The sequence below is a fragment of the Electrona antarctica genome (genome assembly GCF_951216825.1).
Source record: "Electrona antarctica genome assembly, chromosome: 11".
Lineage (NCBI taxonomy): Eukaryota > Metazoa > Chordata > Actinopteri > Myctophiformes > Myctophidae > Electrona > Electrona antarctica.
In genome coordinates, this window is record NC_136792.1 from 49,211,154 (window position 1) to 49,283,242 (window position 72,089).

Genomic DNA, 72,089 nt, shown 5'->3' on the forward strand with positions numbered 1-72,089 from the left:
TTTGACTGTCAAGGGTCCAGCCTCCAGGAAGAAACCCTAAATACAAAGTTAATACACCATTGCACATACAAACAACTCCAGTGTGTCTAATGAAGTACTGTCACCTCATAGACACATGCAAAACTGGAAAAATACAAAAATGGTGGCACTCCATCTTTAAGGCCAGACCCTAAACATCCCTCTGAAGATTCAATTATTAGCAATGAATTGCAGGAGAATATTTCAGATAAGTCCAATGCTTCTGTTCATGAAACGCAAAATATTGAAGGTGTCCCTGCAGCATAAATTTGCCTCTGGCCCTCTGCTTTATTGAAGTTGTAGCATGTTATTCTTAATTGTCCCAGGTGTGGCTATAGTGACCTCTTTGCAGGATCTACAGTAATTTGTCAAGTACCGGTACATGCAGTTTAAGTCCCTCGGATATCAAAAAATCACACCCGTGTGAACTTAGTGGTGCAACTCCCCCCCCCTCCCCTCTCTCTCTCTCTCTCTGTCTGTCATTAGCAGGCAGCAGTGGTGCTGTTTCTGGCACAACAGCACCACTTTTGGTAGTCATTGGTACTCGTGCTCATAGTGACATAGTCACATAGGTGGGTGGGTGAACACATACTGTAGGTGAACACGGACATTGCTGTTCCTTGGAGTGGTTGCACCACTCAAAAATAACCCTATTGCAGAACATATAATTGGCTCCATAAAAGGCTCCATCTCTTTTAATTCAACCCTGGAACGCATCTGCATCACCTTGTACCTTGTTTATACCAGATTGTAGATCTGCTATTTTTGAAAAAACGTGAAAATGTGGCGCAAATCTTTGAATATATATTCTTTCAGAGCGAATGTTCTTAACTCAAATCTTTGCTTCTGAGGGGTCCCTGCATGGAACAACACATTTTCAGATCGGAGTCTGCGGCCAAATACAGATAATTCTGGGGGTCCTTGACATAAAAAGATTGAGCACCACTGACATAGGTTTTTCATCTGCCTAAAGTCTAAATGGGTTAATTTGCAAAACAAACTTGCACTTTGTTATGTTCTGCAGTTCAATACCAAAACCAGTTTTTGTTTGTGTTGAAGAGTCTTAAAACTAAATGTTATATTTTTAGTTTACAATTTTCTTAGACAGATGTTTACTGTAATACAGTATTTTTACAGATAAATGTACTGTACAAGACGTATTTATTGATGTGTATACTGTATGAAACAGTATTGTTTATATAGACATTTATTGAAAATAAACGTTAGTTCTAAATGCATTGTTTTATTCGATTGTTTTGCACATGCATGACATAAATCAATTGTTCTAATTGTATTATTATCTTGTTATTTGCATTTTATCAGATGCTGGGAAGGGAATTTAAGGGATTTAGGCTACATATAATGTTTAAGTATTATAACTATACGTTTTATAGTGCTGCACACCCAAAACAAACTAGTACGGCTAACTCAGAATAAACACACTGTGTAGTGCACACTCAAAATTCTGCTTACTCAGAATAAATAGGTTGTGTACGGCACACTTTGAATAATATAATATATTATAATATATAATATAACCAAGTTCTGCTAACCCATGAACAAGTTACTTGTACTGCTTACTCAGAATGAACGAGATACACTAACTCACTATTCTGAGTTCACGTTTACTCGATTTGTTTGAGGCAATGAGTTTCCTCAATTTCTTTAAATTATAAAGTTAGCGCGTCAGATTTTACAGTGTAGCAGGGCTTCTGCGGCCCTGCTACAGCCGTGACGGAGGCCCTCGGGTGGGGCCTCTGGTCCATCATGGAAGACAACTCGTCTGCTCTGGAGCAACGTGGGGCATCTAATGCTTGCACACGTCAGGGTGTAGCAGCGCTATAGGCTAACGTGGGGCGGACCACAAGCACACACACACACACACACAAGCACACACACACACACACACACACACACACACACAGTTGTCATATGAATTATTATAATCTTCATGTCACATTCTAGGCATGTACATTAGCAGAACAGCTAATTTTGCAAGGCTTTGACGCATGTGATATTTAATTGGTGTTATTGTATGTTTCAACCTTGTGGTATTTAAATGGCCTCCAAGGCCTGCAGGTTAATTCAATAACACCACCGTTTGTGTGGGGACGGGACGGGGCGGGGGCTATTATTAAGGTTATGTTTGCAGTCAGTTTGTATTGGTGGTGGGGAGGGGGGCGGGGCGGGGGTCGCGAGACATGGCCAAAGCATGTCCGGGGGTCCCCAGCCAAAAACATTGAGAACCCCTGAGCTAAGGGGTTCTATGGAATGCACTTCCCATCACAATCAGAACTGCAGCCTCACTCCCAATCTTCCGCCGTAGTCTGAAAACCCACCTCTTCAGACTCCACCATGGCCCGTAGCACTTGCCCTAGCCTAGCCCCTTAGATAGCACTTTATGTAGACTTGGATAGTATTTTAAACAGACTTATAGCATGTTACGTAGACAGCACTAGAATTGCATTTTATGTAGTCATAGCACTTGTACACATGTATAATATAGTATAGTATGTATAGTTTACATATAGATACTCCACTGTTACGTTCTTAGCTCACGCATGTTTCTTGATAACTACTTTTTATATATGTGATGTATGCCATGCATTTTGTTATTATAATGTAAGTCGCTCTGGATTAAGAGCGTCTGCTAAATGCCTAAATTGTCTAAGGGCTTGTCATTTGGGACACAAGCCATCTTCACAAACATGATGAGGTCATCACATTTGGGCTATGGCCACTGTGTTTTTCATGCAAAACTAATGCCTGGAATGAGTTCAGAATCATGAATAACACCCAGTTTGATATGTCACATGCATGCTACTTAAAGCATAATTCAAATGTGAAATCTTTGCCTTCATATAGGTTTTCAATGGTACCCCAACTTTCAACTTGGATGACCCTAAGAATCATAAAAAAACCTTGAACGATTACTTTTGCAATTTATTTTGGGTCACGCCCCTTTTTAGCTTAGATTGACTGGCCTATAGGGGCTACATTAATCTCATATGAATGCAGACTATGAGCATATAGGGATATTTAATTTATTTTAACCCATTTTGGGCGGGAACCACTTTTGGTTGCTTTAGCTATTGAAAAATAGCAGATCTACAAGCTCATAGCGTGCCACCGAGTGGCGCGCTACGAGCTTGTAGGTCTGCTATTTTTGAAAAATCGAAGAACGACTGACATAGAAACATAGCTTTTTCAGAAAACTGTCAGGATGTAGAAGACATTTTTAGAATCTGATCTCACGTCAAAATGGGTTAATCTCATGTATGAATGCAGAGATGTACACTATGAGCATATATTTGGCACACTGTTCTCGAGCTCCGAAGGTTCCTTTAGTGAAGACAACGTTTTGACCCTGCGGGTCTTCGTCAGATATACCATATCACAGGATCACCTGCCTAATAATATAAATGTTGTGCCCATGCCAAATTCCCAAGCTCATCCCAAATCCCTATGCCAGCCCCAGACTGAGTACACCTCAATACCATGATCTATTAAATCGCATTACCCCCCAGAATATATTTTAAGATTTTACTGATAACTTTTAAAGCCCGGCAGGGATTGGCTCCCAGCTATGAACCAGGGGCAAGGCGCTGCCTTAGATCCTCAGGCAAGTTCCTCCTGAATGGCCACCCGTCTCGCCTCGTTACACGGGAGTGATCGGGCATTCGCAGTCCGGGCACCCGAGCTGTTGAACGCCCTACCTGTGGAGCTGAGGCTATAGCAAAATCCCTTCTATGCGTTTCTTTCAATCGCCTGTATCTCCTATTCCTTGTCCCAGATGGCATTTTTGGTCAAAACAACGTTTCTGTGATGGCACAGAGCCGGCGATGAGGAGCCCTCCAGTGCCCCGGCAGAGACCCATCTTGTAAACAAGGCCTGTCCGGGACCTGTTCTACTCATAGACATATATACATAGACGCCCCTTCCGGCTCTGAGGCGTGTGTCAAAATTGAAGGCACTATTTTCCCGACATTCCTTGCGAAGAATAGCGGAAGCAAAGCGGAAGCTTACAAGCTTCCGCGTGCGTAACATAAGTCCCGGAAAAGACGCGCTGTGATTGGCCAGTAGTCACTTGAGTGACAGCGAGAGACATGGAGGAGTCGCATGAGTGACGTCACTCGGGCAGCGACGCAGTCGCCTTCAGAAAATGCCTTCAGCACTTCTAAATAAGAAAGCTGCGGAGAACTGTTGCTTTGTGTTCACTCTTTAATGTTTTCTGTTAGTAATCTAATCCCCCCTGGCTCTGATGTTGTATTGTTAATAACTTTGTTGTTTGTGTTTGTTTGTTTGTCTTGTTTTGTAATGTACATATTGTCATGACTGTTATAAAGATTTGTTTAAAAAAAAAAAGAAGCTTTCAGCACTGCACTTCCGCCTTCATTGGGATACACGTCGCTCCAATGAACTGCAGCGGCAAATGAGGCATCTATTTCTTATAATATCTATGGTTCTACTCACTAGGTTATGTTCACTTCCGGTAGTCTGGAAATGTGGCTTTTCAAAATAAGAGCTCAACTGGGAAAAATGCTGGGGTGAATTAGATCCTAATTTTTCAATAAATGCTAGCGGGCTAAGTGTTCATTTGTTGTTACCCATTGATTTTATGTGTTGGTCTATGTGTACTTTTTTAACGTGTATTGTTATTTGCTGCCTCTGTAAGTAAAGCACTTTGTAACTTTGTTTGGAAAGGTGCTATATATTACTATATATAGCATTGGACCATATAGTGCATTGGACCATAATGGAAACAAGACCGAAAGGTCTTTCTTCGGTTGTAATCCTTTTGGACCAAACGCTTGACTGTACATTGTGCCGTTTGCATTTTTTATAATACTAGTCCTTACCCGTTCTGAATATATGAACAGCAAATGATGTTCAGTGTGGTGTCGAAACAGCACGTGTGTTCACGTTAACATGCCCCGTCCGAGTTGTTTTCCCTGTGTGGGTCTGTAACGCGGAATTTCCCCGTGTGGGTCTGTTACGCGGAAAAGTGTGTCCCAGTATTAATCTGTGTCCTTCCCAACATGCATTTCACTGGTGACCCGGAAGCCGTCCCAACATGCATTTCACTGGTGACCCGGAATAGGACAGACACACCGGCAGACAGCGATCAGTGAATTTAATAATGATAATATATAAAATATTAAATCAATCAATCAATCAAAACATAATTTGGTGTTCATGTATTGGAACGGGTAAGGACTAGTTGTAACACATGACTTAATTAAGACCACAGACATGTATGAACAACATAATGTATGTAGACATTTATTATAATATTTCATATAAAAATACAGTACCAAATGTATACCACTTTATACAACTATATATGTTTCAATGGAGTCGGACTTAAAGGAGACACTGTGGCTATTGCCAGTAATGGTAGACCTGGTCTAGAGGCCCAGTGGGCCCAGTGCAGGGACGGATTAAAGGCGTAGTGAAACGGACATTTTATTTTGAAGTTTCAGACGGTTTCAAGTTGAAACACCGCTGTGAAGTTTCTGAACCAATCAGAGCGTTGCATCCCTTCAGGCGATGGGGCGGTAGCTAGGGACGGTAGCTATGCTACACGCAGTACGCATGGAGTGTGTTTGTTTACAAGTCAGATGGTCGGCCAGCTGTACCAGTTTACTGATATGTGGCTTATTTCTACCCTATAATGTTTTCAGATACATATTTTAGCATGATGATTAAGTTGAAACCGAGTAATACACTGTCTGGACTCTGGATGTTATCTTGAATGGGAATAAAAACAGAGGATTTCTGTAATCAGTAGCAGCTGTGATGGACGGATGCGCAGATATGGGGAATTAAACGGGTGAGCTTCATTTTTTATTGGCTTTTATCGATGTGGGCCTCGACACGTCATCACGCAGTACGTTTTTTTTTTTTGGCATCCATTATTAGGTATGCCCATATGATGACCACGGATATGGTCTAAAAGTGTGAAAAACGTATTTTTTATTTCACTACACCTTTAACCCCCACGAGAGCCCCTGGGCCGGTAATATTTGCAGGGGCCCCATAGCTCGCGTGCACGCGACATTTTCGTGTTTTTCCTTAAATGTAACACCATCAACAGCCAATGAAGGGCCCCAGGAACCCTTTTCAGGGTGTCAAACCTAGTACCTCACGGTCCAATTTCCCCTTAGGGCCCCTGAGAGCCAAGGGCCCCTGGGCCACGGCCCCAATGGCTAATATGTCCCTGGCCCACTGGGGTCAGTAACGGTAGACCTGGATGTGGTTCTGGTCGTCTATAGGCCCAGTGGGCCCAGTGGGTCAGTAACGGTAGACATTGATGTGGTTCTGGTCGTCTATAGGCCCAGTGGGCCCAGTGGGGTCAGTAACGGTAGACCTTGATGTGATTCTGGTCGTCTATAGGCCCAGTGGGGTCAGTAACGGTAGACCTTGATGTGGTTCTGGTCGTCTATAGGCCCAGTGGGCCCAGTGGGGTCAGTAATGGTAGACCTTGATGTGGTTGTTGTCATCCAGGCCCAGTTGGACCAGGCCAGGGCTCCGGTAGCGAGTTAACAGAGGTCTGAGAGGGAGAGGTTGAGGAGAATGTTACATACAGTACAACACTTTGGACTTCCCCGGAGAAACTGCCCTAGCTTTGACAACCTTAAAAAAAAACTAAGGTTGAAAGGTGAAACTGTAACTTCCATTGCATCGCATCGCCCCCGTCAAATGGACCCTTTAACCGGTCATATTCACCCTCTCTCTCTGTCTGTGTCTGTCTCTCTCTCTGTCACTTTCTCTCTCCCTCTGCCCCCCCCCCCCCTCTCTCTCTCTCATAGTGTCCTGGTGTGTCTCTCTCCCTCTATCTCATAGTGTCCTGGTGTGTCTCTCTCCCTCTATCTCATAGTGTCTTGAGAGAGAGAGAGAGAGAGAGAGAGAGAGAGGGGGACACACCCCTCTCTCTCTCACACACACAGTGTCTCTCTCTTTCTCTCTCTCATAGTGTCCTGGTGTCTCTCTACCAGAAGGATACAGGCTGCTGTCTTTCCTGCGTTTCTCCAGCCACTTCTTGTTGGTGTCGATGAGACCCTGCAGCCTCTGACCGTCCACCTCCGCCGACCTGTGGACACGTGCACGCTCACTGGGGCGGGCACACACACACACACACACACACACACACACACACACACACACACACACACACACACACACACACACACACACACACACACACACACACACACACACACACACACACACACACACACACACACACACACACACACACACACACACACACACACACACACACACACACACACACACACACACACACACACACACACACACACACACACACACACACACACACACACCTCCAGGTTTCAATTATTTACTATGACTCTATGGCATATTAGGAGTCCAACTAGTACTAGTGGTTCTCAAATGTTTTATTTGCAAGGACCCCCTTAACCCATTCTGACCTGAGATCAGATTCTAAAAATGTCTTCTACATCCTGACAGTTTTCTGAAAAAGCTATGTTTCTATGTCAGTCGTTCTTCGATTTTTCAAAAATAGCAGACCTACAAGCTCGTAGCGCGCCACTCGGTGGTCTTGTTTTTCAAGCGAAATAAATGGTAAATGGTGCATTTATATAGTGCATTTATCCAAGGTGCTTTACATAGATTGTGCATTACATTCACACACCGATGGCGGCGGAAACCATGCAAGGCACCAGCCTGCACATCGGGAGCAATTAGGGGTTCAGAGTCTCGCTCAAGGACACTTCGACACTAACTCTGGGGGAGCCCGGGTTCGAAAAGGCAACCTGGCATCCGGCCGCTGTACCCCAAATAGAAGGAGAGTCTATGGTGGCGGTAGCCAACAGCACTTGGGGGGGGGGGGGGGTAAATTACTTTAAACCAGTGACGGTGAGAGTATTTACCTAGCAGGGGAGTATGTAGAGTACGCAGCGCTGCCTCTAGTGGTGCTGGAGGCCACTGGTCCCATAGCGGCCCCTGGTGGACACAGACACAAGTACAGCAAAGGATTCAGTCTGACACTACAGTCACGCATTATTCACATCTTTTAGCACTTATAAAGCAACCAGAAGTTGAACATTTTCTTGAAAAATAAATAAATAAAGCCCTATAGCATAGGGCATAGCAGTGGGTGTGGTTTTCTGGACCCACTGAAAAATCGGCCATTCATTTTTCCCCATAGAGATTTGCTAAAATATATCAAATGTTTTAAGCCCCGCGACCCAACTACGGATAAGCGGTTGAAGATGGATGGATGGATGGATGTTTTAAGCCTAGAATCAAGACATCCAGGATCCAGATATGGTGAATCCTGACCATAACACCTTTGATTCTGTGAAAGAAATTATAATTGAATATTGAATTATACTAGGCCTGTGCCCGTCGGCCACCGGCCTACTTGGGAACAATGCAAGTTTGGGAACCTAGCATGGATTTATAAATCTCTATGGGAAAAATGAATGGCCGATTTTTCAGTGGAACCATAAAAGCACGCCCTCCACTGCTATGCCCTATTGGGTTTGGCTGCCCGTTTGGAGGTTGTGGTTACCGGGGAAGATTTGGGCCCAGCGGCTGTTGCGGAGGTCCTCGGAGGAGGTGCCGATGGAGGAGGAGTAGAGCGGGTGGCCCCAGACCCAGGAGGGACCCGCGGGGGGCCCGGACAGGTGTCCTGATAGGGGCCCGGACAGGGGTCCTGATAGGGGCCCCAAGGAGGAGGTCCCGGGACCCTGCTGGCTCTGAAGCATGGAGACAGTGGGGAATGAGCACAGTTAAATACCATAAAACCCAAACCAGAATTGAAAACACGTTCTAGTTAAAGGACCACTAAAGCCATATTTTCAATCTAAACTTCACATAACTGCTCCTCAATAATGCTAATTTTTTAAGATGGCACTATTTCTGTCTTCTCGCCCTGTGGCTGGCTCATCTCTAGGCTACCAGACACTTCTGATTGGCTCCCCCGAGTCTGAACCCATACCACCGGCTAAGCCAATGGGAGTGCCTCCTAAGCCCTGAAAGGATGCAACGACGACAGAGGCTGCAGCGACAAAGTGTTAACCCCTTAGAGTATATATTAACCCATTTAGGCCTGACCTTGAAATTTTAAAAGATTCTTCTAAAATAAATATTTTCACGATTTTTCAAAAATAGCAGACCTACAAGCTTGTAGCGCGCCACCGAGTGGCGCGCTATGAGCTTGTAAATCTGCTATTTTTCAATAGCTAAATTATAACAATGTTTAAAACACCAAAAGGGTTTCCCGCCCAAAATGGTTTAATAGAGACTGCACCAGATTTCTCTTCCCATCCACTTGCATTAAGTTGCACAAAAGCGCATGAGGCGATTTCACTCCTCCTTCCGGGTAGGAACAGAGTGCATCCTGGGATGGATTGGACCCATATCGTGAACACGCTGGCCGTTGACTATCATTGCACGCGTTCACGTGCGTTCACGTATGAAACAGTGTTCACGTGTCGTCATGAACGTGCGCAATGATAGTCAACGGACCAGCGCGTTCACGATTTGGGTCCAAACTGCAATACCAAATTCGGTCCACTATGTCCATTTCGCCTCAGGGTTTCCTCCGGGTGCCGTCTCTATTCATATATACTCTAAGGTTAACCCAGAGTAGCCTGGCTAATAAGCCAGACTAATATCACACAACACTGTCGCAGTATATTAGTCTGGGCTGGCTCCACTTGGATTTCATTTCCCGGGGGGCGGGTTCAAACATTTTCTCTTTGACGCAATTGGTCAGAGCTACTGTCAGTCAAAAGTCTCAAGCATTGAACGTCACTGTACCAAAGCCCGCCCATATTGCATACCGTGTCCCGATTGGTCCGACCTGTTCTCGGTTGTAGGAAAGAGGCGTGCTACTGAGCCTCGCCAGACCGTAATCCGCTGGTAGGCAATTTTTTTTTGCCAACGGCTGATTCGGTCTGGTTTATTAACCAGGCTAAACCCAGAGCACATCACAACAGCGGCTAATGCTATGAGCTAACTGGAGCTACACAACAAAACACAGTAATTGAACCAACAAAAGCACGTCGGAAAAGAACGCAAACAACGGCCGGGAGGAACATACCGTACATGTTGAAAAAGCGAATCGGGAAAAACAAAACAAACGGGGGGACAGATGCAGCACAACGGAGACAGTGCTTGTTTCACCTGACAAATATGACTATATGTCATCATTTCTTGTTTTATTAATGAAGAAGTAAGTCGCCAAATTATTGTGGGGGGTCCCCAGATTATATAAAAAATAGAAAAACCAGAATGGCTGGAAAATTCCCGGGATTCCTTCAAAATAGGAGCTCTGGGGTGCCGGAAAGACATGGCCGCTTTTACTCTGAGTAACAGAACTCACCCCGTGGTGAGTCAGAGAACCGTGTTCAGTAACAGAACTCACCCCGTGGTGAGTCAGAGAACAGTGTTCAGTAACAGAACTCACCCTGTGGTGAGCCAGAGAACCGTCTTCAGTAACAGAACTCACCCTGTGGTGGGTCAGAGAACCGTGTTCAGTAACAGAACTCACCCCGTGGGGGGCCAGAGAACCATGTTCAGTAACATAACTCACCCCGTGGGGGGCCAGAGAACAGTCTTCAGTAACAGAACTCACCCCGTGGTGAATCAGAGAACCATGTTCAGTAACAGAACTCACCCCGTGGGGGGCCAGAGAACCGTGTTCAGTAACAGAACTCACCCCGTGGTGAGTCAGAGAACCATGTTCAGTAACAGAACTCACCCCGTGGGGGGCCAGAGAACCGTGTTCAGTAACAGAACTCACCCCGTGGTGAGTCAGAGAACAGTGTTCAGTAACAGAACTCACCCCGTGGTGAGTCAGAGAACCATGTTCAGTAACAGAACTCACCCCGTGGGGGGTCAGAGAACCGTGTTCAGTAACAGAACTCACCCCGTGGTGAGTCAGAGAACAGTGTTCAGTAACAGAACTCACCCTGTGGTGAGCCAGAGAACCGTCTTCAGTAACAGAACTCACCCTGTGGTGAGCCAGAGAACCGTCTTCAGTAACAGAACTCACCCTGTGGTGGGTCAGAGAACCGTGTTCAGTAACAGAACTCACCCCGTGGGGGGCCAGAGAACCATGTTCAGTAACATAACTCACCCCGTGGGGGGCCAGAGAACAGTCTTCAGTAACAGAACTCACCCCGTGGGGGGCCAGAGAACCGTGTTCAGTAACAGAACTCACCCCGTGGTGAGTCAGAGAACCATGTTCAGTAACAGAACTCACCCCGTGGGGGGCCAGAGAACCGTGTTCAGTAACAGAACTCACCCCGTGGTGAGTCAGAGAACCATGTTCAGTAACAGAACTCACCCCGTGGGGGGCCAGAGAACCGTGTTCAGTAACAGAACTCACCCCGTGGTGAGTCAGAGAACAGTGTTCAGTAACAGAACTCACCCCGTGGTGAGTCAGAGAACCATGTTCAGTAACAGAACTCACCCCGTGGGGGGTCAGAGAACCGTGTTCAGTAACAGAACTCACCCCGTGGTGAGCCAGAGAACCGTGTTCAGTAACAGAACTCACCCCGTGGGGGGCCAGAGAACCGTGTTCAGTAACAGAACTCACCCCGTGGGGGGCCAGAGAACAGTGTTCAGTAACAGAACTCGCCCTGTGGGGGGCCAGAGAACAGTGTTCAGTAACAGAACTCACCCCGTGGTGGGCCAGAGAACAGTCTTCAGTAACAGACAGGCATGCAAACAGGCCCAAGGTGAAAAAGGTGACAGTGTGCGGGGCACGGCGCTGTGCCGCGGGCGAAGTGTTTATCGGTACTAAACCCACTTTGGGGGGGGGGGGGCTGTTTACACCATCCCTCTACACTGGGGGTGCTGTTTATACCATCCCTCCCCACTGGGGACGCTGTTTATACCAGTCAGTCTGTCATACCATCCCTCCCCACTGGGGACGCTGTTTATACCAGTCTCTCTGTCATACCATCCCTCCCCACTGGGAGCACTGTTTATACCAGTCAGTCTGTCATACCATCCCTCCCCACTGGGGGCGCTGTTTATACCTGTCTCTCTGTCATACCATCCCTCCCCACTGGGGGCGCTGTTTATACCAGTCAGTCTGTCATACCATCCCTCCCCACTGGGGGCGCTGTTTATACCATCCCTCTACACTGGGGGTGCTGTTTATACCATCCCTCCCCACTGGGGACGCTGTTTATACCAGTCTCTCTGTCATAGCATCCCTCCCCACTGGGGGCACTGTTTATACCAGTCAGTCTGTCATACCATCCCTCCCCACTGGGGGCACTGTTTATACCAGTCTGTCATACCATCCCTCCCCACTGGGGGCGCTGTTTATACCAGTCTGTCATACCATCCCTCCCCACTGGGGGCACTGTTTATACCAGTCAGTCTGTCATACCATCCCTCCACACTGGGCCCCCACATGTGGCCCCCACCTTCACCTTATGCGGCCCGCAGGTTAATATCAACTGGCGGCCTGAGGGCCACATGTGGCCCCCACCTTCACCTAATGCGGCCCGCAGGTTAATATCAACATGTGGCCCCCACCTTCACCTAATGCGGCCCGCAGGTTAATATCAACATGTGGCCCCCACCTTCACCTAATGCGGCCCGCAGGTTAATATCAACTGGCGGCCTGATCTTAAAAAATAAATAAATAAAATAAAATGCCCGGTATGACCTGTGGCCAGTCCAGCCCTGCTCTCAGTATGTAGAAAGATGTTCAAATGAATTACTTCCTGTACTGTACTAGCCCTCCTCCCCGGCCTGTGTGTGTCTGTGTGTTAGGCTGTGCAACAGTGACACTTGGTGGTGAACAAACACTATAACGCTATGTTCGTGCTCGGACACAGCCAGGGACACAGGGACACAGCCAGGGACACAGCTAGGGACACAGCCAGGGACAGACCCAGTGACACAGGGACACAGCCAGGGATAGACCCAGTGACACAGCCAGGGACACAGGGACACAGCCAGGGTCAGACCCAGGGACACAGCCAGGGACACAAGGACACAGCCAGGGACAGACCCAATGACACAGGACAGACCCAATGACACAGGGACACAGCCAGGGTCAGACACAGGGACACAGCCAGGGACACAGGGACACAGCCAGGGACAGACCCAATGACACAGGGACAGACCCAATGACACAGGGACACAGCCAGGGACACAGGGACAGACCCAGTGACACAGGGACAGACCCAATGACACAGGGACACAGCCAGGGACACAAGGACAGACCCAGTGACACAGGGACAGACCCAGTGACACAGGGACAGACCCAGTGACACAGGGACAGACCCAGTGACACAGGGACAGACCCAGTGACACAGGGACAGACCCAATGAAACAGGGACAGACCCAATGAAACAGGGACAGACCCAATGAAACAGGGACAGACCCAATGAAACAGGGACAGACCCAATGACACAGGGACAGACCCAATGAAACAGGGACAGACCCAATGAAACAGGGACAGACCCAATGACACAGGGACAGACCCAATGACACAGGGACAGACCCAGTGACACAGGGACACAGCCAGGGACAGACCCAATGACACAGGGACAGACCCAGTGACACAGGGACACAGCCAGGGACAGACCCAATGACACAGGGACAGACCCAATGACACAGGGACAGACCCAATGACACAGGGACAGACCCAGTGACACAGGGACACAGCCAGGGACAGACCCAATGACACAGGGACACAGCCAGGGACAGACCCAATGACACAGGGACACAGCCAGGGACAGACCCAATGACACAGGGACACAGCCAGGGACAGACCCAATGACACAGGGACAGACCCAATGACACAGGGACACAGCCAGGGACAGACCCAATGACACAGGGACACAGCCAGGGACAGACCCAATGACACAGGGACAGACCCAGTGACACAGGGACACAGCCAGGGACAGACCCAATGACACAGGGACAGACCCAATGACACAGGGACACAGCCAGGGACAGACCCAGTGACACAGGGACACAGCCAGGGACAGACCCAATGACACAGGGACAGACCCAATGACACAGGGACACAGCCAGGGACAGACCCAATGACACAGGGACAGACCCAATGACACAGGGACAGACCCAATGACACAGGGACAGACCCAGTGACACAGGGACACAGCCAGGGACAGACCCAATGACACAGGGACACAGCCAGGGACAGACCCAATGACACAGGGACACAGCCAGGGACAGACCCAATGACACAGGGACACAGCCAGGGACAGACCCAATGACACAGGGACACAGCCAGGGACAGACCCAATGACACAGGGACACAGCCAGGGACAGACCCAATGACACAGGGACAGACCCAGTGACACAGGGACACAGCCAGGGACACAGCCACACACACATACTGTAGCTGTCTATAGAGTGGTTGCACCACTCAAAAATGACAGATGATTATTTACTAAATCAGTACAAATCTATAGTCAGTATTGAGCAAGATGTTAACATTAATTTCCTGATAGTCATAGAAGAACAATTAATTTACTCCAACAGTTTGAGGAGTGCTAGCCCCTCCTATATTCAGCTATAGTGTAGATTTGTCCTAAATGCCATTGACAATGAATGGAGAATAATTGTCATATATCGGCTATTTTTGTCCTACACATTCATTGTCACAAAAATGACAATGAATGGATGATGTATGATGATACTGTAAGAGTGCCGCTCACTTCACACAGGTGTGATTTTTAAAAACAGGTCCAACACTCCCATCTCAAAATCCCTTATAGTTACACTCTTCACATCATGTCAAATAGAAATTATATTCACTGGCAAAATAATAAATTATAATAAAAATAGTTTTGGAACAGGGTCAGTTTACTTCATTATTTTAGCCGTGGTCAATTTAAGACATGTAGATAAGAGTAACATCCTCTCCTTATTCAACAGTTGAGCTGCATGTTTTCTTTTTTAATATATCTATTTAGTATATATAAGCCCTGGGGGGGGGGGTGTATCAAGCGTTTTATTTATTTACTCACACGCACGCACGCACACACACGTGCTTTATTCATTTACTCGCATGCATGTATGCACACACGCGAGCACACACACACACACACACACACACACACACACACACACAGCGAGATAAACTGACGCCGGCGTGTCCACACCACAGACAGTATAACGCAAGGTGCTAACGTTGTTAATGCTAACTAGTAGCAGCTGCACTTGCAGCTAAACTATGGGATTGACTGGCGAGTCCCGCCGAGTCCCGCGTCCACACAAACAGGTTTTTTTTCGCGGAGCGGCCAGCGGTGGCGCACATCATGATCATGATGCCGCCCAGATACAAGCAGAATATCATTCAGAATCATTACAGTTCGTGTCTCGTGAGTCCGTCAGAGAATGCTCCAGGCAGCGGGCTCGGGCTCCACCCCCACCCACAGACCCCCTCACCCCCCCAAAACATTTTTTTAACGGATTTGCATGAATCACACATGTGCCTTATTTGGAATAAAAACGGCGATTTTCGCCGAAAAGCTACACTTTTGCATGTCTGAACAGAACTCACCCCGTGGGGGGCCAGAGAACTATGTTCAGTAACAGAACTCACCCTGTGGGGGGCCAGAGAACAGTGTTCAGTAACAGAACTCACCGTGGTGAGTCAGAGAACAGTGTTCAGTAACAGAACTCACCCCGTGGGGGGCCAGAGAACCGTGTTCAGTAACAGAACTCACCCGTGGTGAGTCAGAGAACAGTGTTCAGTAACAGAACTCACCCTGTGGTGAGCCAGAGAACCGTGCTCAGTAACAGAACTCCCCCCGTGGGGGGGCCAGAGAACCGTGTTCAGTAACAGAACCCCCCCCGTGGGGGGGCCAGAGAACAGTGTTCAGTAACAGAACTCACCCTGTGGGGGGCCAGAGAACAGTGCTCAGTAACAGAACTCACCCCGTGGTGGGCCAGAGAACCGTGTTCAGTAACAGAACTCACCCCGTGGGGGGCCAGAGAACCGTGTTCAGTAACAGAACTCACCCCGTGGTGGACCAGAGAACCGTGTTCAGTAACAGAACTCACCCCGTGGGGGGCCAGAGAACCGTGTTCAGTAACAGAACTCACCCCGTGGGGGGCCAGAGAACCGTGTTCAGTAACAGAACTCACCCCGTGGGGGGCCAGAGAACCGTGTTCAGTAACAGAACTCACCCCGTGGGGGGCCAGAGAACCGTGTTCAGTAACAGAACTCACCCCGTGGTGGACCAGAGAACCGTGTTCAGTAACAGAACTCACCCCGTGGTGGACCAGAGAACCGTGTTCAGTAACAGAACTCACCCCGTGGGGGGCCAGAGAACCCAGCGCTCCCAGAACTGTGTTCAGCTGTCCAGAGATCTGCTGCAGAGACTCGGCCAGCAGCTGGACTCTGGCTGGGACGACCGCAGGCTGATGATGATGATGGTGATGATGACCGCCCCCTGGTGGTGGTAGTGGAGGGACAAACGAATCAGTGTTGATTTGGACAGCAAAATTAAGATTTGAGTTTTCAGTCAAAAGTCTTTTGAATTTAATCTCAGTCACATTTATTATCATCTGAAAGGTTTAGCGTTAGTCAACTAAATATCACACGATTTGCGTCGACAGAGTTTATTTTGTCGACTAAAATATATTTTGGCGGGCCTCGATGGTAATGGCTGATTTAACACTTGGTTGCATGCTGCACATAGCCGATCTACAAACTCACAGCGCGTCGCAGCGCAACGTGTCGTGAGTTTGTAGATCTGCTATTTTCAAAGCACCCAACACCCACGCGCAACCAAACATTAAATGACTTGTCTTTTAGTTCTACTGGATCACTTCTCCACTAGTCGCTCTCTAACATTTTACACTCGTTTTTGTACCTTTGCAAAAAAGGTAGTCAGCGAACATTTTTCGTCATAGTTTTAGTCGACAAAATCAACACTGCAATGAATGCGATACAACTTTGTAGATCGGCTATTTTCGTAAAAGTAGACTCAAACTAAAACATTTCAGAGGACTATGGCTAAAACTAGGTCAGGATTTGCCGTTAAAATCAAACGTCAGAGCGGTGGGGTGCTGCGTCACCTGCGATGTCCGGCGGCTCTGCGCTGCTGCTGAGGTCAGACTCCGTCACGTCGAACGTCACCTTCCTGTCCGCCGTCAGCCGAAACGAGTCCTCAAACAGCGGCTGGGAAGACAAGAGGACCACGAGACAGAAACCGTCAAGAGAACCTTCCCTAAAACGGCCGGGATAACGCTCCACGCGTCCCAGACTCTTCTCCCTTCCAAAGAAACCCCTGGACCATGCTCCACGCGTCCCAGACTCTTCTCCCTTCCAAAGAAACCCCTGGACCATGCTCCACGCGTCCCAGACTCTTCTCCCTTCCAAAGAAACCCCTGGACCATGCTCCACGCGTCCCAGACTCTTCTCCCTTCCAAAGAAACCCCTGGACCATGCTCCACGCGTCCCAGACTCTTCTCCCTTCCCAAAAAAACCCTGGACCATGCTCCACGCGTCCCAGACTCTTCTCCCTTCCCAAAAAACCCCATGACCATGCTCCACGCGTCCCAGACTCTTCTCCCTTCCCCAAAAAACCCCATGACCATGCTCCACGTGTCCCAGACTCTTCTCCCTTCCCAAAAAACCCCTGGACCATGCTCCACGCATCCCAGACTCTTCTCCCTTCCAAAGAAACCCCTGGACCATGCTCCACGCGTCCTAGACTCTTCTCCCTTCCAAAGAAACCCCTGGACCATGCTCCACGCGTCCCAGACTCTTCTCCCTTCCAAAGAAACCCCTGGACCATGCTCCACGCGTCCCAGACTCTTCTCCCTTCCCAAAAAAAACCCTGGACCATGCTCCACGCGTCCCAGACTCTTCTCCCTTCCCAAAAAACCCCTGGACCATGCTCCACACGTCCAAGACTCTTCTCCCTTCTCTAAAACACCCTGGACAACGCTCCACACGTCCCATACTCTTCTCCCTTCTCTAAAACACCCTGGACAGCGCTCCACGCGTCCCAGACTCTTCTCCCTTCCCTAAAACACCCTGGACAGCACTCCACACGTCCCAGACTCTTCTCCCTTCTCTAAAACACCCTGGACAACGCTCCACACGTCCCAGACTCTTCTCCCTTCTCTAAAACACCCTGGACAGCACTCCACACGTCCCAGACTCTTCTCCCTTCTCTAAAACACCCTGGACAACGCTCCACACGTCCCAGACTCTTCTCCTTTCTCTAAAACACCCTGGACAACGCTCCATGCGCCCCAAGACTCTTCTCCCTCCCCAAAAAACCCCTGGACAACACTCCACACGTCCCAGACTCTACCTTCTCTAAAACACCCTGGACAACACTCCACACGTACCAGACTCTTCTACCTTCTCTAAAACACCCTGGACAACACTCCACACGTCCCAGACTCTTCTACCTTCCCTAAAACACCCTGGACAACGCTCCACGCGTCCTAGACTCTTCTCCCTTAATGGCTCCCAAGCTGTGGAACAAACTGTGCGTGCATGTGTGTGCGTGGCGTGCGTGCAACCTTGTGCTGCTCACCTCCTCGGCTACGGAGCTCTCCAGCTGGTGAAGCTGTTCCTCTTTCCTCCTGAGGAGGGCGCTGCCTCTCTGCACCGTCCTACTCAACTCATCCACATTACTGACCTCCTGGAGGGGGGTGGGAGAGAGAGAGAGAAAGGCAGAGAGAGAGAGAGAGAAAGGCAGAGAGAGAGAGAGAGAGAGGAGAGAGAGAGAGAGAGAGAGAGAGAGAGAGAGAGAGAGAGAGAGAGAGAGAGAGAGAGAGAGAGAGAGAGAGAGAGAGAGAGAGAGGCAGAGAGAGAGAGAGAGAGAGGCAGATAGAGAGAGAGGCAGAGAGAGAGAGAGAGAGAAAGGCAGAGAGAGAGAGAGAGAGAGAGAGAGAGAGAGAGGCAGAGAGAGAGAGAGAGAGAGAGAGAGAGAGAGAGAGATGGAGGGGAAAATGCATAGTTTCTTAGAGATAATGATCTCAAATTGTGTCCATCACACCAGTGTGAAGTGAGGGGGGCTCTTATCATCATACTGTACATCATCCTCAATGTTTGTGTGTTTACACAAACCCGGAAAGCTGTGCATAGATAGGCCCTCAAAAAACAATCAATAATCATGTTTCTTGAAAAAGGTTATCGATAGAACAATCGCTAAGAAATGAATCGATAGCTGCAGTCTACAACTAGGGCACCGTTTCTCAACATTGGGTGCGGGGACCATTATGCGTCCGTAAGGGTCCACTTGGTTCCATTTGTACACTCAAAGAGTTACAGACCCCCCTGGTCTGGTGGGTCCCCAGACCCTTATGTTGACAATCAATCCACTATGGCAGTGGTTCTCAACCTGTGGGTCGGGACCCCCAGGAGGGTCCCCACATGATTTTGTGAGGGGTCCCCAGATGACAGTGAAGTGACGGTTTAAACGACCACTTCACCACTTTTCAACTTATCTTCATATAATTGGTCCTCACTAATGTTCATGATAATATACTACCATTGTTTTCTACTCAAAAGATATTTAGATTTGTATTATTGGCTTCCATTATCGCAACTTTTCAGGAATAGAAAGCCTGCAGTTTTCTATTAGCTTGGATTCCCCATCGATGATGTCACTGGTGGACGGGTTTCTGAACTGCCCACAGCCCTCCCATGAGACACATACCGAGTAGAAACCTTTAACCCACTTTGGGCGGGAACCCCTTTTGGTTTTAGCATTATGTTATGCTTTAGCTATTGAAAAATAGCAGATCTACAAGCTCATAGCGCGCCACCGAGTGGCGCGCTACGAGCTTGTAGGTCTGCTATTTTTCAACGACTGACACAGAAACATAGCTTTTTCAGAAAACTGTCTGATCTCAGGTCAAAATGGGTTAAGGACTTGTAAGACAAAAAGAAGAAAAAAAGACCATCGCATCAAAAGTAATCAGCTAGAAAACCACATTCTGGCAGCCAGCTGGGTAGCGTGACTCTCAACCCATTATCTTTCCAACAACCAAAAGACTACTTTCAGACCACGACGGAGGTGCGCCGTCTCTAGCAAACGTGAGCCACGAGAGACACCACCGAGAGCGCTAAAGCATGCGTCACAGAAGGGGGGATGTTAGGTATATATAGGCCAATCAGGCGTGGGCGGGTCTTTAATACGCAACCCTATCGGTGTTCTCGAATAATAGCGCACCTGCTGGAGGTTCCTCAGCATTTCCTGGTTGAGCTGGTAGGAGGAGCCGGGGTCCTGATAGGGGGTGGGGCCAGGGCCCTGGGCTGCCCGCAGCGCTGCCTGTCTCTCCCGCAGCCGCCGGTTCTCCCTCTCCAGGAAGTGACGTGCCCGCTGCGTGGACACGCCCTCCGACCAGATGTACCGCCGCAGACTGGGTGGACACGCCCACAAACATAGAGGGATGGGGGGAGGGGGGTAGAGGAAGGAGATTGGTTATGGTTTATCGTAGGGATGTCCCGATCAGGCCGGGTTTTTTTTTGCCCCGAATCCGATAATCTCATTTTGAGTATCTGTCGATACCGATTTTTCCCGATCCGATATTTATATTTTTATAGAACACTTGCCATATCAAAATAGTACAGTATCCAAAATCACATCAAAATTGGGATGTCCCGATCACGTTTTATTTTTTGCTCCCGATCCGATCATTAGAAAAGGCCATGATCGACTCCGATTTTTCGATCACGTGATCAGGACAACCCTAGTTGATCGGTGTAAATGGCCCTTTAATCTGTGAGCCACCCCCCCCCCCCCCCCCCCAGCCCCCACACACACACACACACACACACACACACAACTAGCTCACTTGTCCAGGCTGCTGTGACTGTCCGGCAGAGGGGAGTGGGGCGGTTCTTCCAGGTCGTCTACATGTAGCGACGACGCGTCTCCTCTGCCAGCAGAGGGCGCCGTGGTCTCCTCCTCGTGGTGGTTGGTTTGTGGTCCGGGCGTGGCCCTGGCTGCCCCGCCTTGTTCCAGCTCGCTGCAATTCACAGTGTAAAACAGGGGTATTGAACCAGATTAGGCAGGGGGCCACAACTGAAGAATGATTGTGTGTCGGGGGGCCACACACGGTGCACACCCACGCAGAACATTTGTGGGTTGTCTAAATGCATTTTGTGCTCAAACACGAAGATGTATGTATATATAATACATTCAGTTCAATGAAAGCAGAAATTAGGTCAAATGTCTGCCAAATATGACGTAAATTTGTGGCATTTTTGAGTGGTGTATACCACTCCTACAACTGGCTTTGTTGTGCAGAAAAAATGAGCATGGTTGCTATGTTCAAAATAATTTCTGACGTAATGAAATCACCTCCGGGTGAACTGGATGACCGTAGCAACAGTGCTCATTTTTTTTGCACTAACAAGGCCAGTTGTATGAGTGTAATGAAATCACACCCGGGTGTGATTTCATTACGTCAGATCAGAGCTGATCAGGCTATATAATACCTTACCTTATATAATACCTCACACCGGACAAAAACTCCAGCTGAATCAACTTCATGGTCACAAATCATCACATCAGAAGACGACCCTACCAGAATCAGACCTGGAGGCCATTCAGTCTTTGAGACCCTTGAAGCCAAAGATCTTTAAAGACGGTGGGAAGCCCAATAGACGAGACGCAAGACAAAGTCTTGTTCAACACCAGGAGAATATTAGATCACGGCTGCTCTTTGCCAAGACAGACCCTCCTGACCAGACCCCAGCCAGACCCTCCTGACCAGACCACAGCTCATAGCTGATTAGGCTATATAATACCTTACGTTATATAATACCGTACACCAGACAAACACCCCAGCTGAATCAACTGCATGGTCACAGATCATTTTCAAGGAAAAGAACATCAGAAGACGATACTTTCCATTCACATAAAATGAAACAACATAAAATTGATATTAAAAAAAAGCCACTCTGCTCCAAATTAAAACTACAGACAGAAGTGAAGAAGAAAAACGTCAAATTAAGCGATTACAAAATTCAATAAGAAGAGTAGAAAAAGAAAGACCAAAGAAGAAAAAGATCACACAGAAAGAAGTTAGAAAGAAAAACAGAGAAAGGATGACACTCGGAAGGGTTAAAAGGAAGATACTCGGAAGAGCTAAAAGAACACCTCAACAAAAAGAACTTGAAAACAAAAACATTGCAACACACATGAAAACCACTCTGCTCCAAATTAAAACTACAGACAGAAGTGAAGAAGAACAACGTCAAATTAAGCGATTACAAAATTCAATAAGAAGAGCAGAAAAAGAAAGAGTGGTGTATACCACTCCTACAACTGGCTTTGTTGTGCAGAAAAAATGAGCATGGTTGCTATGTTCAAAATAATTTCTGACGTAATGAAATCACACCCGGGTGAACTGGCTGACCGTAGCAACCGTGCTCATTTTTTGAGTACAACTGGCTTTGTTAGTTTACGTGTCTGTCTGTCTGTCTGTCTGTTCGTACCAAAAAATGAGCATGGTTGCTATGGTCACCCAGTTCACACGGGTGTGATTTAATTACGTCAGACATTACGTCAGACCACAGTTGATCAGACCTCACACCACTCAGTTCACACGGGTGTGATTTTTTGAGTATACAGGAAGTGTTAAAATGATGTTTTTATGTGGCCACGCCCACCAGTTCCTGCCTGGCTTGCCTGGTGGGTGGTGATCCACCTGAACTGATATCGTGATGTCACTCAAAGGCTTTCAGGAAGAAACCAAAAATACACAGGGAAGACATATTATTTCAATATTCTAACCACACCTGGGTGGTCTATTTTAGACTAGAGTAATGTTAACTCCATAGACACATACAAAACACCTGGGGGTCTATTAGAGTAATGTTAACTCCACAGACACATACAAAACACCTGGGGGTCTATTAGAGTAATGTTAACTCCACAGACACATACAAAACACCTGGGGGTCTATTAGGGTAATGTTAACTCCATAGACACATACAAAACACCTGGGGGTCTATTAGAGTAATGTTAACTCCACAGACACATACAAAACACCTGGGGGTCTATTAGAGTAATGTTAACTCCACAGACACATACAAAACACCTGTGGGTCTATTAGAGAAATGTTAACTCCACAGACACATACAAAACACCTGGGGGTCTATTAGAGTAATGTTAACTCCACAGACACATACAAAACACCTGGGGGTGTATTAGAGTAATGTTAACTCCACAGACACATACAAAACACCTGGGGGTCTATTAGAGTAATGTTAACTCCACAGACACATACAAAACACCTGGGGGTCTATTAGAGTAATGTTAACTCCACAGACACATACAAAACACCTGGGCGTCTATTAGAGTAATGTTAACTCCATAGACACATACAAAACACCTGGGGGTCTATTAGAGTAATGTTAACTCCACAGACACATACAAAACACCTGGGGGTCAATTAGAATAATGTTAACTCCATAGACACATACAAAACACCTGGGCGTCTATTAGAGTAATGTTAACTCCATAGACACATACAAAACACCTGGGGGTCTATTAGAGTAATGTTAACTCCACAGACACATACAAAACACCTGGGGGTCTATTAGAGTAATGTTAACTCCACAGACACATACAAAACACCTGGGGGTCTATTAGGGTAATGTTAACTCCACAGACACATACAAAACACCTGGGGGTCTATTAGAGTAATGTTAACTCCACAGACACATAAAAAACACCTGGGGGTCTATTAGAGTAATGTTAACTCCACAGACACATACAAAACACCTGGGGGTCTATTAGAATAATGTTAACTCCATAGACACATACAAAACACCTGGGGGTCTATTAGAGTAATGTTAACTCCATAGACACATACAAAACACCTGTGGGTCTATTAGAGAAATGTTAACTCCATAGACACATACAAAACACCTGGGGGTCTATTAGAGCAGTAGGGCAAGTATATGTAGGATATAGCCTATGGTGCATATATGCCATATGGGCTTTAGGCTTCGTACCCGACTCTGCTTAAGGAATCTAAGGCTTCGTACCTGACTCTGCTTAAAGATGGAGTGCCGTGATTATTTATTTATTATTATTATTCAATTATTCTTTTCCAGTTTTTCATGTGCTTGTGAGGTGACAGTACTTCATTAGAACCCTTGGTGTGGTTGTTATGTGCAATGATGTCTTCCATTTGTATTTAAGGTTTCTTCCTGGAGGCTGAAAGCTTGAAAAAACCACGGCACCCCATCTTTAAGGAGACTAAGGCTTCGTACCTGACTCTGCGTCCGAGGCGCTCGCAGCGATCCAGCAGGAGCTCCACCTTGCTCTCCAGTCCCTCCTTGGCCTCCTTCATGCTGCGCGCCTCCTGTCTGGCTGCGTCTCTCTCCTCCCTGGCCCTCTGCGCCTCCTCCCTGGCCCTCTGCGCCTCCTCCCTGACTCTCTGCGACAGCTCCCTGGCTGCGTCTCTCTCCTCCCTGGCCCTCTGCACCTCCTGCTGCAGTCTGGGTAGAGACTGAACGCACGCACGCACACAGAGGAGTTTTATGTGTGTTTTAGTCTAGAAACGGTGCTATAGTCCCATTCCTTGATTCTGCCTGGCTGGTTTTACGTTTAGTAGACGTTAGTGAGCGACGCTAGTGAGGGATGCACGCGCAGAATCCGACACAACAAAGGTCCAACATGCGGAAACAGCGGCCGACATGGGGTCGAACATGCGCTGCTCCCGCGTGCGGTTAGGGTTAAACCCTATCGGACCGATAGGGTTTTTTATGACCCTGCATGTATTAATAATTTGACTCGTCCCAGCCCCGTCCCAGCCCCCCATAGGGTGACCACATCCAAACTGTTCATTTGAGGGACAGAAGTGTCGCTTGTGTGGGACAAGTGGGACGGGGTTAGCAACTTATCACTTAAGTTAAATGCCTTGATGTCATATTCGACCACAGGCCTAATTAATATTGCCTCTCATTTTGTTAAACCCTCTGGAGTCATTTTGGTCGACTTGGTACTGTAGCCTATAGGGGATATTTTTCATGTTATTTTAACAGGCCAAAACAAAAAATACATATTGCTGGAAAAAGACTCAAGAGACAATGAGAGAGCTTTAAAACAGAACGCCAACTATTAAGGGACTAACAATTAGGGCATTTGAACACTGATGCCTGCCAGTCACAATGTGGGACAGGATCACAATTTGTGGGATGCCTGAAAAGTCTTGGAAATGAGGGACTGATTTAATCCGCCCCAACCCGCCTCGCCGATGAAGTGAAAATGTCTCGACTCTGCGTACCACTAGTAGACGTGATAAAACAGCTTGTAAGGAAAACAAGCTCTCCCCCAAAAGACTGAGTACAGTAGTAATAGATGTATATAGTATTAGACATGGCCACGTCCATATGCTTAATGAAATTAGTCCCCCAGGCCACTGGGAGTGAGCCTGGGGGACTCACTCACACTCGTGTGAAGTTACATTCATACAGTTGGAGGCCATCGATATTGTCCTTTTTGCTGAGGTTTGCGTGATCTGCGCAAAAGGACAGTTAACCCATTTTGGGCGGGAACCCCTTTTGGTGTTTTAAACATTGTTATAATTTAGCTATTGAAAAATAGCAGATCTACAAGCTCATAGCGCGCCACCGAGTGGCGCGCTACGAGCTTGTAGGTCTGCTATTTTTGAAAAATCGTGAAAATATTTATTTCAGAAAACTGGAGGATTTAGAAGGATTTTTTGAAATTTTTAGGTCAGGCCTAAATGGGTCAAATGATAAGGGACAATATCGGTGGCACCCAACTGTAAGTGCCCTAAACAAACATTAAAAGTCTATAGACTTGGCTGGCCTAAGACGCAACTTCGGAAAGCCATGCATTGGCCCCTCAAAAGGCTTGAGTAAGACACTATTGACTATTCATTCAACTGTATATAGACCGGTAAATGAAATTAACTGTAAACACAATACTATTGATATTGCACTGTATACCGGTAAATTAAATTAACTGTAAACACAATACTATTGATATTAAACTGTAGTCAAATTAAATGGTCGGAATGTGATGCATTAGTAAGTTTGGACACCCTGTGGACTAGACTACCGTTTCCCAGATAGTGGGTCGGTGGTGGTCTCGGTGGTAGTCTCTGGACCCATATGTGGGTCGCGAGTAAATACTGCTTTATTTCTATTTTTTTTTGACAAATTTAAATTATTATTCCAAAAATTATGATTCAAAATCATTTAAAACAATATTCAATCGTTCCAAAAACCCATACATTTGAGGGAAAAACACTTTTCATCAAACGTGTCTTTTGGGTCTGGAGCTAAAACGTTTGGGAACCTCTGGACTAGACAGATGAAGACAGTGGAAGGCCCACCTCCATCCCTCTGTCTGTCTGTCTGTCTGATATGAAAAGGGTTGAAAACCTCTGGACTAGAGTCACTAGGCAGATTGACAGAAGACAGTTGGAGCCCCACCTCCACCCCCCTGTCCGTCTCCTCCTCTTCCTCCATCAGCTGTTTCCTCTTCCTCTTCAAGTCTGCCGCCTGCCAGAGACCACATGAATGACATCAGTACAGTAGAATGTACAGTAAAGACCACATGAATAATGAACCAGCCTCATGTTAAGACAGTGGATGTGTTCAGACAGTGGATGTGTTCAGACAGTGGATGTGTTCAGACAGTGGATGTGTTCAGTCAGTGGATGTGTTCAGACAGTGGATGTGTTCAGACAGTGGATGTGTTCAGACAGTGGATGTGTTCAGACAGTGGATGTGTTCAGTCAGTGCATGTGGCACAGATCCACTAACCTTGGTCTGTAGCAGCTCATCCTGGGTCTTCAGCTCTTTGGCTTTCAGCTCCAACTGACCTGCCAGCTCCTCAAGCTCCACCTCCTGCATGGAGAGGATGGCTGAGTATTAGTATAAAGGGAGAAAAGTCTGGGACGTGTGGAGCGTTGTCCAGGGTGTTTTAGGGAAGGGAGAAGAGTCTGGGACGTGTGGAGCGTTGTCCAGGGTGTTTTAGAGAAGGGAGAAAAGTCTGGGACGTGTGGAGCGTTGTCCAGGGTGTTTTAGGGAAGGGAGAAGAGTCTAGGACATGTGAAGTGCTGTCCAGGGTGTTTTAGAGAAGGGAGAAGAGTCTGGGACGTGTGGAGCGTTGTCCAGGGTGTTTTAGAGAAGGGAGAAGAGTCTGGGACGTGTGGAGCGTTGTCCAGGGTGTTTTAGGGACGGGAGAAGAGTCTGGGACGTGTGGAGCGTTGTCCAGGGTGTTTTAGAGAAGGGAGAAAAGTCTGGGACGTGTGGAGCGTTGTCCAGGGTGTTTTAGGGACGGGAGAAGAGTCTGGTACGTGTGGAGCGCTGTCCAGGGTGTTTTAGAGAAGGGAGAAGAGTCTGGGACGTGTGGAGCGTTGTCCAGGGTGTTTTAGGGAAGGGAGAAGAGTCTGGGACATGTGGAGTGTTGTCCAGGGTGTTTTAGGGAAGGGAGAAGAGTCTAGGACATGTGAAGTGCTGTCCAGGGTGTTTTAGAGAAGGGAGAAGAGTCTGGGACGTGTGGAGCGTTGTCCAGGGTGTTTTAGAGAAGGGAGAAAAGTCTGGGACGTGTGGAGCGTTGTCCAGGGTGTTTTAGGGACGGGAGAAGAGTCTGGGACGTGTGGAGCGCTGTCCAGGGTGTTTTAGAGAAGGGAGAAGAGTCTGGGACGTGTGGAGCGTTGTCCAGGGTGTTTTAGGGAAGGGAGAAGAGTCTGGGACGTGTGGAGCGTTGTCCAGGGTGTTTTAGAGACGGGAGAAAAGTCTGGGACGTGTGGAGCGTTGTCCAGGGTGTTTTAGAGAAGGGAGAAGAGTCTGGGAAGTGTGGAGCGTTGTCCAGGGTGTTTTAGGGAAGGGAGAAGAGTCTGGGACGTGTGGAGCGTTGTCCAGGGTGTTTTAGGGAAGGGAGAAGAGTATGGGACGTGTGGAGCGTTGTCCAGGGTGTTTTAGGGAAGGGAGAAGAGTCTGGGACGTGTGGAGCGTTGTCCAGGGTGTTTTAGGGAAGGGAGAAGAGTATGGGACGTGTGGAGCGTTGTCCAGGGTGTTTTAGAGAAGGGAGAAGAGTCTGGGACGTGTGGAGCGCTGTCCAGGGTGTTTTAGAGAAGGGAGAAGAGTCTGGGACGTGTGGAGCGTTGTCCAGGGTGTTTTAGGGAAGGGAGAAGAGTCTAGGACATGTGAAGTGCTGTCCAGGGTGTTTTAGAGAAGGGAGAAGAGTCTGGGACGTGTGGAGCGTTGTCCAGGGTGTTTTAGAGAAGGGAGAAAAGTCTGGGACGTGTGGAGCGTTGTCCAGGGTGTTTTAGGGACGGGAGAAGAGTCTGGGACGTGTGGAGCGCTGTCCAGGGTGTTTTAGAGAAGGGAGAAGAGTCTGGGACGTGTGGAGCATTGTCCAGGGTGTTTTAGGGAAGGGAGAAGAGTCTGGGACGTGTGGAGCGTTGTCCAGGGTGTTTTAGGGAAGGGAGAAGAGTATGGGACGTGTGGAGCGTTGTCCAGGGTGTTTTAGAGAAGGGAGAAGAGTCTGGGACGTGTGGAGCGTTGTCCAGGGTGTTTTAGGGAAGGGAGAAGAGTCTGGGACGTGTGGAGCGTTGTCCAGGGTGTTTTAGGGAAGGGAGAAGAGTCTGGGACGTGTGGAGCGTTGTCCAGGGTGTTTTAGGGACGGGAGAAGAGTATGGGACGTGTGGAGCGTTGTCCAGGGTGTTTTAGGGAAGGGAGAAGAGTCTGGGACGTGTGGAGCGTTGTCCAGGGTGTTTTAGAGAAGGCTCGGACGTGGTAAACTAATCTAACGGGGTGTTATGGGTTGGATCAGGCCTCGACGGTATTGGGAGTGCCAAGCTGTTGGTTACCTTGTAGTCCTGCGTTTTGCTCTGGTTGTCAGCAGTAACCGGAAGAGAACGAAGGGAACAGAAAAGATGGCAAGAGATGTGAACAAAACCGATGAACTCGGATGGGGTGAAACTCTTGGGACCACCTGGGTACAACCCCTCTCAGGCAACCACTAATTGCTAATAATCTTATTACTGGCATTTGGCCAGAGTTACAAGTGAACCCATTTTGGGGCGGGAACCCCATTTGGTGTTTTAAATATGATGTTATAATTTAGCTATTGAAAAATAGCAGATCTACAAGCTCATAGCGCGCCACCGAGTGGCGCGCTACGAGCTTGTAGGTCTGCTATTTTTGAAAAATCGTGAAAATATTTATTTCAGAAAACTGGAGGATTTAGAAGATTTTTTTTTTTAATTTCGAGGTCAGGCCTAAATGGGTTCAGGTCCTTTCTGACGGGGAGCGAGTGACGCAGGCGCCGTCGCCTGGATCAGCGACAGGTCTGCTCATGAGAGGCTCATGTGCTTCTGGTGTGTGTGTGTGTCTGTGTGTGTGTGCGTACGCTCACCTTGCGTGTGTGTGTTAGCTGTGCCTCTCGTGTGAGTGCGTCCAGCTGCAGTTGCAGTCTCTCCAGCTGTGAGGTGTGTGAGCTCTGGAGACGATCTCTGTCCTCCTGCAACGAGGACGCCAAGCACTCCCTCTCAGCTGTCTCCTGCTCGCACACACACACGCACACACACACACACACACACACACGTTACTCTTTTATTACTTTTTTTTAATGGGCAAATTGGCATCATGACAAAGGGGTAAAAAAAAAGAAGATGATAATAAAATAGAAGTACCTCATCCAGGTGCGTCTCTCTGACGAGGCACAGCGCCCTCCTGTGGTCGTCTCTCAGCTGTTCCAGCTTCCCGTCGTGGTCTCGCTGCACTTCCTCTCGAACCTCCAGCAGCACGTTTGTCAGCTGACACCGCCACAAGGTCACATGTTTTAGTGTTCTCCGTTCCCATTGGACGTTAGATTGAAGGAGATGAAAATGCAGGCTTACTGTACGTGTGTGTGTGTGTGTGTGTGTGTGTGTGTGTGTGTGTGTGTGTGCGTGCGTGCGTGCGTGCGTGCATGGATTTTGTTTTTTTACGGGATCATAAGACACCAAAAACATACATAAACAATATCACATTCACTTCCTGAACACAGAAACTACAAAAAAAACACATTTGGTTAAACTTGTGACGAAAAGAGAGTTGAGCCAGAAGGCAAAGCTCTCTGTCTACCGAGCAATCTACTCTCACCTATGTGACTAAATTTGACTGAGGCCATTGGATTTTTTTTAATTTTCGTTTTTTCATGTCATATGAAAGCAGGGAATCATAGCTTTAAATTGACATATTGGTTGTTCAGTTTGACCCACCAGTTTAGGAGATATGTCTTACAGAGTAATGTCTTGCAGAGAAACAGCGAGTTGAGAAAACAGGCTTGAAAGGTTCACTTCTGTGGTCTCTAACATTACTCCTAGCTACATGTTTAAGCATTTATTTCAGCTCTGACACTTATTTCAGACATGCTCTAGTATGTGATGAGTCTGCCTGTGCTATAAACTCATTTTGGGGAAAAAAATTAAAAAAAAGTTTTTAATTTTGAAAAGCTGGAATTTGCGCGATGGCAGTCTCTCAGTCAAATCTGGTCACATTTGGTTAAACTTAATACCACCGCACTGTTGTGACGAAAAGAGAGTTGAGCCAGAAGGAAAAGCTCTCCGTCTAACGAGCAATCTTCCTTCCTACTCTCACCTATGGTCATGAAGTGTGTGTCATGACCGAAAGAATAAGGTCGCGAATACAAGCGGCCGAAATGTGGCTGGCATCTCCCTTAGAGATAGGGTGAGAAGTTCAGTCACACGAGAGAGACTCGGAGTAGAACCGCTGCTCCTTCGCCTGGAAAGGAGTCAGCTGAGGTGGTTCGGGCATCTGGTTAGGATGCCTCTCGGGCGCCTCCCTAGAGAGGTCCTCGACGCACGTCCCACTGGGAGGAGACCCCGGGGCAGACCAAGGCGCAGTTGGAGGAAATACATCGACTCACTGGCCTTGGAACGTCTCGGAATCCCCCAGGAGGAAGTCACTAATGTTGCTCTGGAGAGGGAAGTCTGGAGCACTCTGGTGGAGCTGTTGCCCCCGCGACCCGACTACGGATAAGCGGTTGAAGATGGATGGATAATACCACCAAAACAGAACTGAAAATACATCACAACATATATGTGTTTTCTTTGTCCGTTTGTCCCACGCTTTCTCTACGTATTCTTCAAGTGCGAATAATTATCGTATGTTTGATAATCCAAACCAGTCTCTCTGCGTCGCCGAACCATATCAGATCCAGGTTTACACACAAACCTACTCAACCATCTCTGACGTAGTTCACCATACAAAGGGCATTACAGTAGAGGTGTGTGTGTGTGTGTGACGTGTGTGTGTGCTCACCTCTCTCTGGTACTCTATCAGGTGATGTTCAGGTCGTGAACTCTTCAACTCACTCTTCAGGTCAACGCTTCTGACCTTTACACACACACACACACACACACACACACACACACACACACACACACACACACACACACACACACACACACACACACACACACACACACACACACACACACACACACACACACACACACACACACACACACACACACACACACACACACACACACACACACACACACACACACACACACACACACACACACACACACACACACACACACACACACACACACACGATTGTTTGGACCCTGAATACACGGCTACTTAAATAAATAAATGAATTGACTAAATTGATATTGATTCAAAAGTAACAACAAAAATGATTTGATTGATTTAAAAATGATTTTCACTGCTTATGCGGTAATGAAAGTATTTCCATTAAATTGTGTCAGGGGCGTCCGGTGCAACGCGGTCGCCTCGGAAATATTAATCAATATTATGTTACTACGTGGTCGATTTCTCAGCTCAAATCTTTTCTGAATGAATGAATGAATGAATTAATGAATGCATTTTATTTATATAGCACCTTTCCAAACATATAGTTACAAAGTGCTTTAACCCATTTTGACCTGAGATCAGATTCTAAAAATGTCTTCTAAATCCTGACAGTTTTCTGAAAAAGCTATGTTTCTATGTCAGTCGTTCTTAGATTTTTCAAAAATAGCAGACCTACAAGCTCGTAGCGCGCCACTCGGTGGCGCGCTACGAGCTTGTAGGTATTTTTCAATAGCTAAAGCATAGCATAATGCTAACACCAAAAAGGGTTCCCGCCCAAAATGGGTTAAGCATAGGCATTCTTCAGAGCAATGTATAGAGCTGCAAATGACATTATGTTTGTTTACATGGCTGCCACGTTGGAAAACGGCACAAATCAGGCAACATAGATAGTCATTGATTAGTCATCATTTAACTCGATTTAAAAGTGTGTCTCCGCGATGTTCCGTTCAATATTCTATGGCAGTTGATTATAGCTTGTTTTCTCCAAAAACGCTGTATGGGAACAGAAAGCAGAGAATCATGTACCGTATGTTTGTGAAATCCTAGAACAGTAGAACGAACCGGCTTGGTTTATTATTATAATGTTTTTTACAGCAACCTGTGAGAAAAGGCCTATTCATAGTCTGGATTTTCGGTGGTGAGGTGACCACCGCTCCGGTGGTGAGCTGACCACCAGAGCTGAAATAACGTTGAGCGGTGGTGAGTAAAAACAGCGAGAAGCGGTGGCGGTGGTTTGCTCTTCACCGCGGCTTGTGACGTCATGTTGTAGTTCGGTGGTCACCTAACCACCGAAAATCCAGACTATGAATAGGCCTTTAATCTACAGCGTCCGGATCAGAGCCAACCTCAATTGCTTTTGATTAAAAAAAAAATCACACCCGTGTGAACTGAGTGGTGTAAGGTCTGTCTGACGTAATGAAATCATGTCTGACGTAATGAAATCACACCCGGGTGTGATTTCATTACCTGGCTTTGTTTGTGCAGAAAAAATTAGCATGGTTGCTATGTTCACCCTGTTCACCCGGGAGTGATTTCATTACGTCATTACAACAGGGTGAACATAGCAACCATGCTCATTTTTTCTGCACAAAAAAGCCAGTTGTAGGAGTGGTTTACACCACTCAAAAACAAGCCGGTTTAGTACGATAGGATGTCACCCCCCAAAAAACCTGCCAATAACCAAAGAACGGAACATCGTAGAGTCTCGGTCCTCTCGGGTAATTTTCAGAATCGGGGGATCGGGGGGTCACCTCCTGTTTGTCCCTCCTCTCTCCCTGTAGTCTCCTCCTCTCCGATTGGACCTCCTGCTCCGGCTCCGCCCTCAGACTCTCAGAGTCCCGCCTCCTCTGGGCCTCCAGCCTATCGCGTTCCTCCGCTCGCTCAGAGTCCCGCCTCCTCTGGGCCTCCAGCCTATCACGTTCCTCCTCTCGCGCCACTTCCATGGTGGCGCGCAGCTCCCTGAGCGACGCCTCGCTCTCCTCCCTGTGGACACGTACACACACACGCACGAGTGCACACACACACACACACACACACACATCACATAACATGAGTGTGCGTGCGTGTATACATGTATCTAACCTCAGTGTGCGCGCGCGTATATCGTGTGTGCTGCGTGCGTGGATGTATATCTAACCTCAGCATGCATGCGTGCGTGCGCATATATCTGACCTCAGCGTGCATGCATATATATCTGACCTCAGCGTGCATGCATGTATGCGTGCATGGGTATATATCTGACCTCAGCGTGCATGCATGTATGCGTGCGTGCAGATATATCTGACCTCAGCGTGCATGCATGTATGCGTGCGTGCGTATATATCTGACCTCAGCGTGCATGCATGTGTGCGTGCGTGCATATATCTGACCTCAGCGTGCACGTCTGTCTCTGGGCGTCTCTCTCGGTGGTGTCTCTCAGCTCCTGCAGTCTCCTCTCCGCCTCCTGCTCCAGTCTGTCCTCCTCCTCCGTCCTCTGGCTGTGAAGACGCTGACGCAGGGACCTGCATCATCGTTTACATCCAGAGAAGAGAGAGAGAGAGCTTAGTGGGAATTAAAGCAGGGCCCGCCAAAGCATTGCAAGGGACAGTTAACAGTTTAAGGGCCCCAGACGGAGATCTCCGTCCTGTTAATTAGTATGCCCTGATGCCCAAGACGGAGATTGATTAACAAGACGGAGATTAATGATATCAAAACCGTTCGCATCACTCCACAGCCTAGAAGCGCCTGTTGCGTAATCCTCGATGTTGCACAACAGTGGGAAATAAAAGAGTAAGTATGTAACATACGTATGCACCGTTTGCACCCTGCGTATTCCACACCACTGACAGAGTAAGTATGTAACATACGTATGCACCCTGCATATTCCACACCGCTGACAGAGTAAGTATGTAACATACAGTACGTATGCACCGTTTGCACCCTGCGTATTCCACACCGCTGACAGACACACACCTGAGTCGCTCCTCACTCTCCTCCCTCAGCCTCCTCTCCTCCTCCTGCTCCGCTCTCCTCAGCTCCTCGCTCAGGAGACACATCCTCTTCTTCCTCCCCTCCTCCTCCTCCTCCTCCTCTCTCTCCCTCCTCTGTCGTTCGCTCTCCTCTCTCCTCCTCCTCCTCTTCTCCTCTCCTTCCTTCCTTCTCCTCTCCTCCTCCTCTTCCTCCTCCCGGTCTCTACTCCGACTCGGCTGCTCCTGGAAGGGCTTCATGGGGGTGGGATATATAAAAAAAGTACAAATCAAAAAGGATTCGCTCCAATATAGCAGGCAGAAACACTGCGATACTGTACATGCTGCCTGAGCAACCTGATAATAGTAATCAGTAATAGTAATAGCAATGACTGTTAGTAATCACTGCTATAGTATAGAAAGCAGTGGTTCCCAAACGTTTTAACCCGTGAGCCAAAACAGAAATTAGACATTGTCCCGGGAAAATAGACACATTTACAAGCTCAGCTTGTAAAATCGGCTATTTTCACCACTTCTTACATATTTGTTCTAATTTATGGAATTTCTTATTATGGATTTTTCTTCATGTTTCTTCATGAAGTTACTGGGAAAAAAAAGTTTTGCTTTTTTTTGGGGAATGCTGTTTTTGAAAATGTTTTGAAATACTAATAATTAAAAACAAAATGCAGTAAACCAAAAATGAAGGGACCCATACACCCATGCACATGCAGGGTCCCAACCCCCTATTGGCCGTGGGGCTTAGTGTCCCATTGGCTGTGGGGCTAAGTGTCCCATTGGCCGTGGGGCTTAGTGTCCCATTGGCCGTGGGGCTAAGTGTCCCATTGGCCGTGGGGCTTAGTGTCCCATTGGCCGTGTGGCTAAGTGTCCCATTGGCCGTGGGGCTAAGTGTCCCATTGGCCGTGGGGCTAAGTGTCCCATTGGCCGTGGGGCTGAGTGTCCCATTGGCCGTGGAGCTTAGTGTCCCATTGGTTGTGGGGCTAAGTGTCCCATTGGCCGTGGGGCTAAGTGTCCCATTGGCCGTGGGGCTAAGTGTCCCATTGGCCGTGTGGCTAAGTGTCCCATTGGCCGTGGGGCTAAGTGTCCCATTGGCCGTGGAGCTTAGTGTCCCATTGGCCGTGTGGCTAAGTGTCCCATTGGCCGTGGGGCTAAGTGTCCCATTGGCCGTGGGGCTAAGTGTCCCATTGGCCGTGGAGCTTAGTGTCCCATTGGCCGTGGGGCTAAGTGTCCCATTGGCCGTGGAGCTTAGTGTCCCATTGGCCGTGTGGCTAAGTGTCCCATTGGCCGTGGAGCTTAGTGTCCCATTGGCCGTGTGGCTAAGTGTCCCATTGGCCGTGGGGCTTAGTGTCCCATTGGCAGAAGGGTGAAATCAGCCGTCAACGGCTTCTACCAGAAATATCCCATTGGCCGTATAGGGCTAGTCTCCCATTGGCTTAGAGGTCAAGACGCCAGCCAATCATAAAGATCTCGCCACTGCATCACTACTAGACCACGTGACTAGACTAGAAAGTCCGATCATTGATAAAACTTGTTGTCAAACCGTGCCAGGGGCCTTGTGTACCTTCTGGCCCCGCGACAAGGGGCCCTCGGAGGAGCCTTCCAGCCGGAGGGGCCCCTGGCCCTGGCCGCGGGGCCCCCGGGACGTCTCGGGCCTCTGCAGGGCCAGGGAGGCGCTGAGGCCCTCGGCCTTGGGTCGCACGCCCACCTCTCTCTCCGAGTGGGAGGGGCTGCTGCAGAGGGAGGGGGAGGGGCTCAACTGGTGTAGGAGGAGCCTGTCCACCACCTTGGGCGCCGCCGGGCGGTCGAGCCTCACGTGCATGCGCCTGGAGAGAGAGAGAGAGAGAGAGAGACAGACAGACAGAGCGTGGGAGTGGTTTCCATTAGGGATGGGATGATAATCGTTTATCGTGATAAAAAAACACCCACAATAGAGCATCGCAGTCCCGTCCCCTTTCATGACGATACCAGGCCCAGGAAATGAATCACATAGACATTTCAAAAAGTATTTATTTAAAGACCTTTTAAGCGTCGTACGAAGCCAACTCGAGTCGTGACAAATCATGACAACACACAAACAAATAATTACATAGAAGAAAAACAACAAAAAAAGTGTTGTAACCTGCCGTTTTTTTTTTTTCTACTTTCTAATTCTTTGTTTGGCCCAAAAAAATGTGTTTGTTGTCATGATTTGTCACGACTAGAAGAAGAAGAGTTGGCTTTGTCCGCGGCGTAAACGTCTTTAAATAAATACTTTCTGAAATGTCTATGAGGAAAATGAACGGAGAATCATTTCCTGGGCCCTGGTAGGGGGCGGGACTGCGACGCTCTATAATCGCATTGCAGAGATTTCAATTCATGGTGAAATTCTCCTCCGTCATACGCTAGAGGATACATTTGCTTTTGTTGAGCTACAAATTCACCATTTCTCAACCATCCGATTGGTCCCTGGCTTGTTCCGCCCTGGTTCCACCTTGTTTGTTTATGTTGAATTTGCTAAAAAAAATTAAACAAACATGATATGCCCAGTCACCAGGCTGCACCTGTGATGTTCCTTTTTACTGACACAAAGTTTAAAATAACAATTGAATGCACCGAATATCAATACGAAGCAACTGAAAAAACACCGTATTTCAATGGTAGGTCAAGGATCCCAAAAAAGATGTATTTGTCCGCAAATATTTTGAGAAGCAAAGAAAAAAAAGTGAGCGACACCCACAGCCACAATACTAGAGGGAGCGTAAACAATGATCTGGTGCCACCCACTTATAAAACAATTATATGGGTAAATTCACCTTCCGCAGCACTGCTATCCAGGTGTGGAATGCCCTGCCCCCTTCCCTGAGCCCTATGCGGGAGCTAACTATTTCCGTAGACAACGCCCTGGTAACGTCGGTCCCAACAGCCAGGAACCTTGGTGTTGTCCTGGACAGTCAGCTCTCGTTTAAAACTCACATCACAGCTGTCACTCGATCCTGTAGGTTCACACTCTATAACATACGACGAATTAGACCGTTCCTCACCCGGGAATCATCCCAGCTCCTAATCCAGACAACAGTCTTGTCAAAACTTGACTATTGTAATTCGCTCCTTACTGGCCTACCGGCATGTGCACTTAAGCCTCTCCAAATGATCCAAAATGCCGCAGCTCGTCTGGTCTTCAACCAGCCAAAATTCTCACATGTCTCCCCCCTGCTCCGCTCCCTGCACTGGCTCCCAGTCGCTGCCCGCACAGAATACAAAACTCTGATGCTGGCATTCAAAGCAACCAAAGGTATGGCTCCCCCATATCTTGCAAGCATGATTGAACCCTACAAACCCTCCCGCACACTCAGATCAGCCAACGCAGGAAAGCTGGAAGTACCCTCACTCCACACTCCACACGTCCCAAACTCTTCTCCCATCTGGCCCCAAAACTGTGGAATGCACTCCCCGTTGCAATCAGAACTGCAGCATCACTCCCAATCTTCCGCCGTAGTCTGAAGACCCACCTTTTCAGACTCCATCATGGCCCATAGCACTTATCCTACCCCCTTAGATAGCACTTTTTAGACTTAGATAGCATTTGAAACAGACTTATAGCATGTCATGTAGACAGCACAATAATTGCATTGTATATAGTCATAGTACATATGTATAGCATAGTATAGTATATATGTATAGTTAATATGTATAGTGTCATTATATATAGATATGTTCTAGTTACGTTCTTAGCTTACGCATGTTTCTTGATAAATGCATTTTATATATGTGATGTATTCCCATACTTTTGTTCCTGCCTAATGTAAATCGCTCTGGATTAAGAGCGTCTGCTAAATGCCTAAATTGTAAATTGTAGAACCCATTTTGACCGGAGATCAGATTCTAAAAATGTCTTCTACATCCTGACAGTTTTCTGAAAAAGCTATGTTTCTATGTCAGTCGTTCTTCGATTTTTCAAAAATAGCAGACCTACAAGCCCGTAGCGCGCCACTCGGTGGCACGCTATGAGCTTGTAGATCTGCTATTTTTCAATAGCTGAAGCATTGCATAATGCTAACACCAAAAGGGGTTCCCGCCCAAAATGGTTTAAAACAAGCAAATCACTGACTTCCTTGAAAACAGGCCTAAAATTTCACCTGTCAGCAGGTCAGAGGGAGAGGAGGTGATCGACTGCTGTTTTAGATTAGTGTTCATGACTGTATGTGTGTGTGTGAGTGCATGGGACCCGAATGGAAACCAGACCGCAAGGTCTTTCTTCGGAAATCGTTTTGGACCAAAACGCCTGACTGTACCTTGTGCTGTTTGCATTTATATTGTCCAATAAAATATTCAATCAATCAAAAAAAGATTTGAGTTAAAAATGTTCGCTGTGAAAGAATATATTCAAAGATTTGCACCACATTTTCACGATAAAAACAATAAATGGCAGATCTATAAGCTTGTACCACGGCACTTTTAATTCACTCTGGCAGCGTTTTGGGCGGGAGCCCCTTTTGGTGTTTTAACTAAGCATTATGTTATACTTTAGCTATTGAAAAAAAGCAGATCTACAAGCTCGTAGCGCGCCACCGAGTGGCGCGCTACGAGCTTGTAGGTCTGCTATTTTTGAAAAATCGTGAAAATGTGGCACAAATCTTTGAATATATATTCTTTCAGAAGACTTTTTTTTTCTTTTCTCGATGTCAGGCCTAAATGGGTTAAATAAAGGTGCTATAATGTGTCCCCTTTCAGCAGAAGGGGAGACACTTAAGAAATACGTTTGATTTGGATGAATGCACTAAGGGTGGGAAAAAAAATCGATTCACACAAATCACGATTTTAATGCCACATTTATTTTTTTGTCAGAAAGACCGACTGATGTGATCTGGCTGCGTTGAAGCGTGTGATGCAGCGTTGCGATGCACACACGGGTCCGACATGCGGAAACAGCGGTCGGAACATGCGGTCGAAAATGCGCTGCTCCCGCGTGCAGTTAGGGTGAGGCGAGGGTTTGAGGTAGGTTGTCGGTCTAATTACAGTCGGACCGATAGTATGTCGAAACCTTGTTTTCTATTGTTTATAATCGTTTTAAAATGTTATAGTATAAAAAAAAACTAAGTAGCTTGGGGGATTATTATTATTTTTTTAGCAAAAAGTCGAATCGAATCGCAACAATCGCAATATAAATCAAATCGGCAGCCTGGGTATGGAGATCTTATGGAATCGGGAGGTTAAGTGAATCGTCCCACCCCTACTGACCTCTCAGCAGCCTCAGCCCTCCTCTTCCGCTCCTCCTCCTGCTGCTTGGTGGCCTCCTTCTCCTCCTCCTCCTCCTCTTCCTCCTCCTCCTCCTCCTCCTCCTCCTCCAGAGGGCTGACAGCAGGAGACAGCTCCTTCAGGAGGTCCTGGACATTCTTCTCAGACCTCCTGGAGAGCACGCCGGACTGCAGAACAATGCACACGACCACAGCAGTTTGTGAATACGTTGCACTACGAATGCAGGAATGAAGCACTTGCCCTATAGCCTCGATGACCTTACAGGCGTATGCAAAGACTCAACTTGTAGTATTTTTTATGTAGACATAGCACTCTTAGCGTACGTATGATCGTTGACCCAGCCCTAGGCCAGAAAGGTGAATGTTGACCCAGCCCTGGGGCCAGAGAGGTGAACGTTGACCCAGCCCTGGGGCCAGAGAGGTGAACGTTGACCCAGCCCTGGGCCAGAGAGGTGAACGTTGACCCAGCCCTGGGGCCAGAGAGGTGAACGTTGACCCAGCCCTGGGTCAGAGAGGTGAACGTTGACCCAGCCCTGGGGCCAGAGAGGTGAACGTTGACCCAGCCCTGGGCCAGAGAGGTGAACGTTGACCCAGCCCTGGGCCAGAGCGGTGAATGTTGACCCAGCCCTGGGCCAGAGAGGTGAACGTTGACCCAGCCCTGGGGCCAGAGAGGTGAACGTTGACCCAGCCCTGGGCCAGAGAGGTGAACGTTGACCCAGCCCTGGGGCCAGAGAGGTGAACGTTGACCCAGCCCTGGGCCAGAGAGGTGAACGTTGACCCAGCCCTGGGCCAGAGAGGTGAACGTTGACCCAGCCCTGGGCCAGAGAGGTGAACGTTGACCCCGCCCTGGGGCCAGAGAGGTGAACGTTGACCCAGCCCTGGGCCAGAGAGGTGAACGTTGATCCAGCCCTGGGCTAGAGAGGTGAACGTTGACCCAGCCCTGGGGCCAGAGAGGTGAACGTTGACCCAACCCTGGGGCCAGAGAGGTAAACGTTGACCCAGCCCTGGGGCCAGAGAGGTGAACGTTGACCCAGCCCTGGGCCAAAGCTGAAAATGGAAACTTTCGCTCCAAGGTGGCGATGTTGTGCACTGGATATGTCAGCTGGGGTGATACATCATGCTGTAAGGAATGACCGTGAATGACCAGTGTGTCTTTTTTGGGGGGTTTTGTATCGGTCCTCGTCTCCAAGACAAATTTCTCCCCGGAGACCAAATACGTTAGCCTCGAACAGCCGACATTCTATCTGCAATGAGAGTAGGGCCCGACCGATATGGATTTTTGTGACCGATAACTGATTTTAGAGAGGGGATAATCACCCGATAACCGATATGCAACCAATAGTGATTTTGTTTTTGGCTGGAATGAAAATGGGCCTGTACCCGAGGCGGGGTTGGCGAAAGGGCCTTTCTGTGTGGAGTTTGCATGTTCTCCCCGTGTCCCCTAGGGTAGGTACCCTCACAAAAAACATGCAGTAATCCTGGTCTCTAAACTGGCCAGCCGGGGCACCTGATGGAGGGGAAAGGAACTGGTTGGAAAACGTGTTCCTTCCACGCGCTACGTCCAACCAGGGAAACTCCCCCCTGTCAGGTGTAAAGGAGCAACTTGGACACTCAGGCATGAAGGAAGCATGAGTTCAAGTCCGTTGCTCTCCCCATGTCCCCCATAAATGGGGACTAGGTTGGTGGAGGGTGTGTAGAGCCCAGGATCACATTAGATAATTGACACAGGGGTGAAAATGGGTTACAAAATCGTGGGATAAAAAAAAAGAAAATGGGCCTGTTTCTGTGTGGACTGTGCAAAGAATTGTAATCAATTATAATGTAAAGGTACAGTGACAGTAGTGCATACAGCTGATATATCGGTCTGGCACTAATTGAGAGCGGACATTTCCTCAAGGCAGAAATTCAAGAGTGTGTAGTATAACCAAGTTGCACAGGATTCAATCTATCCGCTGTGTCAACATGGCTGGACGAGGTAACTACACCTCAAAAGCCCGAATTCCAATACCCAAAATCTCAGCCACTCACTCACTCCAGCATGGCGGTGTTACGGTGAAATTGGTGACATGCCGAAATATGTGACCATCTTGTGGACTTCTAAAAATGTATTCTACATATATCCTGACAGTTTTCTGAAAAAGCTATCGTTCTTCGATTTTTCAAAAATAGCAGACCTACAAGCTTGTAGCGAGCCACTCGGTGGCGCGCTATGAGCTTGTAGATCTGCTATTTTTCAATAGCTAAAGCATAACATAATGCTAACACCAAAAGAGGTTCCCGCCCAAAATGGGTTAAATGCGTGGCCTAAATACCGCTAGGTTGAACTAATAAACTGCTAATAAACAAACCGCAATGATTTACTGGACGTTCGGACACTGACGTTATGTGATTGTCTACACGACTGTCACATATTTCAGCAGGTCCACCGTGCTGGAGTGACCGAGTGTGAGTGAGCGAGATTTGGGGGTATTGGAATTTAGCTATAAACTACCGTGGGGAGGAACGTGAAGACTTCACAGATGTACTGTACCTTCACATCCTCTATGGAAGACAGCGACGCCTCGATGTGCTCACTGGCCTCGGTCTCCTGCACGGACGCACGAGAAAACATTCATTATTATGTATATTACACAGTAACTAACTTTTAATAATTCAACGTGTAATGCTAACTTACTTCTTATCACACGTGTCAGTGGCAGGGGAGGCAACAACACTGACGTGCATGAGCGCTCGTCACAAACACAGCATTTTATAGAGCAGAAACACAGCAAGAGATGAAGCTGGTCGTTATGAAGCATGACTGCACAACGTCACACACAGAGCAGACAGTCTGCAGCTAGCTGCACTGGTCGTTATGAAGCATGACTGCACTACGTCACACAGAGCAGACAGTCTGTAGATAGCTGCGCTGGTCGTTATGAAGCATGACTCTGCACTACGTCACACAGAGCAGACAGTCTGCAGCTAGCTGCGCTGGTCGTTATGAAGCATGACTGCACTACGTCACACAGAGCAGACAGTCTGCAGCTAGCTGCGCTGGTCGTTATGAAGCATGACTCTGCACCACGTCACACACAGAGCAGACAGTCTGCAGCTAGCTGCGCTGGTCGTTATGAAGCATGACTCTGCACTACGTCACACAGAGCAGACAGTCTGCAGCTAGCTGCGCTGGTCGTTATGAAGCATGACTCTGCACCACGTCACACACAGAGCAGACAGTCTGCAGCTAGCTGCGCTGGTCGTTATGAAGCATGACTGCACTACGTCACACAGAGCAGACAGTCTGTAGATAGCTGCGCTGGTCGTTATGAAGCATGACTGCACCACGTCACACAGAGCAGACAGTCTGTAGATAGCTGCGCTGGTCGTTATGAAGCATGACTCTGCACCACGTCACACAGAGAGCACACAGTCTGCAGCTAGCTGCACTGATCGTTATGAAGCATGACTGCACTACGTCACAGAGAGCAGACAGTCTGCAGCTAGCTGCGCTGGTCGTTATGAAGCATGACTGCACTACGTCACACAGAGCAGACAGTCTGTAGATAGCTGCGCTGGTCGTTATGAAGCATGACTGCACTACGTCACACAGAGCAGACAGTCTGCAGCTAGCTGCGCTGGTCGTTATGAAGCATGACTCTGCACCACGTCACACAGAGCAGACAGTCTGCAGCTAGCTGCGCTGGTCGGTATGAAGCATGACTCTGCACCACGTCACATAGAGCAGACAGTCTGCAGCTAGCTGCGCTGGTCGTTATGAAGCATGACTCTGCACCACGTCACACACAGAGCAGACAGTCTGCAGCTAGCTGCGCTGGTCGTTATGAAGCATGACTGCACTACGTCACACAGAGAGCAGACAGTCTGCAGCTAGCTGCACTGGTCGTTATGAAGCATGACTCTGCACCACGTCACACAGAGCAGACAGTCTGCAGCTGGTCGTTATGAAGCATGACACTGCACCACGTCACACAGAGCAGACAGTCTGCAGATAGCTGCGCTGGTCGTTATGAAGCATGACTCTGCACAACGTCACACACAGAGCAGACAGTCTGCAGCTAGCTGCGCTGGTCGTTATGAAGCATGACTGCACCACGTCACACACAGAGCAGACAGTCTGCAGCGCTGGTCGTTATGAAGCATGACTCTGCACTACGTCACACAGAGCAGACGATGCAGCTGGTCGTTATGAAGCATGACTCTGCACTACGTCACACAGAGCAGACAGTCTGCAGCTAGCTGTGCTGGTCATTGAGTGGTGTTAAGTACAGAGAGTGCAGTAACTACGTTTTTTTGGAGAGATATAACAAAAAACAAAGAACTCTGTGGTGTTGTTTTAACTTTCAGTTTCATTTTTTGCCACGGACACACACACACACATTAGCAGAAACAGAGCTATGCCTAAATGTATACTGTCTGCGTGCTAGTTATGTGGTCCTCAAAGTGGGACGAGGGACCTTCAGCGTTCTTTGAAATGAGACCCTTACAGGTCTGTAACTCTGAGAGTTATGGGTTCCTTGGAAATAACACGTTTCAGAACCACTGGTCAACCACTGCCAAGACGGCGTGTCGCGTGTTGGACTCCCGTTCATGACGACCTTTGCTGCATGTCTCTCCCCTTCTCTCTCTCTCCCTCTCTCCTGTCTGTCTTCACTGTACTGTAACTATCAATAAAAGGCACAAAAGCCAAAAACAAATATTAAAAAAAATAATATGTCATACATACTGTATACATAGTAAATGAGTGTCGTACGTATTCTGAAGAAAACCTCATGATCAAAATAAGTTGTTCTTAAAACAAAATCTAGGCCTGGGCCATGGCTCAGTGGTCCAGGCACCTTGGCTGGTAATCCAGTCTGGCAGTGTGCCGCGGGTTCGACTCCCGATCCCGACGGCCTTTACTGCATGTCTTCCCCCCCCATCTCTCTCCCCATTTCCTGTCAGCCTACTGTCTGTCCCTCCATAAAATATATAAAATAAAGGCGAAAGCCACAAAAAAAAACATTTAAAAAAAAGAAAAATCTAATATTTGACCACAGACAAGAACAAGTCTTTGCCCCGGACACACTTGTCCCACATGTTGGTGACCCCTGGACTACATAGTGTATCATACAGAAGCAGTAAGCACTATATGCAAGCCAGTATAAGCAGACTGCCACTACAGAAGGACGGGGGGGGAGGTGGTACTGGTCTGGGACGGGGGTCTGCTGCTGGGTATAGTCTCGCGTTGCCAGACTGTTGCCTCTGTCTGGAGGCAACAGGAAGCTCTGATCATGAGTAAAATATAAAGCGGAAGTGGAGCCTCCTCCCCACTTCCGTTTCGTCTTTACAGTCGCACACATGCCAGCTTCCTTACTCGGATTTCGGGAGGTGTAGTTCCAGACTCTATATAGCATTCGGAGAATGTGGAATGGTTGTCTGGATACGCGAGACTAGTTGCTGGGTGAAATTTAAAAAAGTACCTTTCACAGTGTCGCATGAAGACCTGCTGTGTAGCTGCGTTCACACACTGACAGATGACTTTGTATTTGTAGCTTTGTAGCTGAAGTTGAAACCAGCTCAACTTTTTTGTGTAACTTTTGCAGCAAGCAGCTATACAAACGTCAGATGGCTTCCCATTGAAAATCAATGGTGGACTTGTATCTTTGTATCTGCCCGTGTGTAAATAGGTTTTCAATGGAATGGGTCCCGGGGTGGACCCAGGGGTGGTCTTTTAGATGGGTTCCCAGGGACCGTTTGTGAGTCTTACTTCAACGACCTTAAAGTACAGTACCGAGTACAGTATTGCATCCCGTGATTGCGTCCTTTCTCAATGTCGTGGGTCTAAGGATGCAGGATGCAGGCCATTTGCATCACTGATAATGTGTCCATTATTATGTTACTGTGAACTGCACCCGTATGAACAATGCACCAGTGGCGTGCACAGATAGACACTAGGGGGTGCTAGAGCACCCCCTGCCCTTTTGGCAATGTGCCCTTTCGAGAAAAAAAACACTTTTTTTGGTGCTTGCTACGACATAATGCTATACGTGTATACAGCATTCCCTCCCTTCTCACGGGGGAAAAAGGGAGGGAGATGCAGAGAGAGGACACCCCCCAGGCCCCTTTTCTACCGGTTAGGAACCGGTTTGGTTCTTTTTGGTTCTTCTTATAGTCCATGAGCCAGACCTCCAAAATTGGAACATTAACCCATTTTGGACTGAGGTCGATAAAAGAAAGGCAATTAAATCGTAACATTTTTCTGAAAAACCCATGTTTCCATGTCAGTGGTGCTCAACCTTTTTCATGTCAAGGACCCCCAGAATTATCTCTATTGGGTCACGGACCCCCATCTCAAAATATGTAGTTCCAGGGACCCCCCAGAAGCAAATATTTTAGTTAAAAATGTTCGCTCTGAAATATATATTCAAAGATTTGTGCCACATTTTCACGATTTTTCAAAAATAGCAGACCTACAAGCTTGTAGCGCGCCACTCGCGCTATGAGCTTGTAGATCTGCTATTTTCCAATAGCTAAAGCATAACATAATGCTTCAAACACCAAATGGGGTTCCCGCCCAAAATGGGTTTTAATTATGAATTGAGTGGGCAAAACTATACCTACGAACCAAAAAAGAACTGAACCGGTTCCCAACCGGTGGAAGATGGAGGGAGATGGAGAGAGAGAGAAGCACCCATAGGACACAGAACTCTCCAAGCCAGTCCTTCGGGGGGGCTCCGACAACGTGTAGACCACCCGTAGGCCTGTCACAATTATTACATCGTTATCTGCAATTATTACGCCGCAATATACGATTCCAAAATCGGAAACTATAAAGCTATTCCAGGTGGTCTCCAGCTAAATGAGATAGAGAGTTGGTATCCAAATAGACTTGTATTAGACCTTTAAAAGGACCACTTCACCACTTTTCAACCCATCTTCATATAATTAGTCCTCACTAATAAACATGATAAAATGGCACCATTTTTTTCTACTCAGTCTGCTTCTCATAGGAGGACTTTGGGCAGTTCAGATTTTTTTTAAACAATATTTTGTTAGAAAAATGTTTTGATTTTTATTATCATGAGAACGATGGCTTCCATTTTCGCATTGCAACTTTTCAGGACTAGAAAGCCTGCAGTTTCTATTAGCTTGGATTCCCCATCGATGATGTCACTGGTGGACGGGTTTCTGAACTGCCCACAGTCCTCCTATGAGACACAGACAAAATGGTAGCCATTTTATCATGATTATTAGTGAGGACTAGTATATGAAGATAGGTTGAAAAGTGGTGAAGTGGTCCTTTAACTCTTGAGCGTAAAATGAAACCAAATGGACCCATATACATCCGCATTTCTTAATTTACAAGAAGTTTACACAATTATAGAGAATGCTAAATAATCGTTATTTCGATCAACCATTCAATACAGCAATGGAATTGTTGACAAAATGATTAACCGACAACAAAATATTCTGTCGTCTCGGGTCTGAGAGAGAACAGTGGTCCGTCCGTGGCTCAAAGGCCAAATAAATAATGGGCCTTGATATGACAAGGGTCGAAAACCCCCTGCCCTAAGAAGGCACTGGAGTTGGACTGGGGAAGAAGGGGTGCATGCTACATGGAGTTGGGACTGGAAAGGAGGGGCGGTACATGCGTGAGGAGGATGAAGATGATTATGATGAGGGGGGGGGGGGGGAACAAACCAATCAGCGTGAGTAGCAGCAGCAGCAGCACAACCAACCGGAAAGCGGAGCCAGAGCCCTACCTCTGCCGGGGGGCAGGTTGTCGTCGTTGGTGGTGGGGGGCATGATGTTGTTTGGGGCTGTCTCTTCTTCTCGGTCACATCCAGGGCAGCGGGAGGAGGAGGAGGAGGAGTTTGGGTGTCGAACCTCTCGACCACTTCCTCCCCCTCCTCGCTTTCCGAAGACGCTTGGACTCTCCGGACCACAGAGTGGCTCCTCCCGTAAGCCTCCTCCTGCTCCTCTTCATCGATATCCTCCTCCTCCTCCTCTTCGTCCTCGGTCGGGAACTTCTGGCTCAGGGAGCACCTCTCCAACACCTCATCCTCCTCCTCCTCTTCCGCAGCAGCAACCACGACTTTCCGACTTACGTCGTTCTTTCGTTCGTCCGGACGTCTTTCCTCCGCGTCTCTCTCGTCCGCGACTCCTTCGACGACCTTTTCGCTCTGCTCCTGCTCCTCCTCCTCCTCCTCGTCCCACCCTCCTCCTCCTCCTTCTCCGTCGCTCCCTTCCGCTTTGCTCCGTTCCCCGCCGCGCTCCATCACTCCGTCGTCGACCCCTGTGCCGTCGTTTTCCGCACGGCGCCTCCTCTCCACCAGCCCTTTGCTCGCGTCAACCTCCTCCTCCTCCTCCTCCTCCCCTCCCTGGTCCTCGCACTCCTCCTCTATCTCCTCCTCTATCTCCGGGTCTTCGGCCTGCTCCTCCTCTCCCTCTCCCTTCCCCCCGACGACGCCCCAGCAACGTGCCTCCTTTCTTTTCGCGCCTCCCTCCTCCTCGTCGCTCACTTCTTCTTCTTCTTCCTCCTCCTCCCTGTCGTTTCTCCGTTTCTCCTCTTCGCTCACTTCTTCTTCTTCTTCCTCCTCGTGTTCCTCGCCTCCTTTCTCCTCCCCCGGTTCTTTGCCTCCTCCTACTCCTCCTTCGTCCTCTCCCGCCTCTCTCTCCCCTCCCTCTCTCTCCCCCTCTCCTGTCACCACCCACCCCGTGTTGTCCACATCCTCCCCCACCTCCTCCTCCTCCCGCCCCACGGCTCCTCCCCTCCCCGTCGCAGTTTGTCTTCCCCCGCTGGCGGCAAGGGGAGACAGCAAGAGGCGCGCTGGGGGTGGGAGGCCTCCGCGGAGAGCAGTGCCGCCCTCCTCCTCCTCCTCCTCCTCCTCCTTTGGGTTAGGGGGGGGGGGGGGGCATGTGCAACGTAGGCGAAGAGAAGAGAAGAGAAGAGAAGAGAAGAGAAGAGAAGAGAAGAGAAGAGGGAGGAAGGGGCGAGGAAAGTAAAGAGTGTGATATGGACAAAGAGGTGGAGGTGGACGGATGGCATGCGGATGGAGAAAGAAAGAGAAACAAGTTCACACTTTGGTAGGGAATTACGGTAGTTAGTTAGTTGTTAAATGACACATACTGGATACACAACACACACACACAAGGATCAGATTAGTGTAGCGAAGAGCGCGCTGGGAGTTCATAGATTTGCTATCTTCAAAATGATGGATGACCACTCGGTGTAGTTTTGTTTCACAAAACAACAACAGAGCGACAGTACCTTCGGTGAAAAGAATAAAGGATCTTCAAGCGTGGCGTACCTGGTGAGACGGAGGCTCTCCCGACAGGTTGAGGTCTTGCAGCTCTGGCTCGGTCCTCTCCTCCAGCGGAGCTGCGGCGCTGGCGTCACTGTCCTGCATCCACGGGTGAAAACAAAGCCCAAACTAGAAAAAGTGCCCTTCTGGGCACAGGTCTCCACCAGGAGGATAGGACTGTGTGAGATGTTTGGCAAAATGTTTAGGATTAATATAAACATGTTTTTGAGGCATTTTGTTCCAAAAATGTGTTTTGCAAAAATCAACCTGTTGGTGGCGCTATAACAGGCCAATGTGAAAAGGGTGGGATATATTCCTCAGCCTAGTAAGAAAATGTGTGAAAGATTTCACGTAAATTGCATGCTGCGTTCATGATTTGAGGCTTTTGTTCAAAACGGGGCAATCTTGCAAACTGTGAAAGCCAATTATAGCCAATTAGGATGGAATATGAAATATCGGACAGATCCGACTTGAGCACATGACCATAGAGATACTGTGTAACGATTTTTGGACAGAATCTGGAGTAGTAATATCAAAAAATGTGTTTTACAAAAGTCGGCCTCCTGGTGGCGCTATAAAAGGCAGATGCGGAAAATGCAGGTCAACGGTTTGTCCTTGGCCTCTAGGGAGTGTGCATGCAACGTTTCACGCAGATCGGTGCAGTTTTAGGTAAAAAATGTGAAAAGCTGCCTCATGGTGGCGCTATAACAGGCCGTTCTGGAAAATGTGGGGCAAAGGTTCATCGTTGGCATCCAGGGAGTGTGTGTGCAAAGTTTGGCATCGACCGGGTTAACGGTGCCGGAGATTAGCTGGTAACGGAAGGACGGACACACACACACACACACACACATGGACGGAGTGCAAAACATACTCTCTCCCCATGCCTTCGGCCTGGTGGAGACAATGAGGCCTAGTGTATAGGGCTGTAGCCTGTAACCATACGGTAACTGCATCTAAACATCGATTTTAATTTCAATGATCGAAGCATATTGATATGTAACCGGCAAAATATCCTATCATTTTACTTCGTATAGTATTGTTTTGCAAGTAAAAAAAACTAGAAATGCACCAGGCAGGCAGGCAGACAGATTTGCGCTCGACAGACAATCGAGCGCAAATATTTGCGCTCGATTTCGTAGACCTGGCAGCTTGTTTCTCTTGCAAAATACAAAATACAAAAGGACAGACAGACAGACAGACAGACAGACAGACAGACAGACAGACAGACAGACAGACAGACAGACAGACAGACAGACAGACAGACAGACAGACAGACAGACAGACAGACAGACAGACAGACAGACAGACAGACAGACCTCATACTGCAGACCTCCACCCAACACGTCCAGGTCCAGATGGAGGTTCTTCAGAAGTCTGGCTGACCCACGACCACTCAGCTGAGAGAGAGAGAGAGAGAGATAGAGAGACATTACCACTGAGCTGAGAGAGAGATAGAGACATTACCACTCAGCTGAGAGAGAGATAGACATTACCACTGAGTTGAGAGAGAGAGAGAGATAGAGAGACATTACCACTGAGCTGAGAGAGAGAGAGAGAGAGAGAGAGAGAGAGAGAGAGAGAAAGAGACATTACCACTGAGCTGATAGAGAGAGAGAGAGAGAGAGAGAGAGAGAAAGAGACATTACCACTGAGCTGATAGAGAGAGAGGGAGAGAGAGAGGGAGAGAGAGAGACATTACAACTGAGCTGATAGAGAGAGAGGGAGAGAGAGAGAGAGAGACATTACCACTGAGCTGATAGAGAGAGAGGGAGAGGGAGAGAGAGAGAGAGAGAGAGAGAGAGAGAGACATTACAACTGAGCTGAGAGAGAGAAATAGAGACATTACCAGTAGCCTTTTGCGAAAATAGGAAGCATATGTTCATTAAGTCGAAAAAAGAAAAGCGCATTGTCCGCTGTTTCCATAAAATGTGACTGATGGCCCATGGGAGATATGAAATAAGTTCATGAAATAAGCAGTAGGTGGCACTATTTTGCCAGTAAAGTGAGACGCATGTAATTTTACATTTATTTAACTTGTTGACGTTCTTTTAGGCTATACAAAAATATTATACACGGACTGCCTGGTTGGCAATTGGGCTACAAGTCCTTTATGCTGTGCAGAGGCTGTCCGGTTTTTGTAACCAATGAGTCCTCCGGCTCCTCGGAATTTAATGAACTATTAAACTATAAGCACTATAGCGCCGAGACCAGATTGAACCCTAAATATTAAAGTAATTTCCTGCCTTTCTATTTAAGGGTCATTCAACTTCAAGCCCATACTGGCCTACTTGTGAGAGATAGAAGAACTACATGAAACATAGGCTATTTGATTGCATAAATATCACAATAACTTGGAAGTCAGAATAAATAATAGGCCTATTATAGATAATAGATTATAGCCTATAAGCGATGCCTCGATGGACCTTTTCACCTTGATGAATAAGTAAAGTAACCCATGATCACAGTCATCACACCATTGATTTGATGCGCTTTGTGCGTGCTCTCTCTGCCCTCAGTTTAACGGACGGGACCCCATATATTGCGCTGTAATCTGATCCCTGGTCAGCACTTGATTCTAGCAGCCATGTGGGCATCTGCTGCTCTCACGCCAATAGCCAGCATACAAAGAATAATGATTTGTTGTGTAATGCTTGTCTTAACCCATTTAGGCCTGACGTTGACATTTAAAAATAATGTTTTCTAAATCATGACAATTTTCAGAAAGATTTGAGGGACATTTTGACGATTTTTCAAAAATAGCAGACCTACAAGCTCATAGCGCGCCACTCGGTGGCGCGCTATGACATTTTGGTTGCTTATGCAATGAATATAAGAATAGATGAAGCATGCATGGATCGAATAGCCTGCAGGGACCAGGCAGGTTATATAAAAGTTTAAAAACATCCTTAATTGGCGGGGATAGATTCGACATCATAGCGTAGTCCGTGTGTGTGTGTGTGTGTGTGTGTGTGTGCGTGTGTGCGTGCGTGATCGTCCGATCAGCGGGCGGTCCCCCTCCCTTGCATCCACTGATTACCTCGTTTAGCGACAGCTTGTCTTCATCGTCCTCATCATCATCATCATCCTCGTCCAAGCCGGGCAGAGAGAGAGACACCTTCTCCTCCTGTCTGCTGCCCAGGACACTGGAGCTGCGGAGAACCTGAGAGACAGACAGGCAGGCAGGCAGACAGGCAGGCAAGGGGGAGGAGGAGAAAGGCGGTCAAGACGAGAGCGTAATTAGAATGGAAGTGATGACACAAATACAATAATGAGCAGACAAAGTTCAAACTGCTCATTTGACCTTCTAGTGCTCTTACCCCCAGAGAGGAGGAGGTCTTGAGGGGCTCCAGCGCCCCAGCGCTGCCCAGGGACCCCCTGAGAGCCGGGATGGGTCCAGAGAGCGGACCCCCGGGGCCGTCCAGACCTCTGAGAGGAGCCAGGCTGCCCAGAGGCGACGGCAGGGAGCCCAGGCCCGAAACCAAGCCCTGAAGAAGGAGAAGGATGGACGGGTCATTAACCTCGTGTTAGTCCCGGCAGCCAACAGGCTTCTTGCGGAGGGAGCGGGGTTTATGATCGGGGCGGGAGCGGATGGTTAAATTACGTCATGTTGTAGTGGTCACTGGTTTGTAGTCATCAGGCAGGAACTGCCAAACCGTTATCAGAATTACCCAATATATTTCGGTATATTTGTAATTTGGTATATCCATCTTTTATTCCAAGTCGTAGCGACTGGCGAGACTAAAAACAAACAGGGGGGGACCAAAAAAAAAGCGATGCAGTTTTTATTTTATTTTTTTATCACCTGGTCTGACCCATTTTGGGCGGGAACCCCTTTTGGTGTTGGCATTATGTTATGCTTTAGCTATTGAAAAATAGCAGATCTACAAGCTCGTAGCGCGCCACCGAGTGGCACGCTACGAGCTTGTAGGTCTGCTATTTTTGAAAAATCGAAGAACGACTGACATAGAAACATAGCTTTTTCAGAAAACTGTCAGGACGTAGAAGACATTTTTAGAATCTGATCTCAGGTCAAAATGGACTAAACCACGCCTACTCGCCTAGACCGGATCACACGGGCGATTTAGCAACACAGACCAGGCTTTCCTCCGAGGTGGAGGAAGCCTGTTGACAGAGTACGGCAGCCGGGGGTGTGGAGTCCGAGTGGGACATTTGGTATATAGTTTTTCTTAATGGCCTAAAATATGAATATATGAATTCACTTGCTGACCGGCTGTCGGTATTGCGCAATTGTTTTTTATAGGGGTTTATATGTGACCATACCAACATTAACCCATTTTGACCTGAGATCAGATTCTAAAAATGTCTTCTACATCCTGACAGTTTTCTGAAAAAGCTACGTTTCTGTGTCAGTCGTTCTTCGATTTTTCAAAAATAGCAGACCTACAAGCTCGTAGCGCGCCACTCGGTGGCGCGCTATGAGCTTGTAGATCTGCTATTTTTCAATAGCTAAAGCATAACATAATGCTAACACCAAAAGGGGTTCCCGCCCAAAATGGGTTAACTCCTTTGTAACCAAGACCGAGATCAATAATGCACAGGTAGCCGGGGACGAGATCCCGAGATTTGATAAATTAGCCTTAATCCATTAAGCCTTAAAATATTATTGACCTTATTTTAGCGTCGTCGCTAGCCACCGCTAGCGTCCATGTAAGGAACAGCCAATATCCCTGTGTGCACGCCGTCTTTACTGACAGTATGGCTCATGATGGGATGAATTTCCATGATCAGAGCCTAATAAAACATGAATTTGATCTCCCGCTAAACAAAACAATGATCGCATGGCTAGTACGCCTCTGTGGGCCTCAGTAGAACACGGCACTCTGGCCTGTGCCGTGGCTCAGTGGTCCAGGCACCTTGGCTGGTAATCCAGTCTGGCAGTGTGCCGCGGGTTCGACTCCTGATCCCGACGGCCTTTACTGCATGTCATCCCCCCCATCTCTCTCCCCATTTCCTGTCAGCCTACTGTCTGTCCCTCCATAAAATATATAAAATAAAAAAAGGCGAAAGCCACAAAAAAAAACATTAAAAAAAGAACACGGCACTCTGGTACTTTCGGTTTCAACAAGAGCTCTTCTTCTCTGCTGCTCATGTTGCACATTTAGCTGGCACTCGGCACCTACCGCCCCCTATGGGACCTGGTATAGAGGGTATGCGCATGCATAAAGTGAATGGCAGATCGAGTGGAAAATCGAGTGGCAAAGTGAGTGACAAAGTGAATTTAATGTTGTTTAAAGTTATTTAATGCAATCAATTATGACTTTTCTGTTTGGATGTATGAGCTGTCAAGGTCCAGAAAGTAGTTTTTTGCCACTCAGTAGGTGTTCCAGCATAACTTCCGGGTATGATGATGATGTCACACACATACCCTCTATACAAGATACTTTACCTTCAAGGTGTCTTTCTTCTTCTTCTCCTTCTTCTCCTTCTTCTCTTTCTTCTTCTTCTTCTCCTTGTCCTTTTTGCCTGGGGCGCCCCCGGTGGTGGTGGTGATGGCGTTGGAGCCGCCGGGCCCCACCGTGCCGGCGCTGCGCTCGCGCTCGGTGGCCACCAGGCGGCGGTAGTGCTCGTCACACGGGTGGTCCCAGGTGGACTGGGCCGTGGCGAAGTTGAAGTAGTACACGTCACCCGTCACGTCCTGACTGTGGGGGGAGGAGGGGAGGGGGGAGGAGGAGGAGGAGGTGGGGGTCACTTCAACGACTCACATAACATGGACGGATGGATGGATGGGTGGATGGATGGATGGATGGATGGATGGATGGATGGATGGATGGATGGATGGATGGATGGATGGATGGATGGGTGGATGGATGGATGGATGGATGGATGGATGGATGGATACATGTCACTATCGGTACGGCTTTAACCCATTCAGGCCTGACCTCGAAATTTAAACAAAATCTTCTAAATCCTCCAGTTTTCTGAAATAAATATTTTCACGATTTTTCAAAAATAGCAGACCTACAAGCTCGTAGCGCGCCACTCGGTGGCGCGCTATGAGCTTGTAGATCTGCTATTTTTCAATAGCTAAATTATAACATAATGTATGTAACACCAAAAGGGGTTCCCGCTCAAAATTCGTTAACCCATTTAGGACTGAGACCAAATTCAAAAAATGCCTTCTAAATCATGCTAAATCAAAACCCATGTTTCTAGATCAGTGGTTCTCAAACTATATTTGGCCACCGACCGACCCCCATCTGAAAATATGTTGTTGTTCCAGGGCTGATTCCACCCGAAGCCTCACTACACTCACCAGGGCTTCCACTCGCGAGGCAGCGGGGCAACGATGCCCTCCCTGGCCAGCCACAGGAGCTCCGGCTCCCCATCTGGATCAATGCCAATCTCTCTGGCATACTCCTGGATCTCTGAGATAGAGAGACATTAGACAGAGACAGGGAGAGGGAGAGAGGCCGGGGGGTGGAGAGAGAGAGAGGGAATTAGAAGGACAATATCAGTCACCAGAACCAAGGACGGGTGTTTTCGATGAATCGATCATGGTTCAAATGGAGTGTAAAAATATATATATTGACATATATATATATATATATATGTCAATTATCCAATTACTGAATCGAGCAACTTAAAAACTGGTGTTCCCAAAAGCCCGAGTTAGGCGATGACAATGAGATGACCCACATTTGTTTTGAACACCTACCTTGTTCCGAGGGGGTATAGTTCTCATCATAGTCCTCTTCTAGAATGAGCTGGTCTCCTATGAGAGCAGCTGCAGTCATCCTGGACACAGCTGTATGGATGGAGACAGAGACGCAATGATGACACAGTGTATGTGTGAGGTGGTTCTCTATGGACTGAGTAAGTAGAGTGACCGGTAGAGCGGCCGCATGGGACGCGCGAGGTTCCCGGGTTCGATCCAGGGCTCCCCCAGAGTTAGTGTCTTAGGGCAGATTCACACTGAGTCCGTTTGATTCAAACTGTTCCCGAATATAGTACGATTGCCTGGTCCCCCGCTGGCCATGGTTCACATTGGCCTTGATTCTTCCACACCCGAGTACACTTCATTCAACAACTGTATTCAATGCTTTCACATTGCAGCGATCCGTATCCGAGTACACTTCATTCAACTGTATTCAATGCTTTCACATTGCAGCGATCCGTATCCGAGTACACTTCATTCAACTGTATTCAATGCTTTCACATTGCAGCGATCCGTATCCGAGTGCACTTCATTCAACTGTATTCAATGCTTTCACATTGCAGCGATCCGTATCCGAGTACACTTCATTCAACTGTATTCAATGCTTTCACATCGATCCGTCAGAGAACATTTAATTCAATCACTCCAGAGACTACCTCCATGTGGTCCCGGGAACGGTTGGGGTGATCTGCTCCCAGGAACGGTACGCACTACGCAGCATTCACACTAACCACAACATCTGCCAAGTGGTCCCGAGCCGAGTGCGCACCCGAGAGCCGGGACCGTAGTGTGAATCTGCCCTTAGTGTCCTTAAGCAAGACTCTGAACCTTTAATTGCTCCCGATTAGATGTTCAGGTTGGTGCCATCGGTGTGTGAGAACTGTTAATGTGTCTGTGAACTGTGAATGTGTCTGTAATGCACAATATAAAGGAAAAAAAGTTAAGTCAAATTGTCTACACGTTTGTGCGTGCAGGGCTTTTTCTTCTCGTGTAAGACCTGATCTATCCGCATGATTCTAAAAGTCGACAAAGACCCGCCCTCGGTCACACCCCGCCTGCCTCTGGTCTTCATCGGGTCTCAGAGACCTGATACATTTTGCACAGAGTTTTTAATTTGTCACTGCTGTTTGATCTGCAGAACTGATTAATGTAATTTATTTGTATGTGTAAACTTGAAACATTATTGCACTGGAAAAAGGTCTCTTTTCCCTTCATCTTTATCTTTCTTAGTAGCTGGGTCTGAATTCGTCCAAAATCAACAAGATCGTGCACTTGGTGACAAGTTTTTGATTTTTGGTATGATGGTAGGTATGGTTATAAGGTTTTCAAAAACCATCGCAAACGAGTTGGGAGCGTCCCCTAGTGGCCTGTTTGCAATGAATCTAATATTAAATGGGTCAGTATATGGCTAAAAATCTAAATAATTGATAAGAGATTTTCCAATGGATTCTATTAGTATTGGGTGTGCTAAATAACATACTAAGAAATTAGGAAAAAATAACTTCTGGAAAGGCATCATTTTCAAGATGGCGTCCACGATGGCTGCCAGGAGCTTAAAATGCCTATAAACTGGGATTTAATACATAAAAAATCATAACAATTATACTCTTGGTGACAAGTTTTTGATTTTTGGCATGATGTTAGGTATGGGTATAAGGTTTTCAAAAACCATCACAAACAAGTCGGGCTCGCCCCCTAGTGGTCTGTTTGCAATGAATATAATATCAAATGGGCCAGTATATGGTTAAAAACCATAATAATTGATAAAAGAGATTTTTCAATGGATTATATTAGTATTGGGTGTGCTAAATAACATACTAAAGAATTAGGAAAAAATAACGTCTGGAAAGGCATCATTTTCAAGATTGCGTCCACAATAGCTGCAAAATGCCTATAAAGCTGGGATGAATGAATGAATCCAATGCTGGCCTATTTAACATTGGATTCATTGCAAACAGACCACTAGGGGGCGAGCCCAACTCGTTTGCGATGGTTTTTGAAAACCTCATGCCCATACCTAACACCATGCCAAAAATCTAAAACTTGTCACCAAGTGCATAATTGTTATGATTTTGTATGTATTAAATCCCAGTTTATAGGCATTTTAAGCTTACTGAGGCCACCGTGGACGCCATCTTGAAAATTATGCCTTTCCCGAAGTTATTTTCACCCAAAATGTTTATATGTTATTTAGCATACCAAATACTAATAGAATCCATTGGAAAATCTATTTTATCAATTATAAAAAAAAAATTAAACATATTTAATCCAAGCTTTATAGGCATTTTGCAGCTATTGTGGACGCAATCTTGAAAATGATGCCTTTCCAGAAGTTATTTTTTCCTAAATTTTTAGTATGTTATTTAGCACACCCAATACTAATAGAATCCATTGATTTTTTTCTTTTATCCATTATTATGGTTTTTAACCATATACTGGCCCATTTAATATTAGATTCATTGCAAACGGACCACTAGGGGGCGAGCCCAACTCGTTTGCGATGGTTTTTGAAAACCTTATGCCCATCCCTAACACCATACCAAAAATCAAGAACTTGTCACCAAGTGCATAATTGTTATGATTTTGTATGTATTAAATCCCAGTTTATAGGCATTTTAAGCTCCCGGCAGCCATCGTGGACGCCATCTTGAAAATGATGCCTTTCCAGAAGTTATTTTTTCCTAATTTTTTAGTATGTTATTTAGCACACCCAATACTAATAGAATCCATTGGAAAATCTCTTTTATCAATTATTTTGATTTATAACCATATAGCCTACTGACCCATTTAATATTAGATTCATTGCAAACGGACCACTAGGGGGCGCTCCCAACTTGTTTGCGATGGTTTTTGAAAACCTTATAACCATACCTACCACCATACCAAAAATCAAAAACTTGTCACCAAGTGCACGATTTTAACGAATTCAGACCCAGCTGTATAATAGTATTGGTGTACTATAATTAGATTAATACAAGATAATCAACACAAACACTTAATTTAGAACACACCCAAATCAAATCAAATCACAGCGTACGTGTTCGTGTTCAATCAATTATTCCATCAAAGCAAACGGCATAAACAATATTAGTTTGCCTCTTCTACAAAATGAAAAGTTACAAGGCTGCATTCTGCATCTGTCGTGCGTGCCAAGCTGTCATTCTCTGTTCCTCGTATTATACCGTATATACCGTTGTCTTGTATAAGTTGTATTATTTCCCACCACAGAGTAACCTCAGGTCAGTGTCACCAAACTATCCACCATCCACCAAATTAACCCTTACATGCGGGGTCTGTAACTCTGAGTGTACACATGGAACCAAATGGACAGGTCTGTAACTCTGAGAGTGTACACATGGAACCAAATGGACCCTTACAGGTCTGTAACTCTGAGAGTGTACACATGGAACCAAATGGACAGGTCTGTAACTCTGAGAGTGTACACATGGACCCTTACAGGTCTGTAACTCTGAGAGTGTACACATGGAACCAAATGGACCCTTACAGGTCTGTAACTCTGAGAGTGTGCACATGGAACCAAATGGACCCTTACACTCTCAGAGTTGTTATTTTTAATCAAATGGGGGTCCGTGGTCTTATGCCAGTCAAACTGGGGTCCTTATTGCAATTTAAATTATAAGGTTCAGTGATGTAAACTATGTCTATACTGTAAGAGAGTGGAACCAAATGGACTCGCATTTCGTCCATTTGTAACACTGTCAGAGTTACAATTACCACCAGTGTGAATGACAGGACAGCTGTTGCATGTTCTGTCCATCTTAAAAAGGTTGACAGACACACACACACACACACACACACACAGTAGACCATGTCAAGCAACAAGTGTGTGTGTGTGTGTGTGTGTGTGTGTGTGTGTGTGTGTTTACTGTGAAGTAAAGCCTAACAAACAATACGGTTCAGAAAAGGATTTTTTTTAAACTAACAAATCAAATCGATTTGTAAATTATTCTAACAGTCAAAGTTATGCTAGTTGTTGTGTTTAGCATCTCAGTTTTAGCACAGTAGCCTCTCTTCTCTTCTCTTGTTTTGTTTAGCTGTCAAAGCTAATGTTAACAACAGTTAAACAATACGTGCTGCTGTTTTCTTACCAAGATGATAGAAGTGTTGTGACGAGCCTGGGCGTCAGAACGGCTCAGTTAGTGTTTAAATCCATCATGTTGAAGCAGACATAGAAGGATTAGCACCACTATAGAAACATGTTAGCATCATAATGCTACCACTAGCAACATCACATCACCAAGGACGCTTCACCACGGTTGCCAGATTTTGTGAGAGAAATACACAATTTGGTCTATGAATACAAGCCCCAAAGAAGCGACATAGGCTACCCATATTTGAGAATGCTTTAAAAAAATGAAAAAAAATGACAAATGTGGAATATTTTTTTGCCCATGGGCATGGGCTCAAATAAGCAACTACACTTTAGAAACAAGCTCCAAAAAACGCAACCTGAAACTGACAAAGCAACGTTACAGAAAAACAAGCCCAAAGTAGCTTACAATAAGCAGACATGGCAACACTGTTCACTCGTTATGATGTTACACTGGAAGCGGTGACCTATCGAATTGTGTAGCGTAGAGCGCGCTGTTTGACGCGTGTGCATGGCGAAAATCCATGATTGATTGATTGATTGAAATATGTATTAACAGTTTGCAGAATTACAGTACATTTCAAGCACAAACTCAATACAAAGGCTGTTAACTGTGAGTGGACGACCCAATTAAGCATTACACTTGTTTACAAGAGGGTCCAGCAATGTTCCATTGCTGTTTGTTTGTTTGATTGATTGATTGATTGATTGATTGATTGATTGATTGATTGATTGATTGATTGATTGATTGATTGATTGATTGATTGAAGTATTTATTAACAGTCTGGAGAATTACAGTACATTTCAAGCACAACTCAATACAAAACTGTTAACTGTGGGCGACACCATAAAGCATTACACTTATTTACAATAGAGGGTCCACCATGTTCAATTCATCATAACATTTAGAGACGTACAAAAAAACAGGAAATCCTCATAGAGGGGGTTTGAAAAAAAAAGAAAAGAACTAGAAAAAGTGCCCTTCTGGGCACAGGTCTCCACCAGGAGGATAGGAGTACTATGTGTGATGTTTGGCAAAATGTTTAGGAGTAATATAATCATGGTTTGTGTGTGTGTGCGTGTGTGTGTGTGTGTGTGTGTGTGTGTGTGTGTGTGTGTGTGTGTGTGTGTGTGTGTGTGTGTGTGTGTGTGTGTGTGTGTGTGTGTGTGTGTGTGTGTGACGCGACTTGGCCTGTTGTAGCGCCACCATGAGGCTGATTTGAAAACTGTCAAGTGGCATTTCTTCCTCAGCATAGTGGAAATATGCATGCACAGTTTCACCGCAATCGGACGCTGCGTTGAGTAGTTGTGGCAATTTGTACAAAAAGGGTACAAAGCGGGCTACTCCTGAAAGCTTTAGAAGCCAATCGTAGTTAATGAAGGTGGATTATGAGAAATCAAACAAACGCGTCTTGATCACATGACTATGGAGAGCATGTGTACCGATTTGCGTGAAATTTGGATAAAATCTGAAGGAGTAATATTAGAAAATGTGTTTTACATGATGAGGCAATGCAAACCAGAGAGAGTGCAGAGGAGGGAGGGAGGGAGGGAGGGAGAGAGAGAGATTCAAGCATGTTCCTGTAGTTTGTAGCAGCAAACGTATATGAGTCATTAAAATGAGAGTAAAACATGGCAATGATGAAGACAATAATATTAAGAGGCTATAGCAAGTAGCCACTTTACTTACACTGGAACAGAAACAACACAATCAAATGGATGTACGTCTACAAGTGTTCACAATGACAATAATGTGGATTACCGGTATATATTTTTACTATCCAATGCAACAATATTCAAATCCATTCATAGACTAGAGCCCTTTGTAAAACAAAGTTACAAAGTACTTTAACAAAATAAAAATAAAATAAAATGGCAGCAGAATAAGACAAGAAACAGCATGATGAGATGAAAAGAAGAGTATACATTAGCATAATATAGTTATTCATATAGTTGTTAATATTGTGGTGTGGGTAACTTTAAATAGGGACATTTTCTACTAGTAGGCCTAGGCACTCTGTAGCCTATACTTGATGAATTAATATACAGTACACATGTTGGGAGTTAACTGTGTGATTCTCTATGTATCGTCTAGTTTAACACAGGGCAGTTTGCCAGTCTTTCGGCAGAGGTACAGCAGAGGCTGAAGCAACCCACTGACCACAGTGATGAACATACATGCAGCTACAAGTGCTTCAACTAAGTCTGGTGCAGGCCGCCAGAGTTTTTGTCCGGACAAAATTAGAAGAATGCACCAAATAAAGAAAGTTCCCACAAATGACACCATGATCAGGCAGATGATAATGAAGGCTCTCCTCTTCATGCTGTTGTCCCTCTCCCTCCCCGTCTCCCCCGGCATGGGCTGCTTCAGAGCCCTGAGAACGGCCAGGCTGCACAACAGCATCACTGACATGAAAAATAGGCATTCACCCAAATAAACATAAGTCAAAACCCTGTTGTAGTAGTATTCTAATAGACCATATAACAGTGTGGTCCCAATGATGACCAGCCAGGCCACCACAGAGCAAGCCACCCTGTACCTGAGGGGTTTGTACTTGAGGAAGAGCACCGGGTGAACCACTGCCATGAACCTCTCTACGCAGATACAGCACTGGAAGAGCGGACGCCCGGTGAACAGGAAACTATTAGCGGATGTTTCAAACAGGCGAATTTGCATGACAACAGCTGGAAGACATAACAAGCTGAATATGATGTCACATACACTCAGGTCGAGTGTGAAGAACTCGGAGGCCATTGTTCCAGCTGGTCCGGTTAATACCAGCCACAGAACCCAGCTGTTCATGGGGACTCCCAGGACCAGGTTGATTGTTGTGCTGGTGATTTTTACAATGTCAGCGTTGCTGTAGCTGGAGGACTCGTTTGAAGCGTCTTGAAGCATCTTCCTGGCAGCTTTTGAATGTGCTCTGTCTTTTCTCAATAAAGGTTTTATGAGAGACAGACAAATAAACAGACACATAATAAACAGACAGAAAGAGGAACATTGTGACAATTAATATACACTTTGAATAGTAAAACACCTCACAACATAATACTAATCAAAACGCCTCTAAAACAAAATACTAATGGAAATACCACCACAACAAAAGTTCTAATCAAAAGACATCTACAACATAATAATCAACAACATAATATTACTCAAAAACACATATTTATTGCAATATCAGACCTTTTTGCCCTGTGGAGTGGTCTTGTCTGTGTGCTCTGCTGCCCACACATGTAGTGTACCAGCTGTACATGATGGGAACATGTATGTTCTTTGGTGGCTGGAAATGCAAATAGTTAAAATCTCATATTCTGACAGTTGTCATGTTCATCCATCATCATCAACACAACGTGAAATCTCACTTGCAAAAGAGTTTTGCATTGCAGTATCCACAGGCCTGCTGAAGCCGAAAAGGTGTTGGTTTTGATTAGTAGGCTAAAAACATAACCGTAAACGTAACCTACTTACAAACGCTACTACACACATTTTCAAGTGTGTTCAGTATTTTAATGCACACTATCACTTATGTATTAAAAAATCACACCCGTGTGAACTGAGTGGTGTAAGGTATTATATAGCATGATCAGCTCTGACGTAATGAAATCAGCTCTGACATAATGAAATCACACCCGGGTGAACAGGGTGAACATAGCAACCATGCTCATTTTTTCTGCACAACAAAGCCAGTTGTAGGAGTGGTTTACACCACTCAAAAAGCACATTGGTTTGAAGATATGTGGTCACATGAATGTACAGTAATAATAATGTTCCGAATAAAGTGGTTTTATAGGTTCTCAATGGCTTAATGTTTATTATGCGCATGCATAATTAGCTTTTCATTGCTTGCTTTACATGAAGTTGACATCAGTTGACAGCAAGGGGCACAAAACATTGTCCACCATCTTGTTTTTGTTTGTTTTGCATTTCAGTATACATTACACACATCTCTATTTGATTATTTAGACTCAGTGGCTTTTCATGTCCTCTGGCCAAACACTCACAAAGATGTGTATGGGGGCAACGGGGCTGACATTTTGGTGGTCTGATAAATATAGTGAATCATAAAAACAGGCAAAAGAAGCTTGTGAACACGAAATACATTTTCTGCTTTACCTCCTAAAAACCTACCTAAAAAAATCAGTCCTCACTCACTCTGCATGTTTTTGTGGATGTGCTTGTCTAAATAGAACGCGCAAGAACATCTGACATCAACCTGATTTGTGCAGACAATGTTTGTGACATGTACAGTTGGTTGATATTGGTAGGAGCAGGTTTAGTGGGGTCGGTCGTATCTGATACTTCTGTGACCGCGGAGAGCAAAGGTCTGTTTCTCAGTGGATATATCATATATGAAGGTTACAAAACAAATTGAGCCCCCACATGTAAATCGCAAAAATGCGGGGAAAATTCATGAGAGCCCCTAACCCATATGGCCACCATCAAAAACCTGTTATGGCACAATAAGGCAAAATGACCTCAAATTCATTCTGCTTTCAGTAGCATGTGCCGTATCAAACTAGGGGGTTTCCATGATTCTGAATCCATTCAAAGCATTAGTTTTGCACAAAAAACACTCCTTGGGCTAAAAACGGCCATATAGCCACTTGCCCAAATGTGCTCAAATGTGCTGACCTCATCACATGTGATGACGGCAATGGCTGTTTTTAGCCCAAGGAGTGTTTTTGTGCAAAACGAATGCTTGGAATGGATTCAGAATCATGAAAACCCCCTAGTTTGACATGTCACATGCTACTTAAAGCAGAATGAAATTTAGGAAGTTTTGCCTTATTGTTCCTTAACAGGTTGTTGATGGTGGCCATATGGGTTTGGGGCTCTCATGAATTTTCCCCGCATTTTTTTGCGATTTTTCATGGGGGCTCAATTTGTTTTTTAACCTTCATAGATGATAAATCCACTGAGAAATGGACCTTTGCTCTCAGATACGACCCCACTAGTGGGTTAGTGGACTCCAGAGATCTTCACTTCCAAGTCCAACATGTTATTGAATGTCCTTTCATGTGTGTTTTAAGCCCAAACCACACCAGTAGCAACTCCTTGCAACTAGTCACTGGTGTATTGTATGTTCAATATTATAATTGCTGTGAGCAGAAACCGCTCATCTGTCACAGTTCTAGTCAGGATAGAATTTAAGATCCAAACGCAGGATGAGGCAGAGGCAGAGCAGGTCGGTTCAAACAAAGTCTTTAGGACATGAGACACACAACATATCACAATGTATACTAGCAAGGAAACACTAGGAACAGGGGGGACTATGAGTAAGCAGACACTTTTCCTTATAATGGTGACTCAACCAGGCAATCTGGTACGGTTTCCCTTGAGATTCTAACTCACTTTTCTGTGGAAGTTCTTGACATCCGACTTCCCAGTAACTGACAACATCGACGCGTCATCATTTGTCACCAGATCATTTACTGCATTGTTTCTCAACTTGTGGTCAATACAATAAATTCAAATACGAATCTTCACTTTCCTACTAAATGCATGGTCAGGGACCACATGCAACACCTTCACGGACCACCAGTGGTCCACGGACCACCTGTTGAAAACCCATGCTTTATATTGTAGTGTCTATTAGAAGAGCTATTTAACACTGTTACTGAACAAACACTGAATGATTTCTATTAGAATACAGAGCTTTAACTTCATAACCAAAAATGTGACTTGCGATACCGTACCTTTACATAATCCTGTTCAACTTCCAATCCAGATTCATGACACAGACATACAGACAGTAGGAGTGTACTGTATCTGTCTTGCAGATGTGTACCCAAAGAAGAGTGCATGCTTGCAGGTACAATAGATACTTTATTGTTTCATCAGATACTGTCAGTTCAGTCCCTGACAGAAATATACAGTATTGAGTTCATTTCTTTACAGTTTTTGCAGTGAGAACAGAATAGATGTCACTCATAGATATGATACATGGTGTTCTTTCATGTTGATATTATTTTATATGTATTATTATATTATATTGGGCTGGTTCCTCCATCTCTGTATACAGATGGTCCCCACTATAGTGACATATAGGCTGATTATCTGTATTACTAGTATAGAGCGCCAAAGTCTGACGTATTTTACACATCCTAATTGGGTTGTCCCCCCCCCCCCCCCCCCATTCTGAATTCCAATAAACTTTGTTTTTGTTTTAATCGCATCAAATAAGAATTGTGTTCCAGAGGTGAGTCGTATTATGAAACATCAACTGCTGAAAAAGGTAATGTTACCACCGCCGAATTAGTTACATTCTCGCCAGAAACAGACTATCGTAAACGATATAGCCTGCAGAGACACCTCCCTGACAATATCTTTGGACCACAATTCTTCTACGAGACGATTCTAAGATGACCCAATGTTATTCTCCATGGAGACTATACTTTCGCGTTCCAGGGGATGAGCGGAGTGGCATCAGGACTTTGATACTCTATACTTGTGAGGAACAAATGATAATATTAATAATAAACAATGTTTAAAAAAGGTATAAAAACAGCAAATGCAACCAAGCAACTACATGGGACCCGAGTGGGGCTAAATTAATATATATTTTTTATATTATAAATAAATTATAAACTAGGTAATATCAAGGCGGAGAAGGGGGGAAAACGGGCCTGAGAAACCTTAGGAAACACTTTGTAAAATGTTGTTTTTTTCAGTCCATTTTTAAAAGCGGTAGACTGTGGTGATCTCAGGTGTTGCCTCAGGTGGCATTTTGAGGCTATATAGGTTTGGAATTCTGCCTAATTTACACTTAGTTATGCGTGCGGGTGCCGTACATCGAAAATAGCTGACCTACAAGCTCAACAACGTGTCATGCTGCGGCGTGTTGTGAGCTTGTAGATCAGGTATTTCCAGACGGTGTAGCCAAAAAAAACAAAAATGGCATTCATAAAATGTCTGTCCTAAAATATTGATGTCCTCACAAGTACTGTATAGTAATACAATGTGTGTGTGTGTGTGAGTAGCCCTATGAAGTGTTAAAATCATCAGATGATGCAGCAGTTTAAAGCTGTGTGTGTGTGTGTGTGTGTGCGTGCGTTTGTGCGTGTGTCTGTGCGTGCGCACGTGTGTGTGTGTGTGTGTGCGTGCGTACAGCAGTGCATATGGTGCACCGCACAGCTTAGTGCATACAGCGGTTCATTGCACCAGTCATAATATGTACAGTATACAGTAGACACATTGAAGCCATCGATAAAACAATAAAAAGTGACATCTCGTTTGTATTCAGTAGTGTGTGTGTGTGTTTGTTTTTGCATCAATTACATAAAACTGCTCTTATATCATAAATGCTATTATATTTAGTTTATCTGATAACGGATCAAATTAGTTTATTTAGCCTTGCTTCTTGTGAAGGATAAATGGAGAGTGGGCAGATAAACAATGTGGGCACCTCAACGTTAAACCGGATATTTATTCCAAAAAGGAAAATAATGATAACAAATTAATTTGGGAAAGCAATTTAAGCAATTTAATTTTAAGGTATATTCAGTGATTTGACTTAATTCAAATATCACTTTTTTTTTTCTTCTGGATAATCCTCCCTACTATAGAGTGTGCTGACCATATAAGGAGTTCCTCCCTGTCCCCAGTGAGCCCCTGGGGTCAAAAAACCCTAGTTTCAGTTTTGGTGGCGGGTGGCAAAGCCTTCAACCAATCAGGATGAGAGGGGCCTTCCTCCAATTATGATCGAATGGGGGCGGGCCTTGGTGCACATGCTGTTGGCCTGTTGCACTTCCCCCCACTGTAGAGCGTGCATGTGCACATTTTGTTACCGGGGCGGACTGGGTGGTTTTCCAAATCACCCAAATCACTGAATGCTCCTTTAAAGCACTTTTTCCCCAAACAGTACACAATTATTTTGAGATGAGGGTCATTTCGGGGGCGCTTGACATGAGAACGTATGAGGGCATTTTGAAGACATTTTGTAGAATCGCCCTCAGGTCTCAAATGGGTTAAAAAGTCAAAAGTTCAAGCTTGTTCAAATCATGTGTACTTTACATTACTTCAAAACCATTTTCAAATGATTATATATTTTTCATTTTATAAAGAATATCAGTTTTAACATTGAGGCACAGAGTTTAGGTGTCCACTCTTCCGCTTACCCTTGTGAATTGCTGGTATAAAATGTAACATAATTTGTGATTTCAAACGTATTCATAATCAATAATCTGATTCACATAATCTTCCTACAGACAGTGTGTTCAGTGCATGTGGAATGGTGGAAAGTAACTAAAGTAAAGTACATTTACCCAAAATACTGTTCAATTTAGAGGTACTTTTACTTTACCTGAGCATGTCCAATGAATGGGTCAATACTTAAGACGTCTACTCCACTACATGAGGCAAATATTGTACTTTCCACTACAATTATTTGAAAACTTACTTTGTGTACGTTATAACAAAACATACATTATCCAATTAAGTCCTGTTATTATTGTTATCTATTTCGGCCATTAGAAATCAGCCTATCTACAAGTCCACAACATGACTTGCACTGCTTGTGAGCTTGTAGATCTGCATTGAAAAAAATATGAAAAAAAGAAGAAGTTTGAAACATTTGAGCACTTTTATACTTTGGTACTGCGGGTATATTTTTCCGGCAATACTTTTGCACTTTTACTCGACTAAATATGAATGAATGAGTATTTTGAGGTACTGCTACTTTTGCTTTAAGTAAAAGATAATTGAGTACTTCATCCACCACTGGCACGTCCCCCCCCCCCCCCCCCCCCCCCCCCAAACATACACATATTCATACAATCATCACACAAACATGAACACACACACACACACACACACACACACACACACACACGCGCGTGCAGGGCGCGCAAACATTTTACACGTACATTTAGCCTCATTAACATGCGCCATCAAAGCAATCTGAGTCCTGTAATATTATAGACAATTTAAACCCAAAAAGGTGTGGCTTTATCCTTTTTCCCTCCTAACACATACAGTATGGGGCCCTATATCTTGCCTCTCATCCCTAAACTTATTTTTCTAATAATTGTTTTTTACTATTTTGACAAAGATTTTAAAATAGTTCAACTAGCCGATCTACATCGACACATTGTGAACTTGTAGATCGACTATTTGAACTATCTTAAAAATAGTAAAAAGAAAAAAAAGAACAAAAAAGGCAAATACGTTTAGAGACAATTGGGGGCTCCATTTTCGTCACCGCTAAACCCCTTATCCCTAAACTTCTTTGCCTTTTTTTTCTTCCTATTTTGCAAAACATTTTTGAATAGTTAAAATGGCCAATGTGTCAATGTAGATTGGCTAGCTGAACTATTCAAAAATGTTTTTCAAAATAGTAAAAAAGGCAAAGAAGTTTAGCCCATTTTGGGCTGGAACTCCTTTTGGTGTTTTAACTAAGCATTATGTTATGCTTTAGTTATTGAAAAATAGCAGATCTACAAGCTCATAGCGCGCCACCGAGTGGCGTGCTATGAACTTGTAGGTCTGCTATTTTTTGAAAAATCATAAAAATGCGGCACAAATCTTTGAATATATATTCTTTCAGAGCGAACGTTTTTTTTTATTTCTACGTCAGACCTAAATGGGTTAGGGATAAGGTGACGGAAATGGAGCCCAAGGGGTAAGGGAAGGTGCAAACTGTACCCCATGCACGGTCAGATTTACAGACCCACAACAAGGATCCATTTTGGTTCCTGACTTTAAACCAGTGGTTCTCAATTGAAGTGGGGTCGCTGGCACAAAACGCTTTCAGATCTACAGCTAAATGAAAAAGGTTTGAGAATATGGGTCGAAGCCACCCGGTGGTTGAATAGCCACTCCACATATTAAAATAAACCTGTGGGTGTGGCTGAGAATATGGGGGTGTGTCTGTGGGTGTGTCTAACAGAGGTACCTCTGGGGACCCATAGAGACCATTTTGAGATTGAGGAACAAAGATATGGGACCCCACTGTATAGTACTGCTCTAAATCATCTTGCTGGGGACCCCCTGGAACCGCCTTGAGTGTCCCAGGTTGAGACACAGTGCATCATAAGTGTACAGCAGTTTTACCCTATGTAATGGTAGAATTTCATTCATGTTTATTTATTTATTTTTATTTTTTTATCTTGTGGAAGGAACACGTTATTCCAACCAGTTCCTTTCCCCCTCCATCAGCTGCCCCCGGCTGGCCAGGGGGAGACAGTATATGCCCAGTATCACCCACTTTGAGAACCACTGCATTATGGTGCAGCGATTAACCTCCCCCCCACCTTAACCACCCCCACGCAGCCCCCTTTATTTTCCACTTCGTCACCTCCCCGCCCATCCATCCGTCTGTCTGTGCGTCTGTCCGTCCCGTGCTGGCTGGCGGGTGGAGGGGGTCACTTGAGCAGGGAGATGTCGTCGGCGAAGTCGCCGTGCGGGCGCAGGCAGCGGGCGCAGCGCCACTGGCACACCATGAGGCAGAGGGGCAGCATGAAGAGGGCGCAGATGCCCGCCATGATGTAGGCGATGGTCATCAGCGTGGACTCGTCCGTCTGCGGCACGTTGTAGCCGCAGTCCTCCAGGTCGATGCCGCCGTGGAACGGACCCTCCACTGACGCCGTGCGGAACTCATCGTGCACTGGACAGAGACAGAGGTTTGTTAGACCCTGAGGATTCTACAAATGTCTTCTAAATCCTGACAGTTTTCTGAAAAACCTATGTTTCTATGTCAGTGGATCTCAAACTATTTCATGTCAAGGACCCCCAGAATTTTCTGTATTTGTATCTGTATTTTATCTGCCGCGGACCCCCATCTGAAAATAGCAGACCTACAAGCTTGTAGATCTGCTATTTTTCAATAGCTAAAGTATAATTAACATAATGCTTAAAACACCAAAATGGGTTCCCGCCCAGAATGGGTTAAGGTGCGTTCAGACCTGAGTAGTTAGAGCGGCGCGATTACATACAAAGTCAATGCAAAGACGAGAAGTTGTGTGAACAGGCACAACGCGAACGAAGCGGACAGCCGCCTGGTATCTTCGCCCCGGCTGGAAAAAGCGTGACAGGTGCTGACGCCCCTCCCCCTCACCGTGACAGGGCCTGACGCCCCTCCCCCCTCACCGTGACAGGTGCTGACGGCGAAGCCGATGCGTCTCCGCTGTCGGTCGAACACCACGTAGAAGCCCTCCATGATGACGGCTCCCATGACGGTTCCGGTGCTCGACTGAGACACGGCGAACTTGTAGCAGTCCTCCTGGGCCGACGCTACGTCCTCTACTGGACGCAGGTACTGCTGCATGGGGGGGGCACAGAGGTTTAGAATTTAGTCCTACACTCACAAAAAACATGCAGAATCCTGGTCTCTATAGGCCTACTGCCTCCCCCCTGGCCAGCCTGATGGAGGGGGAAAGGAACTGGTTGGAATATTGTGTTCCTTCCACACGCTACGTCCAACCGGGAGAAACTCCTCCCTGTCAGGTGATATATAAGAAGCGGCTTTAGAACTTAGTCCTACCCTCACAAAAAACATCCTGGTCTCTAAACTGCCTCCGCCTGGCCAGCCGGGGTACCTGATGGAGGGGAAAGGAACTGGTTGGAATAACGTGCTCCTTCCACGCGCTACGTCCAACTTCTTTTCACCTTTTTCAGGTGAAAAGAAGCGGCTTTGGACTCCTCATGCAGTGAAGGAAGCATGAGGGCAGCCCGTTGCTCTCCCCAGGTTGGCAGAGGGAGTGTAGCGCTCAGGATTACGTTCGATAATTGACCCTGGGTGAAAAAATGGGGTTACCAGATAGTGGGATAACAATTTTGAGAGAGAAAAGAACTTGGCCTCTATGACACCGGTTCCTGAAACAGTAGGCCGGGACCAATTTGTGGGTCACGGACACATTTGTATGGCCCGTTCCCATAGGGGGCGGTAGGTGCCGGGTGCCAGCTAAATGTGCAACATGAGCAGAGAAGAAGAGCTCTTGTTGTTCTGTCTGAAACCGGACGTACTCATACCCCCTGGTCTACTGAGGCTCACAGAGGCGTACTAGCGATACGATCATTGTTTTGTTTAGAGGGGGCTCTAATTAACGTTCTATTAGGCTTCAATCATGGTATTTCATCCCATCATGAGCCATATTGTCACTAAAGACGGCGTGCGCGCGGGGATTTTGGCTGTTCCTTACATGGACGCTATAGGTGGCTAGCGAAGAAGCTAAAATAAGGTAAATAATATTTTTTTAAACTTTTTCTTTTTAATTTATCAAATCTCGGGATCTCGTCCCCGGCTACCTGTGCATTATTAACTTAACCTCGGGATCTCGGGCATGGCTTCCAAAGAGTTAATTACTATTATTTCAAAACATAAATAAATACATAAAATAAAATCAATGTGGCATGAAATCAAAAACAAATTCAGAAAGAGTTTATTTGTCAGGCTGAGCCTGATGACATAAAAGTCTAATATCCCCTAATCGGTCATGTG

The 72,089-nt window shown here is 46.4% G+C and overlaps 2 protein-coding genes across 3 annotated transcripts in view; both read right to left on the reverse strand.

Annotated features, from left to right (window-relative positions):
• Positions 1-5,274: 5,274 nt before the first annotated feature.
• Positions 5,275-59,808, reverse strand: cep164 (centrosomal protein 164). 2 transcript variants are annotated; one of them, XM_079514020.1, is made up of 30 exons: positions 59,648-59,808; positions 55,539-55,628; positions 55,137-55,248; positions 54,270-54,522; positions 52,180-52,347; positions 51,900-52,022; positions 50,179-50,259; positions 48,869-48,961; positions 42,106-42,162; positions 39,559-39,743; positions 35,903-36,164; positions 34,331-34,578; positions 33,748-33,879; positions 33,130-33,361; positions 31,316-31,390; positions 29,683-29,805; positions 29,406-29,549; positions 26,804-26,887; positions 26,471-26,539; positions 24,278-24,516; positions 20,845-21,018; positions 20,220-20,409; positions 18,576-18,683; positions 17,101-17,203; positions 16,333-16,472; positions 8,582-8,768; positions 7,938-8,010; positions 7,025-7,132; positions 6,441-6,571; positions 5,275-6,388 (listed from the first exon to the last, which is right to left on the reverse strand). In XM_079514020.1, exons 2-29 carry the CDS (start codon positions 55,615-55,617, stop codon positions 6,487-6,489), a joined length of 3,927 nt encoding a protein of 1,308 aa, XP_079370146.1. In that variant the 5' UTR covers positions 55,618-55,628; positions 59,648-59,808; the 3' UTR covers positions 5,275-6,388; positions 6,441-6,486. The 2 variants fall into 2 exon arrangements, with proteins under 2 accessions (XP_079370146.1, XP_079370145.1); XM_079514019.1 differs by having other exon boundaries at positions 5,275-6,571.
• Positions 59,809-70,014: 10,206 nt separating this feature from the next.
• The window catches only part of bace1 (beta-secretase 1), a gene marked incomplete at both ends in the record, with an annotated part of 48,012 nt that continues 45,937 nt past the window's right edge, over positions 70,015-72,089 (reverse strand). Inside the window, 2 exon segments of the mRNA XM_079513892.1 lie at positions 70,015-70,256; positions 70,739-70,910. Coding sequence (XP_079370018.1) covers positions 70,015-70,256; positions 70,739-70,910 — 414 coding nt within the window.

Excerpts from the sequence above, each read along its gene's own strand:
- cep164 (XM_079514020.1), bottom strand. The coding sequence starts at position 55,617 with ATGACTGCAGCTGCTCTCATAGGAGACCAGCTCATTCTAGAAGAGGAC. Across the intron at positions 31,391-33,129 it reads AGAGGAGGGACAAACAGGAG|GTCAGAAGCGTTGACCTGAA; the intron begins GTGACCCCCCGA and ends GTGTGTGTAAAG. Across the intron at positions 26,540-26,803 it reads ATGAGCTGCTACAGACCAAG|GCGGCAGACTTGAAGAGGAA; the intron begins GTTAGTGGATCT and ends GGTCTCTGGCAG.